Consider the following 72,089-nt stretch of genomic DNA (forward strand, 5'->3'; position numbering starts at 1 on the left):
AAATAGTTTAAAATATCTTATTCATTGGCATAGATATGATATTAGTAAATACACAAGGAAGCCAAGAAAGAATCTTACAAATACAACAAAGAAGGTTGAGACTTTTCATTGACAATATCCATCAAATTTAAGATGAAAAATAGCAAATCTTTACTATATAAAAAATAAGATCTAAGAAAGTTAGTATTTTATCTTTTATTCTTATTTGTAAATTTTATATATTTTTAATACTAAAAAGATGAAAAATTAACAACCAATAAATTCAACTTTAGAGCTGTTACTTGTTGACTTACAAGGTAAGACTTTGCAATTGTCAAAACCTTCAAGATGGTGTAATCAAGATAAAGATCTTGAAGAATAACATGTCTTTCTTTAACTAGATAAAAAATATAATGTATTTAATATTCTAACCTTAAAAAAGACTTTAAATGTTTGGTGATTTTATTAGAAGTAGAAATGACTCTTGACAATGTTCTAAATATTTTGTAGAACAAGCTAACTATGTGGCACATATATAAAAAAAACTTACTTTGCAAGTTAAGATATGTGTCTTGCAAAGTCAACATGTTTTGGAAGTCCTATAGGACATTGCTACATAGTTCCTAATTAAGATTATATATGGAAGGAAGAGTGAAGCCTTCTTCACTTTTATAAATACTTTTTTAGTCTTTAGTCTTGTCTCAAGACTTTCTAAGTCTTTTTTTTTAATAATAAGCCATTCTAATTTAATACTCTATCATCTTTGAGTAATATAAGAATATATTAAGGTTTTCTTTGTTTAAGATTGATGTTCTTGAACGTTTGATTAAGATTTATCTAGATTTTTCTAGGATGTATCTAGGATTTAGAATTTCATTAGGATTTCATTAGGATTTGATTTAAGATTTGGTTAAGATTTAATTAGGATTTCAATCAAGAATTGATCTAAGATTTGATTATGATTTAATTAGGACTTTAATTAGAACTTTAATTAGGATTATATTTGGATTTTAATTTTTAGAATTTCTTTAGGATTATTTTTTGTTTCTTTAAAGTTTTTATTTTTAATATTTCTTTAAGATTATTATTTTTTTAAGATTTATTTTTATATTTTTTTGAGATTTTTTGTTATTTTTTTTAAAAAAAGAAATGGTATCATCTTTGTATTTTTTTTGTGACTTCTTTTAAATTTATTTTCATAGGTTTAATTTTGATTGGATTTATTAGGGATTACTTGAAGTTTATTTAAGGCTCTATTAGAATTAGTAAAAATGCAACAACAATTCTACCTATCATCTATAGCTAGGTGTTAGGTGTATTGTCAAGCAAGATGTTGTATATAAATACAAAAGACATATGTTATAAAGTCATGGAGTGGTATTTACTAATTTCATTTGAATGTTTTTTTTTTTAAATAGTTAATGTTATATTTGTATTCTGTAATCTTTTGATATAATTGTAATAAATTTCATGTAGGAAATATAAATATTTTCTCAAAATAATTTACTGATATGTCAATTTAGAATAATTATCAAAAATATGAATTTGATATATATATATATATATATATATATATATATATATAATTTAAAGTATAAAATGAACCATTTTGAAGTCAGTTATAATTTTTATTTGTGAAATCAGATAATTAATAAATTAAATATATATATATATATATATATATATATATTAATAAGCTCATAAATTTAATATTCTATAAGATTTATATTCCTATTATAAAAATTAATTTTTTTTTTTAAATATCTTATTTTTTAAATATGGAACTATAATATTTTTTTTGGCTGTGCAAAAATTATTTCTTAAAGTTATGGTTTATAATTCAAATAATCCGAATTTTTTATGGTTGTTTATATAATAGTTCATTGAAATAAGATTTTTTTAATTTTATTAATATGAATATTAGATGAAATTGAAGATGGTTTCAAAAACAATTTGTTTAAGAAATTTTAAAATAATTTTATAATTATAGATATCAACTATAATGCTAGAATCTCATGATATTCTCAAATAAGATATGTTGTATGTAAATAAATTGAGTTATTTTTGTATTATTTTATAAAAATAATAAAATTATAAATGAAGATAAAACTCACAATTTATTTAATTATATGAATAATAATGATATTAAAGTCTTTAATCTTCATTAATAAAACATAATATCAAATATCTTCTTTTACATATAATATGTGAAACGAATTTATATTGGATATCATTTTTGAAACTTATTTAATTATTCAAAATCTACTAAAAGTATGGTACTTTAATAAAATAGTTTAATAATAATTATTAAATCCTTAATAATATTATAAAAAAATTAAGATTACTTACAACATGTTATCTTGTCGGATGGAAAGAAAAATATATATATATATATATATATATCAACACAAAAACATTATAAGGAATTTAATTTCAATAATTCAAAATTTAAAGTATATTAAAAATAGAGTGAACTTGTGAAATTCATACTAAAGATGGAAGAAGAGGGGAGGCTGTAGAGATAGGGGCCAAAATTGGGATTAGGAACAAGGAACGGATATAGAATGGATTATGACATGGCAAGAGAATGTAGATTTAACAATATTGGGATGTGGCTTTAACATCTCTCTCTCTCTCTCGCTATATATATATATATATATATAAAATAAAATAAAATTTAAGTCATTATTTTGATATAATTATTTCAATAAATGTGAAAAAAAAATGTTATAAAACATGTTGCTGCCTATTTTTTTAACACTTCTATCAATATGAAAATTCATTGATTAAAAGAAGACCATATGCCAAGAAATATTTATTAAAAAAATATGATTATTATTATTATTATTATTATTATTCAAAGAAGAAGACTTGTTGCCAAACAAAGTCCAGACTTCACAATCCACCAATATAGACACTCATAGGCCCATCCTAGTATAAGTGATATGTGGACGTGTAGATTGTTGCCACATCAAAATAATAGATGATGATTGAAATTTGCAGCAATGATGCAAATAGTGAGGAAGAAAGAGCCAAGAGAAAACCATTCGTGTTGATGGAGCATGGCCCGATCGATAAGGATGTGTATTAAAAAATGACTCCCTATCATGGGTCTAGAGGTGCACAATCTCAGGCGGCTTGCCATCATTTCATTCAATCAACACATCCAAATAAGCCTATGCAACCTCATCCTCACAAATTAGTGACATTTGTAAAAAATACCTTTTTATTAAAAAATAAAAATATAAAAGAAAAATTCATAAAATCCATTCTTATTATTATACAAATACCATCAACAAAATTGAACCTTCACATTCAAAACTAATATTCCTATTGCAACTTAAAATACAAAAATATCTTTCCAAATTGGTAATGTTATAGTAGCAAAGTTGATGTATCACTTTGTACAAGGATTGAGAACTACAGTCCAACAAGAAGTAGTATTATTAGATCGACAAATATTTAAAGAAGCAATTAGGATTATAAAGAGGGTCGATGCTATAGATTTTAAAAATTATGGAGCACAATGTGTAGTGCAAAGTCTTATGCTGCTATCCAATACTATAGCACAACAACCAATACTGATGGAGATTGATGGCTTGCAAGGATCATTGACACCACAGAGATGAAAAATATTAATATAAAAGAAATTATATTTCTATTGTCAAAAGCCAAGCCATCAGATCAGAGGTTTTTCAAAATGCCAAATTTTAGGCATCAATAAATCAAGGCAGATTCATAATCTAAAGACTCACCAAGTCAATAATATAGAGCAGAGAAACAAAGCTTCTCAATAAAGGCACCAAAGATAAAAGCTAAGAATAGTTTTTGATTCTTAGAGACAAACAATATGGCCTTGAATAACTATCAAGAAGGTTGATTGGTATATCTAATGAGTGGATTAAAAGTACAGCCATGTCAAGCATTTATGGATTGTGGCTCCTCAAAAAATTATATCTCAAGAAGGATTGTCAACCAATTTGAGATTAAAACCAAGGTGATCAAAGGAAGAAGTATATACCTAATGGATAATTGAGAGAATATATTGAATGAAACATGTGTAGAAGAAACATTGAGGTTGAATGACACCTATGCCTTACAAAAAAAATTTGAAGTAAGAAAGCTCAGATATGACGTTATCTTTAGTATGCCATAATTAAAAGTAAAAAATAAGCAAGTTAATTGACTAGAAAGGATGATTTCGTTTAAAGATGGTAGATGCAAAGTGACTCTTTGTATCTCCATATCAAATAAAATAGAAAAATGATCTATATCTAAAAATTTATTTATAGGAATGATCTTTATGAAGAAACAAATATAATATAACCAACCAATTATATATGTACTAGTTAAAGGCAATTCAAGGGAATGGCCAAGACTATTACTATTTACTTTATGGATTGATAGAACCACCCATAATATGGTAATAAGGTACATGCCAATTGAATTAATGTTAAGTTAAAACCCTATTAAGCCAGTAAAAAAATCTATGCTTATATGGTTATTTTTATCTTATGAAGATGGCATATCTCATAAAAGACTTTTAGAACTATAGATCCAACAAATTAAAAGACTATCAGAAGCCTATCGCTTGGCACTAGAGAGATTGAAAGCAACTAGGTTGGAAAACAAAGAAAGGTTCAACTGTACTCACTCATTCCATTTGAAACTAATCTTGGAGGGTAATTGGATAGTAGTTTATGACAATTCTTTGGACCACCAACATGGTGCACAAAGAAAGTTTGATCGGAGATGGTTTGGACCATTGTTAGAATAGAGAGACTTAAACCTCAAGAAAGCACTGGGCTCCTCGCTACTACTAATTGCTCAATCAAGTCTTAAGATAAGAAAAACCAAGTTTGGATATATATATATATATATATATATATATATATACATATAACACTTTTAGGAGCAATTACACCAAATATATAAGTCTGAAGTTCCCAAAAATATCCAAAATATGATTAAAAAAACTCTAAATCCTTATATATCCTTATGAGATATTATTCTCAAACTTCAAAAATTCATATCTTCCAATCGAAATTTTAAAACAAACTCAAATTTTATATGAACTACTGATGTACTTCTAACAACTACCACAACAAATTTCAATTGCAAATTCATTGCAGATCTTAAGATATCACCAAAATCCTAATAGTAGCTTCAAACCCTAGTTTTTATACACTTGCGTGCAATTTTCTTTATATCGTACAAACTAAGCACTCAAATGCCACAAAATTTATATGTTTAGATTTTTAACACAATAATCTATCTTTTCCAAAAGTTTTGAATCAAAAATTTGTCCAAAAACTCAAAATATGGCTCCAACCATTACTATGAATAAAATCACTTACTTACTGCCTTTGATTTGGATGTGCTGACTTCAACTCTCTATGACATCTTCATCCAAACTCCAAATTTATCAAAAAATATATGAAAAATATAGTTAAAAAATTGATCTTTCTAATCCTAGTTGAAAATTCTTTGTTTCTCTTTGTAAACACAACCTATGCCCGAAAGAATGATAGTAGGTATGAAATTGACACCTTAACTTTGAATGCCAATAATTCCTTCATTAAAACTCCAAATCACACAAAATTTGCACCAAATCCGTATCAAAAAATCTAAAATTGCTGAACTTAGCTTCAAAAGCTCGAATGCCTTCAAAAGCAAAGTCCTAATTCCTAATAAGGCCTCGAGCAGCCTCCTTGAAGCCCATTCGGCATGGCCTTCGACCAATAGGAATGAAGATCTCTATTCCTTGCCTTCATCCAATCATGACTTGCTTTCATCCCTGCCATTAAGCCTCCTACTAGTTTAGATTTTCATCTTTAGGCTCTAATCTCCTCGTAAGGCTTCATACTAGACATTAAGATTCTATAATTTTTTAAATGCCATAATCAAAATAGATGAAATTCAAAATAAAGTTTCTTATATCCACTTTCTTTAAATTAATCTATTAACCATTCTAACATACACAAAAACTTATGAACATATTATATGTTCTAACTAATTTTTACGTATTATAAGTAATTACTGTATGACATCATATATTGTTGTAATTATATATGACAATAGAATATACTCACTTTGAGAATTAGAAAGGACATCTATTTGGATTCCAATAGTGAAAAAATGAATAAAAGCATTCTAAAGAAGAAATGTAAGTTGTCTACCGAAAGATTTTGAAACATACGTGTCTAATGAACAATGGAGCCAAGAAAATAAAGAGATTGAAGAAAAAGATGAACATGATAAAATATGAATGGTGGTACATGGTAGAAGATGTATAGGTTTGAAGGAAGTGGATGTCGTGATGTAAATACATTTATATATAAAAACCTTGCTTGACTTACTTTTCTTTGAACTTTTATTAAGTTCTTTTTTTATTCTTACCAATTTAATTTTTTTATAGTTTTAGAGAAATTTTATCACTTTCTTCTTTTTTTTTCTAAAATTTTGTCTAAATTTTATTTTATCTCTAATCTTAACTTTATCTTTGGTTTGGCCTTGAAAACTTCTTTTATTCCTTTTACTTTCTTTCTTATCTTTGGTTTGGCCTTGAAAACTTCTTTTATTCCTTTTACTTTCTTTCTTATCTTTGGTTTTAGTAGATTTAGAGTTATATTTATAGATATAAGAAGAACTTTGACTTTAAGATTATATTTAGGTTTTTATTAAGGATAAATTTGAATTTAGATAGTATTAATCGGTTGCCATTAATAGTTCTAACTTGGAGGATTAGATTTGATATTTATTGAACTTTAAACTATTAATTTTTGACTTGGACTTTAAAGACCTTAGCTGCAACTTCTTTGGCGAGCTTGGAAGTAAAGAAGAAATCTTTTTGGCAAGTTAAAAAGAGGTATTCAAATAGAAGAGCTTCTTGGCATGAATTTAGATAGAAAAAATACATGAATTGGAGCTTGGATGAGAGAGTTATGCTTGTTTAAACTTAGGCTATTAATTTAATACCTACTATCACTTTTCCATGCATAATAGGAGTTTTAAGATACTAGCAAGAGATCGTGGAATTGGATTAGAAACTAGACATTAAATTAAATATTTTATATTTGAGTCTAGAATGAGTGAGATATGGCTGGTTAAAACTAGCAAACTAAAACTAGGATTTTAAAGAATTTAGAGAAATAGAAGGTTTTGGTTTTAAGCTTGAACTTGAGCTTTAAGACGAATTTAAAGCTTATTTTTTGTGTACATGTCACTTATGATATAAAAAGCCTATTTCTAAAATCTCATATCAATTAAAATTCTAATTTGGAAAAAATAATAAAATTTATTCTTAGGTGTTTAGGATTTTGACTTTCAAAGGTACTTGCTACGGTTTTGGTGATATTAGATGATTGGTAATAAATTTGTAGCACTAAATTTGTGTAATGATGTTCAAAGATGTAAGTTTTGTACTTCCAAATTTTGAGCTTATTTGAATAGCTGGATCTTGGAATATGAATTTTCAAGTTTCCCATTTGGTTTTGACTTTCAAAAGTACCTTCTAAGATTTTGGTGATATGAGACAATTGGTAAAAAAATTGCAATTAAGAATTTGTGTGATAATGATCAAAGATATAAATTTTGTGTTCCAAAATTTTAAGCTTATTTGAATGGTTAGATCTTGAATTATGAATTTTTAAGCTTCAAGTTTGTTGATTTATTATAAACATAGTTTTATAAATACTCAAAGAGAAATTTAAGAAGGTTTTGTACATATTGGACCCAACTTGAATGCAAAGAACATCATTATTTTCAACATCCGATTATACTAGCAATTGATATAATTACTAGAATTTCTAGTATAATCGGATGTTGACAATAATGATTATACTAGCAATTCTTTATTATTCCATTGAAATTAAGAATCCAATAATAAAAGAGTTTATACAACAACTTACAATGGCCTTGCCGGAGGTATGGCACCACTTCTTTACTACACAAAATCAATAAAAGTAGTATGTGGATAACTATTGGCATCATAAGACCTTTCAAAAAGGTGATGAAGTATTACTTTGTAACACCAACTTTTTACTTGCTATAGCAATCCAAATTCATAAGTTGGTACTTCAATAGCTTAGACCTTTTCACATTTTTGTAGTAGTTTCTGACGTTGCATATTGCCTCAAGCTTCTACCATATATTTGGATCCATCCAATCTTCCATGTTTTACAATTCGAATTTTATACTAACCTAAAGCACTTTCTAAACTGACACCAACTACCACCACTACCACCACTATTATCACTAATTGTGATTGAAGACCAACAAGGGTATAAAGTGGACAATATTTTAAAACATTGATACCTTCATTGTGGCAATCGTCATCCATAATTTTTGTACAAAGTCATCTAAAAAGGTTATCCAATCTATAATGTAATGTAAGAACCTGTACAAAACCTCATCCATTATCAAGAAATAATTTTGAAATAGCATAAAAAGTAAAACAATGATGTTTTGCATTAGTAGAAGAAGATTAATTTTGATGATAAATGGTAAGATATTTGTATTATTAGTGCATAGAGATAGGTACTTTGAGCCATATTTAAAAAAATTCTAGAAGTTTGTAGAATTAGGATTAGGTTGGTGGTCTATATAGGATCTACCATAGAACATTCTAGAAAGAGCTTAGAGCGGTTATTTAAGTAAGATCCACCATTTGGAACATTCTAGAAACTTTGAAGATGATTAGACAAAATATAAATAGCACTGACTAGAGCCATTTGGATATTTGGTCAAGTATAGCTTTGGTCCCTTTTTCTTAATAAAATTTGGTGTTGCATTATTTTGTTCATTTTTTTTCAACATCCTTTTGTTTTGTTCGCTCTTCCATATTCTATTCTATTTAATCTATTCAATTTTGTTTTGGTCTATACTATTTTATATTATGGAGAGATATATATTTCTTTGGATTGGAAGGATCTTAGATCTTAGAAATAATCTAGTCCTATTTGATTGAGACTATCATAGAATAAAAGATTCAAAAATAATTAGAAATATATAATATTTTTTTAAAATTTATTAATTATTATGAAATATTTATTAAGAAATTATTTCAAATTATAGCTTCATTTATATATTTAATTTGTAAAGACAAACTTAAGTGGAATAAAGAAGTTAAAGCATTATTTAAAGCTTTGAAGATAATATTTATTATTGTAATAATCTTGTATTATATTAATTTTTTTAGATAATTTTTATTAAATCATATACATTGAACTTTATCTTAGATGTTATATTATTACAAATAGGAATAGATGAAAAATTCTATTTAGTAGTTTTTTATTCTAAGAAATTTTTAGCAATGAAAATCAAGTATAAAATCTATAGTAAATAATTTTTAGCAATCATGGATTTATATCAAAAATGGCATTATTATTTAGAAGCGACTTCTAATCTTATTATTATATATATAAATTATAAGAACCTCAAGTATTTTATGTCAAGATGTGATTCAAATTGTCACCAAGCTTGTTGGAACATGTTATTATCAAGATTTGACTTCAAGATTACTTACCAATTAGAAAAATAATAAGATTTGTTAAACACCTTTTTAAAATATTTATATCTTACACCAAAATAATGAGACTAAATTTTTGATCAACAAAGAATGGTCTCCTTGAAACAGGACTAAATTCTCTCTAAGATCCTTCCAATCTATAACAACCTAAATTCCATTACAACTTAAGATAGAAAAAATCAGAAAAAAATTAAACAAAACTAAACAAAATAGAATAATAAAAGGCAAAATAAAATAAAATAAAGAAGAATAGAATAGAATAAAAAAATTCAAGCCAAATTTAATTGAGAAAAAAAGAATTGAAGTCATATCTGACTAAATATCTAAATGGCCTCAGCCAATCCTATTTATATTTTTTTCAACCATCTTGGAATTTTTTAAAATATTTCTAATAATGGATTCTATTAAAATAATTACCTCTTTTAGAAGGTTTTAAAATTGAATCCTACTAAGATAATTGTCTTTTTAAAAATATTTTAAAAATAGATCTCATTTAAATAATTATTGTAAACCTTTTTAGAATATTCTATGGTGAGTCCCACATGGACCACCAATATAGCTCCAATTCTAGAAACTTCTAAAAAATTCCAAAAAACCACTCAAACTATTTATCTTTATGCGTCAATAATATAAATACTCTATTACAATTAATCTCCTTCTATTAATGTAAAACATCTTCATTTTACTCTTAATGGTATTTCCAAATTATTTCTTGACAATAGATGAGATTTTCTACTAGTTTCTATGTTGTATTATGGACAAGATAATCTTTCTAAAAGACTTTGTACTGAAGTTGCAAATGTCCATTGCTATGGTAAAGGTAGCATGTTTCAAAATACTATCTACTATATATTTTTATTGAACATCAATCACAACCAATGGTAGTAGTGGTTGATATCCATCCAAGAAGCTTCTTAGTTTATTATGCAATTTGTTAAATTACAAAACATAAAAGATTGGATGGACTCAAATATGTGGCAAAAATCTAAGGCAATATACAATATTACAAATCATTATAAAAATGTGAAAAGATTTAAGCTATCAAGATATTAGTTCATGGACTTAAATTGATGTAGCAAGTGGAAAGTTGATATTGGAAAATAATATATAATCACCCTTATAGAAGGTCGTTTGTTACTGGTGATTATTTACATACTACTTTTGTCAATTTTGTGTAGTAAAGAGGTAGTGTCATCCCTCTTGCAAGACTGTTATAAGCCATTGTAAAAACTTCTCTGTTATTAAATTATTAGTGTTAATGGAACAATAAAGAATTGTTGGCATAATCAAATGTTGATTGGTATTAAAGAAGAATGGTGAATGATTGATACTTGCTTGAATACTATCATTGTAAGCAAACTTCAAGGACCTTAAATATTCATCATAGCCATTAAAATGAACCACTATAAATGCTTGTATTATATCCTCCAAGATCTAATTTGCATGCTCTGTTTGTCCATTTATTTGACAATGGAAAGCCATGGATATAGTAAATCATGTTTCCAATAGCTTAAACAAAGCTTGCCAAAAATTTCCCGTGAAATACGGATTTCAATGTGAAACAATGATACGAGGTAATCTATGGTGACAAAAGATAGTATTCATGAAGATACATGTAAGTATTAGAATATCAATATTGGTGTATATCATAGCCAAGTAAAGTTGTTTTAAGAGTCAATTTACAAAGATAGCAACTCCAATATAATTGTGAGATATTTCAACAAATATGTAATGAGATCCATAGTTACTTGTTCCCATCATATCATTGATAGTAGAATTGATTGCAATAGTGTAAAAGATATTGCATTATGTGCTTTATTACGTTGACATGACTTGTAGGAATACACAAAAGTTTAAACATTATGATCCAAACCTACTCAAAACTATGTCCTTAAGATCCATTCTAAAGTCTTCTCATGCCTTAGATGTCCAAATATTAGAATGTTGTATCCTTCTTGAAATATGCATGTCTGAAATATAGCATCATTGAATACATAAATCTACTTCTTAAAACAAAGCAAGTTGCCATTGATATAATAATTTTGATATTAGACATCATCTATTTTTAATTGATTGATAACTATTTTGAAATAAGTATCTTAATGCGTAGCTTCTTTTCATTTTGCTCTTCTTGTCAAGTTTGAAATAATACTACTAATGGTGGTAACTTTTACATTGTCCTTCAATTTAGACTTCAAATTTGGTCTCCTCAATAAGGTCTCTAACATGGTGTGTTGACGCCCTTGTTTGCACTTAAGCTGAATATCAAAGAACTCCAAATGTACTTTCCAATGATAATATCATACTTTCATATTTTTTAGATATAAATTATGTAGTAGGGATCAATGGTGAGTCTAAATAAATATTAGTTTCTTCAATAATAGTATCACTATACCTTTGTGGTATATACAATTCTTAATTGCTATTAATTACATATAGAGTAATTGCACTTTGCCTTTTTGAACTTACATGATTCATTTGCCACAGATTGAAGGTCCCTACTAAAGTCTTGTTGAAGGACCATGCTAATAGCAAAATTGGAAGCATTAATGTTAAGTCTACAGAGAAGGTTGGGTTCATATTGTTGCAATATTGAAGCAATTATGAATACTTCCTTCAATTTATTAAAGATACTTTGTTATTCTAGTTTCTATTCAAATGGAGCACTCTTCTTCAATAAGCTTATAAATAAGACAGTAATGTTTGCAAATTGCTAAACAAAATGACTATAACAACTAGTAACACCTAAGATTGAACAGACTTCAAAAGCATCTTTAGAAGTTGGCCAATCTTCCATTGCTTTTACCTTATTTAATTCCATTTTTACGTCTTTTGAAGATATTATATGTTCTAAAAAGGTGATGTCTAATTTTTAAAGTTCATACTTTAATTACTTATAATAGAAGCAACTATCTTGTAGCTAATACAACACTTCTTGTAAATGTTGCTCATACTCTATAGAGATTTTATTACAGACTAAGATATCATCAATGAAAATAATTACGTACTTATCCAAAAGATCTCAAAATAATTTATTCATATATTTCATAAAGGAGGCTAGAGCATTGGTGAGGCCAAAAGATAAAACAAGCCATTCAAAATGTCCATAATGCATATAGAATGTCATCTTTTCTATATCCTCTTTTGTAATAGATATCTATTAATAGCCATTTTAAAGATCCAATTTCGTAAAGATGGTTGAATCTTGAAGTTGATTAAGAAAATCATCCAACCATTATCGTGTTGTAACACGACTATATGGTGAAAGATGATAATATGGGTCTTATTATAGAAGAGCCAAGTTAAAAGAAAAGATAGAAAAATATGGATAAAAGATAGGAAGGTAGTAAAACTTTTAGTATTAATGCTGCCCTTTTAGAAAAAATAGCTTCTACTTACTTTTTAGGGCCAAAAATAAGGCAAAAATATGTAGATTAGAAAAATAAAGGATATAGGCATATTTAGGGAGGAGTTAGGAGTGCAAATTAGTAAAAATTACCTCAAGAAGACGAAAGTTGATACCCGGAGAGGGCCGGTTATGAACCAGGGTCGAAATCAGACCCTGAAGCACAAAACTGAGTCTCGACGACAACTCCGGAACTCTTAGGCAGATCGGAGAGTAGGGTTTGATAGAATATTGAATAGGGTTTCTATAGGTGTTGATTTTGGGTGATTTGGATTTGTATTGGCTTTGTAATAGCTTTGCAAAGTCAAGGTTTGTTTCAGATGACTTGGATTTTATGAAATAAAATAGGGTTTATTTTTTGGGTGATTTCAAGAGTTTTGTAATAGATCTATGAGTGAAATTTTGTGGGTTTATGGTTTTAGTTGTTTTTAATATGTATTGTGAATTTGAGCTCGATCTAATGGTTAAATTGAGGAATATTGAGGTTTAAGTGGATCAAGGTCTCAGAAAGTAGAATTTTAGGTCTAGTAGGGGTTTTTAGATTTCGTGCAATCTACTAGTTGGATTAGAGTAAAACTTATGTGAGATGATATTAGACTTGTTTTTCTATGTGTATTAGAATTTTGAGATCAATTGAACGGTGTAAAGGAGAGATATTGACTCTGGAAGATTGGCATTAAGATTGGAGAAGGAGGCCGGCCAATACCCGAGCACATTTTTGCAATAATCGTCAATTTGGTAACTCCAATCCTTTTCAATTTTTTTGTGCTTATTTTGAATTTATTTTTTAAGAATTTTACAAAATTTTAGTTAAGATCAACGGTTTATTCATTAGTTATTGAGGTTTAAATCTGTTGTAGGAATTACTAGGGTTTGGTTTAGGGTTTGGTTAGGATTTGGTTTAGGATTTGGTTTAAGGTTTGATTAGGGTTTGGATTAGGATTTTATTTAGGGTTTAGGATTTAGGATTTAGATTAGGGTTTGGTTAGGGTTTAGTTTAGGATTTAGGATTTGGATTAGGGTTTGATTTAGGATTTAAGATTTGATTAGGATTTAGTTTAGGATTTAGGGTTTGGATTAGGGTTTGGTTAGGGTTTATTTAGGATTTAGGATTTGGTTAGGATTTGGTTAGGATTTGGTTTAGAGTTTAATTAGGGTTTTATTTAGAATTTAGGATTTTATTAGGATTTAAGATTCAATTAGTTTTGGCCTAAAGTTTTAATGAAATTCAATAGGATTTTAACTAGAATTAAATTAAGATTGAATTGAGATATATTTGAGTGATATTTGTGATCCTTCTAATATTTCTTTAAGAATTCTTATTGTTTGTTTGAAATTTCTTTGAGGTTTTTTTGAATTTGATTAAGCTTGTTTAGCATTATTATGGTCTAATTAGAGCATTGTTAGTATTCTATTAGAATTAGGATTTTATTATTGCAATTTCCATTCTTCCTTCCACAGCCAGGTGCCCGGAGCATTCTCAAGCAAGACTTCACGTATTACGACAGTGTAAAAGTGGATATGTATTCTTAACAATCTACTTATAAAAGTGTCAATAATCAATGTAATACTAAAGTCTATTATCTTTTTTGGATGCAAAAAATACAAGTGCTCTCCATGGCAACATGCTTTTTTAAATGAAGCCCTTCTCTAAAAATTTATCTATTGTCTTTTAGAATTCTTCAAGTTCTTTTGGTGTTAGGTCATAAATTAGTCAACTTGTTAGTTTGGCTCCTTACAATAATTCTATTTGAAACAAGACACCTCAATCAAGTAGCATACTATTAAATAAGTCAATTAGAAAGACATCTTAATATTCTCGTATGAATTATTCTATCCATTCTATTCTTTCAGTTGTCTTTTCAGCCACTAAAGGAAGATTTAAAACCATCACATATATTAGTTGCTTATGTTATATTTGTTTCTTCATAGAGGTCATCTTTATAAGTAAGGCTTTAGTCATAGATTATTTTGCTACTTCATTTGATGTAGAATCATGAAAAGTCATCTTGCGTCTATTGTCTTTGAAAAAGATTATCCTTGCTAGCTAATCGACTTGCTTATTTTTCACCTCTTATAATGACATACTAAAGATAACATCTTATTTGAGCTTTGTTATCTTGAATTTTTCCCTCAAGACATAAGTGTCACTTAACCTCAAGGTTTCTTCCTCACATGTTTCATTCAATACATTCTATTAGTCATCTATTAGGTATATATTTTATTCTTTGATCACTAGTTTTAATTCTAAGTTGATCGACAATTATAATCAAGATGTAATTTTTTGTAGAGCTATAATCTACAAATACTTGATATGAATATCTTCTTAATTAATTTATTTAATACACCAATTTGTCTTTCTGGTAGTTATCTAAGGCTATGCCATTTGTCTTTGAAAGACAATATATTTCCCTAATATTGGCCCTAGGTGCCTTTACTAAAGAGCCTTATTTTCTTGCTCTACTTCTTTATTGACTTAATGAACCTTACAATCGTAAATCTACCTTAATTTATTAGTATCTAAATTTTGACATTTTGAATAATCTCCAATCTAATGGCTTGGCTTTCAAGATACACAATCTCTTCTATGCCAATATTTGTCATCTCTAAAGTGTCCATGGTCCTTGCAAAGCATTAATCTCTATTAGCATTGATTGTTATATTATAATATTGAATAGTGGCATGGAACTTTGTAGCATATGTTATGCTCTATAATTTCTAAAACCTATAGTATTGATCCTCTTTGTAATCTTAACTACCTCCTCAAATGTTTGTAGATCTATTAATTCTATCTCTCACTAAATTACAAGTTTCAACTTCCATACAAATCAATCTATTATATTTGCCTTTGAAATATTATCAATTTAGAGACATAAAGACTTGAATTACAAGATATAAACTTTTATTGATCTTGATTGTGTAAAGTTGACCAACTAATCGAGTGCTAAATTTTTGACATTGATAGGCAAACATTGTCTCTTAAGATCAATCTCAAATTCCTTCTAATTACAAATTCTACCTTAAACTCCATAGTTTTGAGCTCAATATCACTACCAAATGGTTGCCACACTTCTCAAATAATTAGATATATACATAATTCCTTCAATGGTATTTGTCCTAAAAATTGGAAGTATTATTACATGCTAAAGAGCCATTGGCATACATCTTCTTGCCTTAAAGTTCTAGAATACGTATCAAATTTGCTTAGTTTTAATCTAGTAGTTCTCAACTTCTTTGTCCTAGACACTCCTATTTACTCTTATAAAATAGTTATCTAATCTATGAGGTCTTATATCTGAGCATTCATTTGGAATGGCTTTGCCATATCTCCAATTTTGCAATTTCTTTACAAGACTCTACTATCATAACACCTTCTTCTTTTCCAACTAACTTTTTAAAAGTAGCTTATAATAGCCTCAAAATAATATCTAGTGAGACCATAAGAATTGACCTCCAATTAAACATTGGCTATCAACACACTACCAAAGAATAGACTAATACTTATTTTAATACTAATGAAAGAAGACTAATTCTCTCTAAGATCTAAAATCCTTTCAATTTATAACATAAATTCCATCACAAGGTAGGATAGAATAGATCATAATAAAATTGAAAAAAAAAAAATTTAAAAATAGAACAATGAAAGATAAAATAAAGTAAATGAGAATAGAATATAATAGAAGAAAAAAATACAAACTAAACTTAATTGAGAGAAAGAAATTAAAGCCATAATTAACCAAATATCCAAATGGCCTTAGTCAGTCTTACTTATATTTTATCCAACCATCTTAGAACTTTCTAGAATATCTCTATTAGTGAGGACTACCAAGATAAGTGCTCCTTCTAGAAGGTTTTAGAAGTAGATTCTACTTAGATAACTTTCTTAAGTCTTTTTAGAATATTCTATGATGGATTCTATATAAACCACTAATTATCATAGATATACATAGGTATTTTAATAAATACCTATATGATTAAGTAGAAATAAGTAAAAATAAATAAAAATAAATTAATTTCATAATATCTTCTAAAGAAGCTTCTTAAAAGCTTTATAGATGCTACTTTGATTTTATATGTATTTATATTGATTGGTAGGTTAAAAACTTGATCAACAAGTTAATCATATATTCATAGCTTGTGGAACAAATTAACTATGTGGTGCGCATATCAAAAACTTATCTTACAAGTTAAGATATGTATCTTATAAAGTCAACATGTTTTGAAGGTCCTATAGGATATCACCATATAGCTCTTAGTTAAGAGTATATATAGAGGCAATAGTGAAGCCTTCTTTATTCTTACTAATAACTTTTTAATCTTTAGTCTTATTTCAAGACTTTCTAGTCTTTTTATTTTTAATAATAGTCATTTTAGTTTAATAATATATAATCTTTGAGTGACTTTCTAGTTCCTTTCAATGATATAAGAATGTATTGAGGATTTTCTTTCTTCGAGATTCATGTTCTTCATACCAACTAGGCCTCAATTCTAGAAACTTCTCAAAAAAAAATCCAACTACCTATTCCTATGCATAAACAATACAAATGCCCCATTATACTCCTTAAAGCAAGAGAACTTTTATCTTTGAGTAATGAAATCAATATTGATTATTGATTTATCTTTGTTCAAGCAAGTTCAATTGAATATGTCTTTTGATCTTATTTTTTATGATATTAAAAAGATTTTTTTCAAATCTCATGATATTTCTAAGTTTAATTTTATGAATAATCTATTCTATTTTTAAAATAATTTATATATTTCAAAAAAAGTATGATTATATATTCTTTAAGCTCATCAGGACATCCTAGTAATATGACATTTTTAATACAATAAGACTTTGGAGCTAATATCTAAAGATTTTTAGTGGCTTTAATTATGAAAGGCAATCAAAGTCTTTATACAATCATGTGACATTTGTTCAAAATCAAAAACTCCTTGTCATCAACTTTATAGACTTCTTTAGCTATTACTTATTTTAAAACAACCATAGTCTTTTGTTTCTATCGATTTTATGATAAATCTTTCAATATTAGGTACTTATGATTCTATATTTGTCATAGTAGATTATTTTATTAAGATGACATATTTTATATTATATATAAAATTTATTACAACTAAAAAAATAACTAATCTTTTTTTTGACAATAACTATTACTATTATAGATTGTTCAAAGATATTATATCAAATAAAAAAATTCAATTTGTACTAAGATTTTGGAGAATTCTTTTTGAGATTCTAAAAGTAGACATAAAACTATCTTTGTCTTTCCATCCTCAAACTAATGGATAAATATAGTAGGTGTATTAAATTTTGGAATAGTATTTGAAGTGTACCATTAACTACTAATAAGATGATTAGACAATTCTTTTGCCATTGGCAAAATTTGCTTATAAAAATACTATACATTTGCTTACTCAACAAATACCTTTCTTTGCTATTTATAATTATCATCTATAATTTAATATTTTTGACTTTTTAAAATTTCAAATATTATATCAAAGGTTTAAAAAATTATTTATTAAAATTTTATTTAATAATATAGATACAATTAATAAAAGCACAAGAATGAAAAAAATTCAATGTGGATGCGTATTGTAGGGAACAACCTCAATTCCATGTTGGCAACAAGGTATGGTTAGTTTGTCACAATATCAAGATTATTTGTCTCAACGACAAGTTGGATTATTATAGACTTAGATTATTTCTTATTGCTAAAAAGATTAATCAAGTTGTACATCAATTATATCTATCTAAGTCTATGAAGATCCATCTTATGTTTTATGTGTCTCTCTTTGAATCATATAAAACAATAAATATCCCAAAAAAAAGATAAATATCATTTACTCCTATAGAAGGAAATAATGATCAAGAGTTTGAGGTTGAAGAAGTCTTAAACTCAAGGTGGTACCAATTTAAGTTAAAATATCTTATTCACTAGGCAGATATGATATTGGTGAATGTACATATGAGCTTCTTAAGAATCTTACAAATTCAACAAAGAAGATTAATAATTTTCATTGACAACATCCATAAAAATCAAGATTAAGAATAAAAAATCTTTACTATAAAAGAAATAAGATTCAAGAAAGATTACATTCTATCTTCTATCTTTGTTTGTAGTTTTTGTATATTTGTGGCACTAAAAAGATGAAAAATCAATAACTAAAAAATTCAACTCAAGAGCTATTATTTGTTGACTTATTAGATAACACATTGCAATTGTCCAGACTTTAAGACAATATAATAGAAATGAAGATCATCAAGATTTTTTTTTTAAAAAAAAAAAAAAAAAATAGATAGATAGTGAGATGCAATTCATTTGATATCATGATTTTAGAAGAGACTTCTAATGTTTGGTGATTTTACTCAAAGTAGAAATAATTCTTGATGGTATTCCAAATATTTTGTTTCAAAAAAGTTATAAAGACTTCAACAATGATCAAATAACATGGTGGTCTTCTCATCATAGAATGAAACATTATCATTGGCTAAGAGGACCTATCAACTACCTTCAAAAGAAACAAAGATAAAAGTATGTACCAAATATAGTTAATCACATCTTAGACTTCATTAATATGTGATGATTGCTTCTTGTAAAACTTATTTTTAGTAAGAGGAGTAATGTTATAGACTTACATATTTACTTCAATAATTATCTATATAATAAAATTAGGTAGAAGTAGGTAAAAATAGATTATTTTGATAATATCTTATAAAAAAGCTTCATATGTTCTATTTTACCTTTATTTGTGTCTGTAGGTGATTAATAAATTGAACACTTAGCCAATAAGTTTTAGCTACATATTTCACATGTTGATAGCTTATATTACAAGCTTTTTATATGACACACATATAGAAAACTTGTCTTACAAGTTAAGTCACATATTTTACAAATTGAACACATGTTAGAGATTCTTTATAATGTCACTATGTAGTTCTTAGTTAGATAGTATATATGGAGGCAAGAGTGAAGCCTTTTTCAGTCTTACCAATGCCTTTCTAATTCTAAGTCTTGTTTTAAGATTTTTTAATCTTCTAATTTTTTGCAATAGCTATTCTAATTTCAATACTATATTTGTTTTGAATAAATATCTAGTCTTTTTGAATGATACAAGACTGTATTAATTTTTTAATAGTTTGGATTTTATGTCCTTAATATTATGATTTAAAAACTAAAAAATAATTTTTTAAATAAGTATTTTATATTTTTAAAATAAATAATATAATATAAATTATATAACTTAAAAATAAACTAGATTTTTGTATTAGATATAATTTATCAAGATAATTTGATTGAATACTATAAAATTGCAAAAAAATAAATCTAAACATTAAAAATTTTAAATCTAAATCATTGATGTGTAATAATTTTATTAATCAAATCTAAAAAAATATTATATTCATATATTTTATAAAATTATTAATAATATAAAAATACATAAAAATAAACATATATATATAATAAATAGAAATATAATGAATTAAAAATTTTAAAAAAATAAATAATATTACTTCATAAAACAACAAAGTCTAAAACTTAGATAAATAAGTATTAAGATTTTTTTAATTGTTAACTTGGTTTATAAACTTGTATTCAAAATTAAAATTTTACTTTTAAAAGATACTAATTTTAAAATTGAGTTTTTTTAAAAAATATCTATTTTAAATTTTTATGTTCATATGAAGACTAAATTTAATATAACTATACTAATAATTTTATTCAAGAAATTGCTATATGACATGATTCTTTATATAGTATTTTTTAAATTTACAAAAATATATATATATATATATATATATATATATATATATATATATATATATATATATATATATATATATATATATTATAAAATTATCTATGTGTATTTATGAAAAATATCCACATCTTATTTAAACAAAGAGATATTTGTGCAAACAAAAAAAAATTAATATGAAATAATAAATTTACTTTAGTTTTTTAATAAATTAAAATAAAAAAGATAATACAAATTTTTAATATATATATATATATACATACATACAAAGATTTCTTTTATAATTATAATATTTTATATTAATAACTTATTAAGTATATAATTTAAAATTTAAACATTATTATTCTTTAAAATATTCTATATCATAAGTTAAAATGATCAATTCATTACTAATTTATAAGTTTATGGAAGCATAATCAATCAAGAAAAGTAGAATTTTTTATCTTAATATTTCTTTTAGTGTTTTTAATTAAAAATATTTGCTACTAAATAAGTTAAAATAATAATTGTATTTATTTTGGCTTGAATTTTAATAATAGATTTATGCATTATATATATTATTGATACTGCAAATAATACTACTAATAAAAATTAAAATTCCATGATCCTATTGTGTGTTTTTTGGAGCTACATTTCTACAAAAGTTGTTGCACATATTAATTCTTACAAAAATTTAATATAAAAAATATATAAATTCTACTAATAAAAATAAACTTAAATATACATAAAAATATGTTAGAACAATTAATCCAACCTAAAATGTGTAAAAAAATATCTAAAAAATAATATAGAAAACACACTATTCATGCAACAAATTGGTGTAGACATTCAACAAGAAAGGCATACTAAGGCTTCAAGGCCCACAAACTGCATTAGGGTTGTGCTTTTCATGAGACGATTGCCGAATTTACCACATCACAAATTTCTTTGCCGGCAGCCACTGCTGCTAACAGTGAGGTCGAGTTGTCTCCAGGTTTCCGCCATGTCGAATCGCTCCCCTGCGGCAATTCCCCTCGACGGTAATTAAGGTTACAATTCACAACCTCTGTGACTTCATTCCAGAGAGTCAAGGTCTGTAATCACACAGGGATTACGGTGTGTCGAGTGAGTCCATTCGGTTCTCCCTGTAGAAGAACCTATTGACAGCTATTTATGATGTGGTGAAAACAGATCTTGCTGAGACGTCCACGAAGCGTGTATTCTAAGGTACAACTACGTGATGTCGATTCTTTTGAGAGTAAGTTTCATGTGATGCGCATTAAAAGTTGGAAATGTCGATCAAAGCTTGCTGTTCTGCACGGCCACCGTATTGAAGGAGGCTTGGTGCAGATTGTGGAACTGTTCATGACGTTGATGACCTGGTTTCCATACCCTGCGTTGTATGCTGTGAGTGTGTTCGATTGATCTATTAGAACATGAGTTGCTTTGACGGTGTCAGTTAGTCGAAAAAGGCCGACTGCATTTATCCGAAGCTTTCAGAATTTGAGAGCGTACGTGTATGCGTACGTACAGCTACGCTCCGAAAGTTGGAGTGAAATACTGTAATATTACAACTCAGACCCTAGGGAAAACAATTGGCTTACAAGATAGGAAACAGCTCGAATTTGAAGAACATAGAAAACAAGTGGTCACAAGAGTGCGTGCACATTACTGGCTGAATTTGACCTCATTTTCATGGACTCCATGAAGTATGTATTCTAGATGCTTCAGAGATTCTTCGGAATGTCTCAGATGACTCTCATTTCTCGATCTACATGGATAAGAAGGACAAGTGCTTGGCTCCACCAGCATTTCAAAAGATTCAACTAGTTGGTTTGAACAAAACGCAAGCATTGAGCTAGTTTTTAGCTCGGTGCTAAGAAACTTCCACAATGATTGTGAAGTTTTCGAGGAGAAGAACGCCACCGCCCTCCTACTTGAACATGAAAGAAGAAACTTTGGTCTAGGTAATCGACAGCGATCAACAACTTTCTTTTAGTGTGATTGGATCCGCGATCTAGGCTTGCACAAAATTGGTGCTCTCCACCTCTATGGTGCTCATATCAACGGCCGGCTTGTGCACTTTGTTGGTGAAAAATCCCATACAATGCTGACCGGCGAAGAAGCACCTCGGACATGTGAAATAGATTCCTTAAATGTTGTCGTGAGATGCACAATCACGTTGAAGAGTCTTCTATGATTGCCCCAATTGCAGAACCGCTGCACCGTCGCTCAAGCACTCAAATCCCAAACGGTTTGCTTCGAACCATACACCGAGGGTTTCGATCACCGCACTGTTGGAATCTTTTGGGAATGTAATTGATGCGCATGAAGCTCCGGCCCGAACTACCGGAAGAGATAATAGGACAAAGCTGTCTGTACCTTGAAATTGGAATCGGATGTGCTCTGAGGTGGAGTTTCTAAGGTCCTAACATCAGTATTTCCAACAGAGTAGCTATCAGAATATCAGCAAATCATTTAAAACATGAACTTACATGTTGTGTCCACTTAAACGGAATCTAACCGAAGCTATTGATTATTCCACGTACATTCTTCCTTCACTTCGAGTGACCTCGTCTAATGATGGCTCTGGAAATGCATTTGATTTGAACTGGTAGCAGCAACTCAGAGATTCATGAGGTTTTGATATTTGCTCGCTTTGGCAATGTCTATGTCGATCATCCTTGGTCTTCAGCAGTTTCGAATATTGTGACTTACAAGTATAATGGTATCCATATACCCTTAATGCTGACTCATTCAATCGTTGCTGAAAAATTTCGATGGATTAACTGCATAACACTCGGAATGTGCACGAATCAAATTCCACGACTGCAGAGACTGGAAACAGGAACATTGAGGCAGTGAACGCAGATCGAAAGAATCACCTGCACATGTTTTTCACGAAATCTGCATCAGAAACTGAACTCCGCTCATGCCTCCAATCCGAAAATTTCAATCCATGAGTCAGCTTCATAATTGCAGTGTGGGCTTATAATTTTATCAAAATTTTATCAGCTGCACGGAACCATTTGGCCAAAGTTCACGCGCGGATGGGTGAAGAGGTCTCCCAAAGCTAAGATTTCCCGATCGTCTCTCACTAGCTTCATAGACTTTTGCAACGCATCCAGAACTCGGTCAAGGATCTAGATGGGAGCTTACAAGTGTAGGTCGCCAGGCCAAGGTGAACTTCGATATTTTCTCGAATTCTCACTGCTCAATTCACAGAAGCCGGCAAGTTGGAGAGGCGATGAATCGATATTCGAGTTATGGGTGTGAACCAGACAAAGTTTTACTGTGGAATGTGCGCTCACTGGATCAGTCTAGTCAGCAATATTGTTTTTTTATTGACATTAGGGTTGAGCTGTCCCGCTCACAAACCACCACTATGACTGCCATGCCATGCATGCAATGAAGAATTCAAGACAAAACTGGAAAAACGGGAATTAATGGAATATCCGTCGCGTGGACACCCAACACCACAGCACCATCTCCCGAGTACTAATAGCCGCCTGCCACTCGCTTGCATCGTGACTTTTGCTGCAGATTCTAAGCGCAGAGTCCTCATTGGTCACTTTGAATCGATCATCTCATGCTGTGATCGACTTCGATGCTCGCTTGCTGACGGGCATCACAATTCCTGCCAATCTCACTGTAAGTTGCTTTGGACACAGACAACTTTTTAGTATTCTGCTAGAGAGCTGCTAAATCTAAATGTGAAAAATTCAAATAGATGAGAGAATGTATTAATTTCCTAAAACGCAATACTGTCTGCGTCTGCATTGACGACGCAGAGTTTAGGTGATTAATGCAATTTTCTGAATACATTCGGCGGGTTAAACCGAATGAATGTCAACTGGAACCTGAGAAAAGATGAGCATGCGATTGATCTGCGATTGATTCTTAGTGTGTTAGTCTTTGAATATTATTAGATCACCTCACCCCTGAAGACGATCGAGTATTATTAGATAGAGGCTGGTTGTTTGGTGCAAGTGTTGGCTGAGTCGATCACAGGATATTTCGCACAAGTTGTAAATTGTGTGCCTATCTTTTTAGTGCCGCATGCGATTGCTGTTGATTCATAACGAGAGCAGTCTATATCGAGATAATTCGAGCTTATGAAAATGTAGTGATGGTCATTGTGATCTGCAGAGTTGAAGGGTTCCAGTATAAGTGCTCAAAAATCAAGTTCAGTTTTCTACAATTGAAACGAGAGATAACGCACTCTCGAGAATCTTTACCTCCCGATTGTGATTATCCTGTGACGCGAAAGTACCACGCTTGACATGTTACTGTTGTGTAGCAGAAGATAGTTGCACTCCCTCTGTAGTCTGAGTCGATTCCTGCCCTTAACGAAGAGAAGGATTTTGTATTTAGCATGCTTCGCGAACTGATATGGCCAGCGTCTAAGAACACCTACGTTTGCAAATAAATTTCGCAGGTTTGTGTCGAAGGAAACGCAATGGCGGCAAACGGAGTGGCACCAAAGAAGCCCGTCTTACAACGCTTGAACAGTATTCAGGAACGAGTGCAAAGTGCGGTGCAAGAGCACCGGAACGTCATCATAGACCTTCTCTCCCGGTACTTGTCAATCTCGCTCATCCCCTGTTCAATTACTCACTATATAAGCCATTTATTTCATGACTTAGAAATTGCAAGCTTACGGTTGTCAGGATTCTTGTCCCAGATACGTCAAACAGGGGCGTACTCATCTGCAACCGCATCACATTGTTGATGAGCTCAACAGCCTCACCGAAGCGGACAGGGTCACCGAGATCAAGGACAGCGCATTCGGATTGCTTCTACTCAATTGTCAGGTATCCCAACTAGATCATGATGTTGTAGTCGACTTGCATTGACGGACGGTTTCTTGATCGGCCTAACGTGGATGATTGCACGCAATATAGGAAGCGATAGTGCTGCCACCTTGGCTTGGATTAGCGGTGCGTCCAAGGCCTGGAATCTGGGAGTACCTACGCATCAATGTGGAGGAGCTGATTCTGGAGGAGCTCTCTGTTTCGGAGTATCTGGGATTTAAAGAACAGCTCGCCAATAGCACCGAGTATGTTTCCTATGTCCCCCATTCTAATTTTTTCGTTCTTACGATTTCCATCTTTTTGGAATTAGAACTCGATAATTGAAAAAGAACGCTGACAAAGTGCTGTGAAGTGTGCGAGATCCATTCTTGCTGGAGCTGGACATGGCACCTTTCAACTCCAATTTTCCTCGCATGACAAGGCCGTCCTCAATTGGTCACGGTGTCGAATTCTTGAACCGACACCTATCTTTGAAGCTGTTTCAAACCGCTGATGGCATCGAACCGTTGTTTCAATTTCTCCGAATGCACACTTACCGTGGACAAGTACATCCATTTTACTTTCACTATTAGGCTCAAATATGCTGTAACGATACGGCGTCGTCTTCTGAAAAGGCTACGAAGATTTGTAGATGTGTACTTAAACTTCAGCATTTTCAATAGGTTCTGCGTTCTAGTTTTAACCATGAGAATATGGTGATCCATGCAGACGTTGATGCTCAATGACCGAATCACGAGCTTGCGAAGACTTCGTCCGCAATTGGTCAAAGCGGATGATATACTGAGCAAACTTCCAGAGGATACTCCTTTTACCGACTTCGCACACAAGTGCGTATTTCTGCCAATCATTTGTTGCAGGTCCTTTAAGTGAGCTCTCCCGAATATCTCATCACTGAAGACAACTTGTGGTACGCTACTTAGAGCTCGCTGTTGTCATTTGCTCGTGCAGGTTGCAGGAGCTAGGGTTGGAAAAAGGATGGGGAAACACGGCAGGCCGTGTTGTGGAGACAATCAAACTGCTGGAAGATCTACTTCAAGCACCCGACCCGGATACTTTGGAGAAGTTTCTTGCCCGCATTCCTATGGTCTTCAGTGTCGTCATTGTTACACCGCACGGGTACTTTGGTCAAGATGGCGTCCTCGGCTTGCCGGATACCGGTGGCCAAGTGGTTTACATCTTAGACCAAGTGAGAGCATTGGAGAACGAGATGCTTGAGAATTTGCAGCTGCAAGGGCTCGACATTGTACCGAAGATCGTCATTGTAAGACCTGCTCTTTTGACATTAAACCCTGCAACCCTGATTGCATCTATTTTTAGGAACGTGTTGCCTGTGCCTCTGATTATCTCTTACATTTCAACTCACAATCGTGTTGTTCGTCTATATTACTAACTGAGGAGCTGTTTTTCGCTTGGCATTTTGGCAGCTGACACGCCTCATCCCAAATGCTTTTGGAACGACCTGCAACCAGCGAATTGAGAAGGTTCATGGCAGTCGGTTTTCGCATATTCTACGTATTCCCTTCCGTAACGATGGACAAATATTGAAGAATTGGATTTCTCGGTTCGATGTTTACCCCTATTTGGAGACCTACGCGCAGGTCGGCATAAATTTCCTTCGCACTTACACGTTATGTGTAAATTTTAGTATCATCTCACTCTCTTTATGACAATGAATCTCTAACCTATTGTTAGTCTGATGCGAATAAAGATCCGTTTCTGTACAGGAGGCAGCAAGTGAGATATGTGCCGATCTCTCAGGGCCACCTGACCTAATTATTGGAAACTACACCGACGGCAATCTCGTGGCCACTTTACTATGTCAGCACCTTGGAGTGACACAGGTTTGTCAGCTGTTCATGAAAAGAATTAATATTTCTTTGATTTAGATTTCCAGTTGCAGGATTCTCCATGATGCGACTTTACACTGGTTTACTTGCAGTGCACTATTGCACACGCTTTGGAGAAGACAAAGTATCCAGACTCCGACATTTATTGGAAGAATTTTGAGGAGAAATACCACTTTTCATGCCAGTTTACTGCTGACTTAATTGCAATGAATCACGCCGACTTCATCATCACCAGCACGTACCAAGAGATTGCTGGTAGCGCAAAGACTGTTGGACAATATGAGAGCCATCAGGCGTTCACGATGCCTAGCCTCTACCGAGTTGTGAACGGCATCGACGTCTTCGACCCTAAGTTCAACATTGTGTCTCCTGGAGCTGACATGACTGTTTACTACCCCTTCACAGACAAGCAGCATCGCTTGACAAAATTGCACCCCGCAATTGAGAAACTTCTGTTCAGTTCTGACCAGACAGATGAGCATGTGTAAGTTACGCAACCCTAAACCATGAGGAAGAATTGAGTTCTCATAATTTATATCTTCTGCTTGAAATTAGATAAGATGTAGAGTAACATGTTGTATATGGTGAACGGCATGCAGGGGCATCATCGACAAGGACAAGCCTATTCTTTTCACAATGGCACGCCTCGACAGGGTGAAAAATTTGACAGGCCTGGTGGAGCTGTATGGGAAAAACGAGAAACTCCGGGAAATGACTAACCTAGTGATAGTTGGAGGTGAAATCGACCCTGCGAAGTCGAAAGACCGAGAAGAAGTGAAAGAGATCGAAAAAATGCACAGCTTCATCAAACAGTACAACTTGCACAACCACTTCAGATGGATCCGATCACAGACCAACCGTGTGCAGAATGGAGAGCTTTATCGCTATATCGCAGATGCGGGCGGTGTTTTTGTGCAACCTGCGCTCTACGAGGGTTTTGGTCTCACAGTGGTAGAGGCTATGACGTGTGGCCTTCCCACGTTTGCGACAATGCACGGCGGTCCTGCCGAGATCATTGTGAATGGCATCTCAGGATTCCACATTGATCCTTACCATCCCGAAGGAGTAGCTGAAGTGCTCGTCTCTTTCTTCGAGAAAGTAAAAACGGACCCTGGAGTGTGGACCCGAATCTCTGAGGCTGCTCTGCAACGCATATATTCTAAGTCAGTGCGCTGGCCACTTGCTTAACCCTTTACGTCAATGCCTTTCAAGTGGTATTGATATAGTTTCTGATGACTTCTTTCGTTTCGTCGGTGTGGACCTGTGCAGCTTCACTTGGAAACTCTACGCTGAGCGCTTGATGACACTCACTCATGTGTACGGTTTCTGGAAATATGTCTCCAATTTGCAGAGACGCGAATCCAAGCGATACTTGGAGATGTTTTACACTCTGAAATACCGTGAACTGGTACGCAAGTCTCCCTGCCCAACTTACAGCTTCTTCATTGTTTCAAATTTTTTGATGAAAAATCTAATGGCTTCGTACAAGTTCCAATGATTTGTTGTCATTTGGATGAGCAGGTCAAGACCGTGCCTCTTTCAAGCGACAACGAAAGTCCCGAAGAGAAGACGGATAAGAAGGCCCATATGGGGCCTCCCACTGACGCAGCCCTTGTTGGTGTTCCATTAGCAGCAGGAGAAATCACCAAAGCAATCCTGGAATCTACTGCTATACACTGATTATCCCTTTGGAGATCTATGGGTATGTAGAGATGGTACAAAGTGCAGAGTTTCTGCAAGAATAGAACGTGCGTACTAAGAGTAACTAATTTTTTCTTGTCTATGTTTTTTCTCTTCTTCTTTATTTTATTTTTTTATTTTTTTTACACAATAGGATTTTTAAATCCAGTGTTGTTCAAGGTTGCAATCAGGGGCTTGAGTTTGATTTGCTCTCGGTCACTTTAGTTTTATTACAGTTTCCCTCTACAGCATGAGGGTTTTATGTTTCAAAATGTACCTAGTTTTCTCATACAATTGAATAATCCAACACAGCATTAATGGCTTGTTGAGATTTTGCAACTCTGGACTGTCTCTCTACAGAGTTTGGGAGCTTCAGCTCTTTGCGAAGCACAGATACTCTTCTGCAGATTGGTGTACAAGAATTGTGTCTTTAATGTTAAGTCTGCACAATGCTGTATGATGGACACCTGGCATGGAAATGTATGCACAACTCCCTTCTCGTTGCGTGCTATTTAATTGAGCATATGTGTTCATACTCCAAAGTGGATCGTATGCCACGATTTTGACTAAATTCCAATACACTAATCAGTATCATTCATGTTCTTTCATGCTGATTCCTCTAGGTCAGAGTTCTTCATGAGATCCCCCTAAGTACTGAGCACCCCAATGAAGGCAGCAGTGCCTCATCAAATGTGGTTAGTTTTCGACATATTTGGTCATTCACTTCACCAAGAAAAGATAAAATTGAACCCAACAGGCTCATGTACCGTATCACAATCTGTGATGCACTCATGTAGCAGCACTAGAATGAAGGGTGCGAAATCGCCAACTCAGTGCTCGAACTCAATGTTGAGAACCATGAAGAACGCTACATTTGAACGCTCGTTCCCCGCTCTTGCAAGTCTACGGAAAAGCTCCACATTAGTCTACAGGAACAAGCCTCTTCTGGTTCTGCGCTCGAATACACATCGTTCGGCTTAATTTGCTGTTGTTATCATTGGCATTGCAATTTTCATGCGTGTTACTTTATTTAGGGCTTTATGTCGCTGAGATTATTGATCATCATGCGTCCTTTCGATTGTGTGATTCTTTTGCCTCTTTTTCGATCAACCCGCTTAGCTGGCCCTAGGTCCTGTAGTTGTTTACCGAGGTCCGAAGTTTCCAAGTCCGTGCAGACACGTAAAAGCACGGGAGGTCGAAGCAGGAACGTCTGAAAAAGGTAGCCATGAAAGAGGAGAAGCATTAAGTGGATTTTCTGCGCAAGAACTTATCAAAACATTCTGCATGTATGCTTCTGATAGGTTTGCCAGGTATTCTTCGATGCAGTGGTAATAATGTACTGTGCAACTTGGAATATTGTGTGTATTGTTTGGCTGTGATCGTTTGCCAGTAATCTCCTCATCACGTGAGTTTCATAGAGATTGCGTAGCAGGAGATTGAAACGTGCAAAGTTGAATACTAAACGTAGTTCCTGATATCAACAATGTCAGAAGACGAGGATGTTTACCTGAATACTTTGAAATATAATATGCTATGCACTAGATTCTGGTTCCCTTTACACCGTCTTAGACAGGTGGTTGCTTCCGAAAAGTCGTAACAAAGTAATGAAAGTTTTATTGTTGTGATAATTATCTGCAAGTTTCCAGATATGCATGCTCGACTTTCGACTGGATTCCCTTGGAACAATTGGTACTTTCACCTGTTCCTTGTTTGAGATAATATACAAATGCCTTGCATGTCATTAATACTTCGAAGCTTTAATATCATTTGGTCTGAGTTCAAGGGCACTGGCAATCGGTTAAAATACGTGAGGCTACACCCTTAAAGAATTTTCAAAAGCCATTCCAAGTTCCACCATCATTTGGTGATCAGTAAGGCAGTTCTTTACTAAATGATATCATGTAAGAATCCAAATAGTTGGGACACGACACTGTTGTTGGTTTGGCACTTGTCGTGCTGAAGTTGGCGTGATGAATTGACTAGTAAACAAGCTAATATCTCAATAAAATCTGCACATATTCACATTTTATAGGATATTTGTCACGTATGTACATGGTCTCTTCTCACAACTTTGTTCTCTACCGCCATAGCCAAGCTTCTTCAGTATTCCTCTTTCCAATTCTCAATTCCCGAAGTCCAAGTAGATCTTCCAAATCCTTTCCTGATCAAGGTTTAAGAGAGTTTCCTCATCTACCTACAGAGTTTGTGGTTTTTGTGAATAAAAGAGTGAATAGGGTGGTGCTGTTCCAGATTCCAGCTTGTAGCCTTTGCAGGGGTAGCCATGATGGCTTCAACCAGTTTGTCTGCTTAGACTGGAACACGCCTTGGAACTATCCTTTTTGGGGGATCTTTTGGGCATTACAATGTTTATGAATATTGCTCCTGCGTCCGTTTTTTATTTTGACTTCCCTGGAATTACTTTTTGTAGGACAAGACAGCTGGGCATAGGTGATGAGCGTGACAAGCATAGGAACAGTATGAGCAATTTCACACGAGCTTGCTGTTATAGATGTATGGATCTGAGAATACTATTCATGTTTCTTGGGACATCGAACCATTAAGTACTAACACTACTTCTCATGTTTTCTTTTATTGTATTTGAATTGAGTAGGTTTTCCCTCTATATCGGAGATGCAAAGAGTCACATAGCATTTAATGTGCATTGTTGTCATTTGATGCTGTTTTTCTCATGGTGTACTTTCTTGATTTTCCTTTACGAAAAGCACACAACTGCACTATAATTTCGTAGGAGATGTTCATTGCTCTTTTCACTGTGGAAGGCGTTTCAATCCTTTTTGTTGATGTTCAATACTCCTTATAATGAAAGACATGATTGACTTGGAGCAACGGAGATGGACATGAAAACAACAAGAAACTTCCAATGAAGCAAATTAATCCAATGGTATGAGTATATTAGCAAGGTGTCAGCTGGGGACTGAATCAGAGAATCCCATTGTAAGCCGCAAGTAATCAATGTGCTACAGGATGTCCAAACCGAAAACCTGCCATGTCTGAATGCAATCATATACTACAGAACCAACTAACAGGTGCGTCTGTCTGAAGCAGCCAAGTCAGGGAACTATTAAGTTCTAGTGCAACTCTTCACAAGTCGTAGCCTTGGCAGGAATAATCTTGAGATGGACTTACCCCACTATATGTAACTGGCCTACAGGACAGCTGTTCATGGAACAGCTACAAGCCTACCAAATGCAGGCTCGGTGAGATTTTTGATAAAGAACTTGAAGGTGTTCATTGTCACAGCAGATTCATACAGCTGTATGTACACTGCCGGCATTCTGAAGTGTCTAGTAAAGTCCAGAGACGAAGCAACTATTTTTCAGTTCTACCTATCTAACAATCTTATATGTATATACAAATACACGAGGATTGGACTTTGTTTTGAGTTGAGCTTGTTGGTTGTGTAATAAAACAAGCTCTTGTGAAGGTGGAAACAAACAACTGAATAAAAGTAAGACATGGGGCTCTGTCTCAAGTTTTCGAGAATGGACTCCAACTTGCTCACAATCAATAATAACTCAATTTCTGCCCATTAAAACAGTTATATGAAATGTGTAAATTGGATGAATGTCAATGAGATACAGAGAGAAAAGAAAAATCAATCCCCTGAAGATGAAGACCCTTTCATCAAACATAGGTTTTCAGATGAAGATGAATGCTTTGTGTTTCCTAATCTTTTTGCACTGCCCTCCTGGTGAAGCATCACATTCAATGAACAGACCAAGCACCTAACCCAGTTGCCCCACCATCACATCATGTTCTGTCTTTGTGATGTGATGCTTCTAAGAGCAAGTTTTACTCAATGCCTTTCAGTACAAACCAAAGGTTCTCAACCAAAGGTATGGGCCCTTTGGGACATTGAACTCATTGTGGGAGAAGATAAACAATGCACTTTATTTACTTATTTATTTGCATATACATATAATAAATAAATAAAAGAAGGAAAAAACAGAAAAAGATGCATTTTACTACTATGTGAGTTTTGATTTGTGAAAATAAATCTGTGAAGAAATGGTCATGCACATGCCACTTTCATTTCATATCATGCATTTTTGAATTTCTTGTCCTGGGGATTTTGAGCAGTGATATAATGTCATGTGCAACAACTTTGAACTTCTTGCTATTCATGTTGGTGAGCTAAGAGTTACGTATGTACAAATGACTTATTTTCAACATAAAACTATTGATGATTGTACATAATTTCTAGAATAACTTCAATCAGACAATAGTTGCTATCATCTCCGTTATTTCACCAAAATTAATTCATGAGATTCTTTTTTGTTTTTTTTATCTTGTCGCAAAACCCGAAACCTGCATCACCTACGCTTTTCAAGACCTCAACTTAAAATACTCTTTAAATTCGAATCTCTCAACAGCATGTTTCAAAACTAACTACGCAAAAGCCGCGTAACTGTCGTGAACACATCGGTACCCTGGCAACACAACTGCGGTGAACACGGCGCCTTTGTCAAACATTCAAGGAACAAACCACACGTATTGCTGGAATAACAGCCACCGTTTCAATAAACAATGGCAAGGTTCGCCGTTAAAGGCTGTAGCCCACAATGGTCGCCCAGATTCGGCGCACCGGAAAAAACAAAAGGCTGGAAAAAAGCAAAGTGGAGCTCCATTTCAAAAATAAAACCAAGCTCCAGAAACGTCCCCCCGAACAAGAGAGTAAACCCTAACGGAAGTCGAGGCGTTACGCGCACTATCTCTCCCCATATCGAGCGAATCCTTGGCACTGAAGCTGCAGTAGCAGCCTGCACAAGTGGGCCGACGTTTGATCTTCTTGGCCCTCCTTCTTCGGTACCGCCTCCTTCTTCCATCTCCTTCATATCCGCCTCGCCGGCCCGCTTTACCCCGCCGGCCCGGCCCCGCCCCGCCCCCGCCGGACGGGGTGGCAGCATCCACCCTCTGACCCTCCAAAGTGCCGACACGCCAACCCTTCGCTGGATTGCATTCATCCAGTGTACTCGGTCCGTCCGACACTGTCCGTCCGTCCGAGCCTAGCAACGGTCGTCGGCCTGTTGGACGGAACTGTCCGTTCGGATGGCGCCACTCCAGCTTGCGACGTTTCGCCTTCTTGGCGCCCATTCCTGGCCTGTGGCCTCGAGTCCTGGTCCTTGGAAAAGGGGGTAAAGACCGGGCCAGTGGCTTTGATGAGTGTCGGATTACGAAGTAAATAAAGTCTTATTTCTTTAATCTCTGATCACTGATTCAGTTGTCATTGGGCCGTTTTGGCTTTTGACCTTTCAGTAATTGGTGGGTAACAGTGAGTGAAGGTGGGGACTGTTATTTTGGTGGTTTTTAGCTTCCATGGGTCTTTGGACATTCGTGTGGTTTCTAGACACTTTATTCAACTCCATCATGTGACTAGTGTCTAGGATGTAGTGGCATTTTACATAATTGGGTCACTTTTTTAAACAAAAACAAACAAACGCCTCAACAACTTGATATTCCTAGTTTTACTTCAATTTTATTAGACTGAATTAGAAATCCTAATAAAGATACATCGCATGAATGTAATTTAACAAACATAAACTTAAAGATCAATAACATTCTTTAAACTTGCAAATGTATATACTAATATTTATTAATTTTTTTCTTATACAAATTATATAATGTATATTTACTAACAAATATTAATACTAGTAAAACTATAAATATTCTTTAAAATTATATATTCTTATTAAATCCATTAATTAAGCTATTTTAAGATTCTTTTAACTCTTTTCATATTATTTGTTTAGAGCTATTATTATGCAACATATTATTGGTATAATATAATTAGAAGGTATAGGAATTTAAAACATGAAAACAAAGAAATTAAATAATTGTTTTTTAAAAAATTTAAATACTAAATTGTATAATAAGTTCTTAATATAAATTAATAACTTTTTTCCAATTTGGTAGTTATTGGTATTTAGATTCTTAGTGAATGATTATTAAATATTGAAAATATATAATTGATATTTTGTGGAATTTTTTTTGTACTATCAAATAAATATTTTTATATTATTTATTTAATATTTATAATATCTTTTAATTTTCTATTTTATGTGATTTTTACTTAATTTTATTTGATTTAATTTCATAAAAATAATAATATACACTAAAGTCAAAAGTATGAACCAAAGGCTACCATTCAAATATTTCTACACTTTAAATTTAATTATTTAAGTAAAATTTTAAAAATAATTAATATTTTTACAGTATAAATATATGCTCAATTTTTAAAAATACATAGTATTAATTATTTAATTAAAAAAGAAGATAATAGTTATTTTTTTACTTCAATTTATTTATTTGTTTATAATATGCATCCATATTTTAATTTTAGTTATTCAGAAAACACATAATAACAAATATTCACATAATCTTAACATATATTATTGGTAATACAAATATTCTATTTATATCTTTCAAAAATTACTCGAATAATATAAAATATATAAATTTTAGAATATTATTATTTCTTTTATAACTAATTTGTCTTGAAATTTACTATGATTTAACTTTATTATTAATAATTGGCATACTTCTGTAATTAATATTATTTTGATTTTAGCATATTATAAAGAATACATATACACATTTATTTATTTATTTAAGAGACTATTAAATAGACCCAAGTTTTTAATAAACTGACCCACCCATGATGAAAAATATAGTAATCATGATGAATAAGGTTGGATTTCATTACTCCCAATACAGCATTAACATGGCAATACTGGCCACATGGCCTTGCCATACTCAATCACATATAGCCATGTGGCTTTGCAAGCAATTTGGTCACTATTAATTACCTCTATTAGTTGGTATAAGCCAATAAAATTTAATTAGTTGTTTGAAATAATATGTTACTAACCATACACCATATAATAAGATTAATTCCAAAAAGTTTAGTTAATTATTGGAAATAATTAGTTTTTAGTATATTAATTAATGAAAGAAATACTACACACACACACACACACACACACATATATATATATATATATATATATACTTGTATGTAAAAAAATTCAAAGACATAATTAAAAACTAATACCAAAATTTAAAATAGACATTAATTCAATCAGATATTGCAAATATTCAATTTGGACTCAGTAATTACTTTTGTGTTTAAATCATTAAGTTTTATTATAGAATAGTTTAAAATATAGATTTATAATTGCAATTTTAAGATATTAATTCTTAATTTTATATATATATATATATATATATATATTTATATATACTTATTCAGATGCATAAATTGCTAATTTTATGTATGGTGTTTAATTTAAATGATAATGTTTAAGTCAACCAATTCTTTGGTAAAGGTAATTTTATAATTGTAATTACTTCTGCCTCCAACTTCACTTTTATAGAGTACAATTCAAATTGTTAATTATACTATTTTATTGTTATGACTTTGATTATTTTTCTCTCCATGTACATGATCAGAATAATATACCAACAAATATTTTATTGAAATTAATTATTAAGTCAATATTCTCTGTTTATAAAATAAAGATTAGAATAAGTAAATAATTATTTTTTATTCATTAATTTTATTTATTTTTATACATTAAAAATAAATTTTTTCATGATACTTTCTTTTATATATATATATATATATGTATGTTTATATACATATAAGAACTTTAGAGTTAAAAGTTTAGTAAGCTCATGCTGATGTATGAATGCATATATGATATTTATAAAATAATCAAAAGCTCAAAAAATATTTTAAATATTTGTTTTTTTATTATTATAAGCAGTACAATTTCTATAATGAATTTAAGTTAATTAGACATTGAAATATTAAAATTGAACGCTCAACAAGTGGTTAATACAAATTAGCTAGTTTGATATAAAATTAAAGTTACCAAACATTTTGATATTTAACATGTTATTTATAACATATTATCAATATACTGTAATTTTTCTTAGGGTTGGTTATGTACCAAGTTAAAAGTGAATATTGGTTTTTGTCTCAAGTATACTCTTTTAAAAAACTTCAATACCCTTATTCTAATATTTGTATCCAAAAATTACAATTTTTGTGATTAGAATGTTATTATTTATATATTACAAATTTAAAAGTTAAATTATGTCATTAAGATGTGGTGTATACGTGTGTGTATAATATGAAAAAATTGTATGTGTGTGTGTATATATATATATATATATATATTTATATATATATGTATTGTACTCTTAAGATTTTATCTTTTGAGTGTATCAGATTTAAACAGATTTCAGATATTTTAAAATCTCTAAATGCAGATTACCTGTTTACTTTTGCATCATCAATAATTGTGTAAGGATAGTATTGATCACTTAAATTATTCAAGGAATTTCGAAGTTATAATTCAAGAGCTGTTGTGCATAGGTACATGTGTGTTTTATGTTATACAAAAGCGAAATTAAATTTTAAACAGACTTTGAATATAAAAAGAAATTATGAAGAGGAGCTGAAGTGAGTTGTGAAGGGAGAGAAAGGAGGGGCGGCGTGGCGATGGGGTCACGGGTATGGGAGTCGGAGCCCATGACTGTGGGGGTTCACGCCATTAAGAAAGAAGCATAATCAACTGTTGCTGTGGTCTATTCTAATCCAGGAATGATGCTTCGGTGTCCCAGCCTGATCGTCGTTGTCGTCATCATCAACTCCCCCCCCCCCCCAACCTCTACCCCCCCTCTTCATTTGCCCTTCGGCATTGAATCTCGCCCCCCCCCCCCCCGGTTCTCCTCATTCTCCCACTCATTTCCGGGCCATCGCTGCCTTCATTGCACGCCTTCTCCTTCGTCTCCTTCGTCATTGAGCGCACTAGTTTGGTCCTGACTCTCGCAGCCGATTTGTGTACGTGTGCGCGACAACTGACGAAGTTGCTTGAAAAATCACGTGCGAGTGTTCGCGTGGTGAGGAATTGACTGTAGGACCGGAAGCGCAGCGGGGAAGCAACTGGGCTCGAATGGCTCACGGGAAGACTTCGAGGAATTTGTGGATGTTTTAAAATGTGGATTCATGCCCGGGATTGAGTGAGCGGTGATTTGTAGTGCTTTCACGTGGCAAGCCTGCATGGGAGGCCCTGATTACCCTTGTGTCGGGTGAGAGGGTGCGGATTACTGGAGTGGAGGATGCGTTGTCGTGGTAGGGGACTCTTTAACTACAGAGAGCAGATTAGGGGAGAGTCAGGAATAATCTATGGACAGGGCGTGAGGTTGAGTCTGTGTGATCACTTGTTGCATGATCGGTATTACGTACAGGAGTAGGTGGCGACTTTTGGAACAAAATGTATTAGTCGGAAAGATGGATGTACGATGATGAAATGCGCGTGGAGCGCTAATCTGTTTAGACCGATAGTGACGATTCGGGGTTTTATCTACGCTCTATTGAATGTAACTCGGTCTCCATTGAGCAAAAGGCATTTTGATGATAGCTTTGTGCCGTAGCTGGCTGCTTTTTCCTTCCTTGGTCTGTCTGGTGAGTAATCCACTTATAAAGCCAACGCGAATGAACTGCCTATCGGCGCTCAGTCTCCAAAGTACTCTTAATTCGAAGGTTCTTTTTGAGAGCACCATTTTGGACCTCACTGTAACGTGCTAGAGTTTCTGGAGACAGTACTGATTAGGTGAGAAGCCGTATCTAACAAGCTATCCAACCTGAAGATCATTGACTAAGAGATGGCCGAAGGTCATTTAACGGTAAGAGCAGAGCTACTCGCTTGAATCGATCGGAGAGAGATTACTAGTTCCGTTAGAAACGTGTATCGACTGATTTTCATTTTGCTGGATCAATATTCTATTTGGAGCAGGGTGACTAGTTGAGTTTCCTCCTCCGAGAACTTGTTATAGTGGTGTGTTCGTTTGGAAGATAGGGCATGGCTTTGAGCTGATCTTCACTAGAATTGACGCTGATATGAGTCGCAATTGGAAGCAAACTCCTGATTGCAATAATGGAGTATAGGAGTTGAACTTTGAATTTTTTATCCGGTTTCACGTTTACATTGCTAGTCTGATCGACTAGCACTTCGTGTGAGACCTTGCTTAATGACACATCACACTGTAACGATCAGTAGATTGGTCTCTGATCAATTTGTTTAGGTTTTCCAAGTATACCGGAGCACTCTAGACGTTGATTACAAGCTGTCGTATTCTATTCGTCTACGTTAGTGCGGACGTTTGACACTTTTTTTGAGGACACTCCGTGAAGCCGTCCTGACGAAGTCTGCTGTACGAGTACTCTTGAATGAACGACAGTCATTACGTAACGCTTCATGGTGCGTAGCACGAAGAGCTAGGTCTACAATCTGCTCTGGGGTTCCTATGCCTCGTTGAGGTCGAGCTCAGTTGTACTAGCAGGATCTTAGGTTCTCATGTCTGGTTTCCTTTTCTCGTCTACATATAGTTTGCATCTGATACCTCGTAGCCAAGCGAAGATGCAATTCTTGCCAAGTTTGTTAATAAAACGAAGGCATGGGCGCACATAGTTCGTCCTGTAGAATAACGTTGCTCCAGAAACAGGCGATTATTTTCATTTTCTTTTAAGTTCCAAAGAAACAGCACCAACTTCTGCGGTTGGTCCACAATCTCGCAAGGAGAGTCAGAAGCACCAAATAGTGTTATCGAATATCAAAGCAGAGTAGTCCCTGGCTGATTAGAATGCTTCAATAATCTCGGCATTTACATCATGTAACTCTAAATAATATTACTGATGCAGGTGCAAAAGTACCTGGTTGGCGCCATGACCCGTGCTGGCTTGTCCGGGCGTATCCACATCGTAGACGCCTTCATCAAGCGTTCTAGACCTCCTGCAATCGATGCAATTTTCGTGGGAGCATTAGCAGGGCTTCAGAAGGACATCATTGATTATGTGATCGGTGTTGCGGACAGGGATGGACTTGACAAGTGCCTTCTTATGAGCGCAGCCCGAATTTGGAGTTGCAGGACACTTGAGGAAGTTAGGTTCTTGGCTGACGCCATACAGAGCTTGGCAGACGCCGGAGCTGAAAGCTTCCAGCAAGCTTTGCAAGTGAGTTGTGGAGATGCTGTCATTGAACATTGGAATGGCGACATCTTCGTGGAAAAATCCAAGATACTCCAAAGATTACTGGTTTTGGGAACTAACTACATGACCCCAGATTTCTTCGGGCGGATCCTATTAATGATTTGTGTGACCTTTCTGTATAAGTTATTCAAATACAAGGAGAAGGTCAGGCAAGGTTCACTGGGATTGACGAAACTGCACTGCAAATCTGGAAAGAATCTATGCTGCGCAACAATTGTACAGGACATGTTCAAAGTTTTATCAGTTGTATGTAAACATGGTGCAGCTGACGTTATCAGTAGCCGTCTTCTCGACATTGCTGATAGAAGCCTTGAAGATATTGGGCGTTTGCTGCATATTTCGAATGTTTCTATAGAAGCAAGTAGCGCGGAGTGGCCACTGAAGGCTATTAAGTTTCTACTTATCGACTGTGGGATCAAAGATTTGAGTGTCACAGTTACTGCGCTTGCTGCATTTCAAGCAGCTCGGCTGAATGTTCTGCTCTCAGTGGTGCAATGTTTTCTGAAACTGCAGTGCTTCGAGGCTGTATACGTGTATCTGAATTTGTCCATAACCTTCTGTCGAATGGACGCCATTCAATACCTTCTCAGCGTCATCCACCAGTCATCTGACACAAGAAGTTTGATTCACGTTGTCCGGCAGGCAGCTTCCGACACGGGGGGTCCCCCACTTGGGCCACAAGGAGTTCTTTGTGCCCTTCATTCAAACTTTTTAATGAATAAGGATTTTACCATGAATGAAGCTGTCACACTTGCTAAATTGCCCGAAACAGATCCATCTGTGAAAACAGCTCTGAGAACGGAGTGGTCACAGGAAGCTTTCGAAGCAGGTAAACAAGCTGGAGAAAGGCACTTTTTCAGCGTTATGCTTGTAAGGAAGCATGCAAAATCACCTTTGCGTGTGGGCGAGCTGCCATTAGATTTGCAAGTTGCAATCGGATATCTTCCACTATACAAAGACTGTTCGAATACTCCTGGCAGTCTTTTATCGCTAAGGCAACGGGGAGAGCTACTTGCAGCATTGCGACAACTATACCAAGGGAGCAGAAACCCAACGTATTCTGAATCAGCGTTTCTGAATGCCGACAAGCAGACGTTGTTAAGTCGTCTAGCAGCCCGTCTTCCTGCTTGGGTCTCAGGGGGAGACCTCCGACGGTGCAATTCCTATTGAGGTCGAGTTCGGCTAATATCACAGGTACTGGTAATCGCTATATTGAGTACTATGATTTCAAATTAGCGCCGAGGTTGTAAAGACTCTCTCTTGTCGAACAAGTCAGCCGATATTCAGCAACTATAGGAGCGTATCTTCGAACTGTTTCTGAGCCCAGTCTACACTAGGTACGCTTGGAGTTATCGTTAAAGGTGTTTTCTCATATGAAGTTCGTTGGATTGTATTGCAAGTTCCTTTCATCCCATGCTTAACAGATTAAGTTTTTTCTGAGTGAAGCTTTTATGGAAAGCATTGATTCAGTGAGAGGTGTGACTGCTGCCTGCAGGAGTTTGAAGAATTTGTACTTAAAAGACCTGGTCATTCATATTATCGCGATCTTTGATGATGGTGGTTTTTTGCTCCTGTTAAATCGAAGGGTGTTGAAATTTCATCAATATTGAAATGACTTGATAACTCTGCCGCCGCCTTTCACTATAGACTTCTGGAATCGAACGGCCACTCATTGAATGAGATTACTGGTTCCTCTTACAAAAGTTGTAATGTATCATGAGACTGATGTAATCCCCGTTTTAGTGTAGGGTAACGAATTTGCTTCTTTGTTAAATGATAATCCCTGAAGCTAGAAACTCGTCGCATGCCTTTGACGATATCTTTTATCCACCATCTTCGACTTGTGGATCCTCAAGTTTTCTGAATGGGACTGGTACGACGAAATAATTGAGTCCAACTACATTTTTCCCGACATTTGCGTTATCGTGACGTTGAACATGTTAATCAATTAATTAATTTGTGCGTGTAGACATTGGTGTCATTGATTCACTTAGTATGCTACTCCATCGAACGTGAGTACCCTGGTTCAACATACTATGGAAACTCTTCCGTTCCAATCCGGGATGAAAGAAAGAAGTCTAGTATTATCTTACATGAACATCGTATTACGTAACCTGGTTGAGAGTTGACGGTTGTAAACCTTAATGTCGGGGTGTCTTCCGCATGTTTAATATTGTGCGACAGCACCTACTACCTATTTTTACAGGAAAAATGGCACATATACTGGCATTCTCTAGCCTTTCAATTTGTAACGTGGCGATGAGGGATGGTACTCTGATGAATCACCGTAAGAGCACAACTCATTTCGTCACATCTCTGTCGGTCCTAACTGTGTGAACATCTGTAGGGTTCGCTACTGGGGTGCAATTCTTATCAAACTGTACTTTTAGAGTTACCTTACCGCATTGATAGTATGCACAAGAGTTGGTGTTCTCAGTCCTTACCCATGTGAAGCCAGAGTTCCACTCTGACTCTGGGTCCACGCTTCGTTAAGTACAACGTTACTAACTAGGATGACATTCAATTGCGATGTGGTCTTTTCTCCCGTCAATGATAACTTGCTGACAGTTGATGTCCTTGTCTATCCAGATCTGGGAGAGGTTCAAGTCTTTGCGTTCTAGAAGTCACCTCACTGAGCATAAACTTTGTGGAAATTTTATGTGCAGATTTTTGTTTCCGAGTGCGGAATCTACAATCTAGAATCCAGATAAGGCCACTCCTTTTTGCGGTTTCGGTGCAGATTTTAGTATAGCTACGTGTCATTCACTTGGAAGTTGAGATTGCATCACCCTTTCTTGTCATTTGGCAGCCCTAATTCCCTGTCTCAGTGCGTGGTGTTTAACTGGCAATTTGGAGCAGCGTCCGCTGCGCAGCTGATCCTTGTTGAATCATGATACTGGCTTATGTCATACGGATCATGTACTCCGTGACTCAGAAATGTCAATGTCCTTGACTGTTGCATAATGACAATGGCGGCTTTTCTGCCTCCGACAAATATACTCCAGATGATTCAAGCGGCCTTTCTGCACTGCAGTGTGGTATCATGATTTGTTAATTATTACACCTCTTTTGAATATTGTCTTTTCCTTGGAAAGGATGGATTATGCAACAATGTAACAGCAGAACAACCGAACAGTTTGGTTTATGTGAACTTTCCAGTGCTATGAAGTGGGTTTGGAGGAGCACAGTGTTTGCCACTGTCTCTACAGCTAGTAAAACAATGATTAAAGTTGGTGCATAATTAGCAGAGCCTTTGCTAACTTCAACTGCATTGGCAGTTAGCGATGCTTAATGTTTACAGGGTAAGCATTGTTTACCCTTCGAGACCGACATTGGTGTGGAGATTGACAGCTTGTGCGAGATGCTTGCTTTACACTTAAGTTGCAACACATTTGAGTAGGCTGATCCACAAATTCAGATATAGTATGCAGTTGCAACAAACTGAGAGTTTTTACACTTTGACAGAAATGATCATAACAAATCAGTTGAGATTGCGAGTTGAAAACTGAAATATAAATTGTTGCATGCATAATTTACAAGCATACAACAAGTGAGCTAGAGTTTTTGTTTAGTAATGTGGCAAAGAATAATGTGCAGAGTTTCAGTGATTATCGGAAGGTTACAGAATGTGTGTAAAGCATGGAGTATCATTAGTGATAAACAGTGTATATAAGCTTAAGTTTTTGTTCTTATTTTTACCTTTTAGAGAATGGGACAAATACATGATATGATATGAATGTTATTACGAAATAATCATCTGCAAATCTGAATTTAATAAATTTCATTGAATTAAAGTGTGCCGGAATTGTTAAGTTAAATTCAATTTTTTAAAAGTTATTTTGATCTTTCAAATGAATGTATTTAGTAGATTTTACCCCCCTAGCTGCATACAAAAGATTGAAGCGAATGAATCTGGAAAATTCACCTTAAAAGCTAATTGAAAATATTAGTGGAGATATGCACACGAAGCTTATTTTACCTTAAACTTAATTTGCTACACTTCGTAAGCACACAATTTAAATTCTAACATTTACATTGCTAAAAAAAATCTCTTAAACAAGTCTAAAAAGTAATCATTTGTAGTACACATGGGTTTTTATGGCACAAAACAATTTTTTAAACTCTAGAATGAGAATATTAAAAAAGAAAGGATTAAAAATTATTCATGAACTAACCATACGATTACTTCAAGACTACGAACTCAAACAACAGTACATCACATAGTTACTTTAAAAAAAGTTCGACTTTTCTCTTAAATTTTGATTTAACACGTGTTTCAAATGGAATTGCCCAACGGTTCCAAATTATAAAGTTTGACCAAGGGCCAAGAATTGGAAATTGAAGATGCAATTGTATGAGGAGTTTACTTCCACTTTCTGAAGTGAATCGCAGACAGTCACTCATAAATTTCCAAGTGAATTTTCCAAGATTCTATTAGCGAATCTTCTGCATCTTCTGACAGTTTGTCTGGTGGGTGTACGTGACAAGAACATTCTACAACACGATGGAGTTGTATGGAAATGGTAGAGAGGAAGGGGGGTGGTGTCGGGAACAGAACCCCTCCTCCTTCGCATCCAGAAACACAGATTCCATGGTCCCGGGGTCCCACTACCCACAAAGAAGCGAGGTGGGGGCCAGCAAAAGACAAAGGGCCGCATCGTCGCTGCACCAGAGGAAAGATTCTGAGTTGCGGGACTGACTGTGGTCCATGCGGCACCCATGTCACATCCACAAAGCTCCACCAGGCTGCGGTGGTGGCCATGCCCACTTCCCTTGGTTTCTCCCTCGCAGTCATGTGAGCCACGCTTCAGCACACCGATGTCTCTCACCGACACACCCCACCGCACAGTCCGACCTCACCACCACATGTTCCGTTTCTCGAAATGACCACCAGGTGACATGTTTTTTTATTTTTAAAATTTTTTACACTAGTGCAGTCATCACGCAATGCTGATGACATACGATTGTAGTTTTTTTGTTTCGACATGGAGTAGGAGTTAGAGGAGGTGGGGAGCTGCCGAACCCTATTCTTGGAGGTTTGATGTGACATTGATTCGGATGTGCATTTTTCAGCTGCTGTTTGAGTTTGGGCTCTGATGGCGGTGGTAGGGAATTGAGTAAAGGCGAAGAGAGGGAGCTATTTATTTATGTTTTGGTTGTGTGGAGATTGGTGAGCAGCAGCGTAGGTAGTTGATTTGAGTTTTGATTCAGTGTAATGTAAACGAAATGTGGGGTTCGTGATTGGAGAGGTAATCAAGGTGGATTTTTTTTTTCCCCCTAAATCTGGTGCAATTGAAGCTTGCGGTTTTTGGAGAGTGGTCTCAAATGGCGAGGTCGGTGATCGATGTGAGAGGTTGGGAAATTAGGACGCTGCCAGGATTTAGCATTCTAGACGACTGCTCGTTGCAGAACGGGAAAAGTGATGTGTATCGCATGTTCCATGGGTTCAATGTTTCGCGCCGTGATCATGGGGATCGTTATGTTGGGCTGTGGCGGCGGAATAGCTCGCAGTATGCGCCACTTGGTACAGGATTTGCAGGTTTGGACAAGAATTGCGCAGGAGGTTGTATTCGAATTGAATTCATTAAATCACTGCAGCCGCATGCAGCTTTGCAGAATGCACTTACTGCGGAAAGACAATCTTTTAATGTTTGGAGCAATAGGGGGTGTTTTGACGGATCTCATTTCTCGTATGAGGCTAGGGGGTCGACTAAGTGTTATTGCTGGTCAAGTCAGAAAGGACAGGGGTATGGGCAGGAAAAGAATACCGGAAATCTGGCGGCGGGTAATGTGCCCTTTGTGAATTGGTTTCGGGCAGCCGCACCATACATTCAAGGGCATCGGGGGAGCACTTTTGTGATCGTCATACCTGGCGAAGTTGTTGAGAATAAGTCTGCACTTGAGAGCATTCTTCAGGTGCGTCATGGGCAGCATCTTGGACACATTTGTCACAGGAATTTTAATCGCAGCTACGTATTGCATTGGTGAATTTAGATAGTGCGTCTCTACCCTGGGAATCACATGCGTATGCGTCTTGTTGCAGGACATAGCTCTTTTAAATGGTCTTGGAATTAAGCTGGTCATTGTGCCCGGCACACACATTCAAATTGATCAGCTCTTGCATGAGAGAGGTAAAAAAGAAAGAAGACAAAAACCCTCTTTGCTGCGTTCACCGTTCGATCTTGGAATCAATGTGTCTGAGTCATTCTCTTATTAATTAAATAGTCACATGAATTTTCACTTCATGCTTGTTACGCACCATGTTCGTAACAAGCATCCTTTTCGAGCCGGTAAGAATAGCTGAATGATGTTGGCATTGAAAATGGATTATCTTCACTTCTAGTACCTATGTAGTGATCAGGACAGTCTAGTTTGGTAGACCCTTATCTTTTTAAACAAATCATAACCATAGTGGGCAGGGATTGAGCCGCAGTACGTGGGGGCATATCGAATAACGAACGATCAAGCTCTGCAGGCTTCAATGGAAGCTGCTGGCAAGATCCGCGTAGACATCGAAGCTAAACTCTCGAGGGGACCTTCTATTCCTATACTCCGGCGTCATGGTTCCAGTGACCGACGGCATGAAGTGGGCGTAAGCATCTGTAGCGGAAACTTTGTAACAGCCAAGGTATGTAAGATCAAGTCCTGTTGGAACCCTGGGAGCGAATATTTGTAATGTAACAAGGATGCTGATTGGCCTCGTTGAGTTTAATTTGGCATTCACTATTATCTACTGAAGTGTGTTAAATTGCCGAGTGATATGTACAAACCTGACAAAGAGAGTTCTGTATGATTACCGAGATATTCCCTATGATCGAATTTTGGTGCTTCGAAAACTTTGTTGTGCAGCTAGATTTCATCAAGCTAGGTTGGAGTGAATATTTTCGATTAGTTAAGCTTTAGTCCTTGTAATTGAAGCAACAACGGACATATCAGCTGGAGGGAACTGGATGTTTTGATAAAATAACTGTTCTACAGACATTGAGAATTAGATTATTATGGAAGGTTGTTTGTAGAAAGCCTCTTGAAGGCCTTCAATTTTTGTTGGATACTAGTGATGTGATCATGTTGGTGCAGCCAAGAGGTGTGGTAAACGGCATCGATTTCTTGTCCACGGGAGAAGTGAAGAAGATCAATGTTGCTCGTATCCAAGAGCGATTAGATAGCAACTGCATTGTTATTCTCAGCAACTTGGGATACTCCGCCTCTGGCGAGGTTCTCAACTGTAAGTAAGTGATACACCTACATCCTTTCTATTTCTCTGCAATAAGGTGTCATGAAACTGCCAGCGTTAGATAACTGATTTTGTTCTCAGCCATCGTGTTGTAACACTTCAAACACACCTGAACCAAATTTTAATGCATCATCATAAAACATGTATCTTCACTGATTCCCGTGTCTACGTTCCCTCTTGCAGCACTTACGAGGTGGCAACAGCTTGTGCAACAGCTCTTCAAGCCGACAAGCTTCTTTGTTTATTAGATGGTCAAGTATGTGATGAAAATGGGCGTTTAATAAGATTTATGACTTTACGAGAGGCTGACCAACTCATCCGAAAGCGTGCAGGACAAAGTTACACTGCCGCTGACTATGTGAAAGCTGTCGCTGGACCAGGGTATGTTAAAAGCCTAGGTCTTGAGACAAAGGTCGGTTGTGCTTCACGTGACGATTCTATTTCCAACAACTTTGAGGCGACCAGGGAGGTGAATGGTATTATGACGGGGCATGAACACCTTGACTCTTACATCAGTGAAGCTTTACCTTCGGGCGATACGGACGGTAATGATGCAATCCGAAAAGGTTTTGCCATTGGTGGGCAGGAGCGGTTGATTCGAACGTACGCATATCTGTCCGAGCTCACGGCGGCTGTCTACGTTTGTCGAGTAAGCTCTAATTTGCTTGACTCATGTTCATCAAGGGTTTCCAATTTGTTAATAACAACTTGATTTGTGTGCTGCTTGCAGATGAGGATTTTAGTGTTTTTGGTTCTTATAGTTTCTGTTTGATTCCTCCGAGAATGAATAGACGGTACGAACTGGCTGCCTCCTAATGGTGTGTAACCTGATATGTTTTCGAAGGGTGGTGTGGGTCGTGTACACTTATTAAATGGTAACATTCAAGGAGCTTTGCTGCTGGAGCTCTACACCCGTGATGGGGTTGGAACAATGGTCTCAAGGTACATTGCTAGGTTTTTAGCCGTGGTCGTGTGATGTTTCTAATGCAGCATCTTTGGTAAGTTGCAGCTGCTACAGATTTATTACATTTTCTCATTTTCACCATTTCTGAAGGCGAAGAGCATTTTTGCACCGCACACACCCCAACCCCCCCCCCCCCCCCCCCCCCCCCCCCTCCAATGCTAATTCTGCTGTTAATTGTCATGATCACATTAGCGATACGTACGAAGGCACGCGATCTGCAAATACAAACGATGTTGTTAGCATAGAGCAGCTGCTCCGGCCTCTAGAAGAAAATGGAGTATTGGTCCACCGTTCCCGTCAGCAGGTGAGCACTTCAATTGTGTCATTGATTTTTGTTATAATAGTAAACTCTGTGACCAAGTGTGGCTTTATGTTCTGTGTTGTATCTGTCTATTGGTTGTATATCAAATTGTCGAGTTCCAGTATACCATATATTAGGGGCGGATTGGCCAAGAATACACACGGTTCATCTCATGACAGTTCCTCATTGACTGCTACAATTGTCGCAGCTGCTTAAAGAGCTGGATGCTTTCACCGTTGTTGAGAGGGATGGCTCTGTCATAGCATGCGCTGCCCTTTTTCCTTATCTAAATGAAAAGAGTGGAGAAATTGCCGCATTTGCTGTCTCACCAGAATGCCGCGGTCATGGTCGTGGAGACACCTTGCTTGGTAATTTCGTCTGCCTTAACCTGTTATTAGTCTGATTGATTCAATCCGACCAAATAGTTAAACATTCTACAATTGAGCTGTATGCATGTCGAGGTGTATCCTCTGTCTCAGACATGGAAACTTATCAGTGCAATAAACATTCAAATGCCATGTATGATGTAATCGAGCCCGATTAACTGCGACATTGATATTTTTGCTATGTGTGAAGATTATCTTGAGAAAAAAGCAGTAAACTTGGGCTTGGAGAAGCTTTTTCTACTTACAACACGTACTGCAGACTGGTTAGTCCTTCAACATACTCGTCCCTGCATTGTCATTTGAGTTGTTTATTCTGTATGTTCCGGGCTTCGACTTGACTAACTTGGGATTCTTTTTTGCAACAGGTTTGTACAACGGGGATTTGGTAAGTGTGAGATTGATGCACTTCCTGAGGAAAGACAGGCTCGAATCAACTTATCGCGGGGCTCCAAGTACTACATGAAACATCTGCAGCTAGACCTTTCTGATTCAGGTCCACGTGAAATATTAGTAAGCTCAGAAAGAAGTTGAGTGAGTGCTTCCACTTCATTGTTATTCAATTTCGTAAGAAATTTTGACAACCTTTCTGGACTTAAGTTTCTTGAATAGTAATAGATTGGTGACGAAATGGTATATTGAATATAAAATTTACATATATAAATAAAAACAAAAATAAAAAAAAACAAGTTTTTTTTAATATTATAGAAATAAAAAGATGCTTCTAAAAAAACCAAGTACAAAAATAATAACTAGGAAAAAAAAACAATACATTGTCATAATAAAACACAATGCATTTAAATTCTACAACATTATAAAAAATCTTGTACTATCTCTAATTCTTAAAATTATATTGTTTTTCTTATTTTGTACCTTTGTATTTACACCATTCTAAGTGATATGGGCAATAAATTTATAACTTAACTTATTGGTTTGTTAAGCTTTTATTTGTTTCATAAATTAAAAAGTTCTTTCAATTTTGAATTACAAACATGGTTTAAAAATTGTATTTTTTATATGCATAAGTCATAGATTGATATTTTCTAACTTTTGACATCATATTATCAGATGTATTTTATGAATCATTATATGTTAAAATTATCTATAAAATTGATAATCATACACATATTATATATTTTAAAAAAGATACAATAGATACATTAAAAATGTGATTAACCTCTAATTGTGAATACTAATACAAAAAAAAAACCTTAATTATAAAATTTTAGATTTGATTTTAAATAGTTATTAAGTATTTTTTTAGAATTTAATATTGGCATACTATCAAATTTACACCATTAATGATATGTAGAAAACCATATATTAGACAAAATATGGCTTATAATATCTAATTTTTATTTTATTTAAAATCCAATTATGAGAGATATTATTAATATTTTTAATCTTTATAAATTTCGATTTTATGCATTAGTGATAAATGGTAATATTTATAATCATTAAAACATCTCATCTATACCTTATGCAAAACTTCAAAAATTAAAATTAAGTAAAAATATAAATTTAAGATAATTAAAATAAAACACATAGAAAGTGTTATTAAAAGTATAAATAATAGAATAGATAGCAATAAAGAATGGAAGTTATCATGAAACAAAAAGCTAAAGCTATAGTCAATAATAAGATTAAATTGAAATCAAGCCTAAAATTGACACATTGCTTAAAATTACTTATAAGACAAAATCTCTTCTCAAATAATATCTTAAAAAATCATATCATAATTTCTTTTATCTTATATATATATATATACATACATACATACATACATACATACATACATACATATACATATATATATATATATATATATAAAATTTAAAATTTATTAATTTTATGCATATATCATTTTTTAAAAAAAAAACATAAATTCTTAAAAATCTAGTCTTATGTGGTTTTAATATTGTATCTTTTATCAATATTATAAAATTGCTTTATCTACTTTTTAAAATTTTAAATATCTAAAAATTAATAATTAATCTAAATGTTGTTTTCAACTATTATAGATATTTATATTACTTTTATATTCACTTTGATAATTAAAAATAAATATAATTAATTATAAGTAATTAAAAGTATATTTAAATAATAATATCTTATTTAAAAATGTCTTAGAAGCTTTGTAGATGTAGATTTGACTTTATAAGTGTTTGTAATTGATTGATAGTTTAAAAACTTGGCCAATAAGTTGGTCATATTATAGAATAAAAACATTGCCCTTACTAATGAGGTAGATAATTTTCCTTATATTGATAATTATCTTAGATTCATCAATCTCTTTATGTATTTATAATTATATCTCAAGTTATTGGTTTATTCTAATTATTTGACTATTAAATGATCTTATTAGCCTGTAAGTGTAAATTGTTAAGTTAATTCATAATTTGTATTTGTTGATATATTTCTATATTTTTATTTAATTTTCTTGATATTTTCTAATTTTATTTTATTATTTTTAGATAATTATATTAATACTTATTTAATTATTTTATTTAATTATTTAAAACTTATTTATATTTTATTCTATTTTTTTTTTATTTTTTATTTTTTTGCTTCTTTTTCATTTATGTATATACCACTCTAAAGAAATTTGATGGACATAGTATTATTCACATAAAATATAAAATTCAATCAATTCACAATTATCAACTTGTCAAATTCAACTCATAACATTTTTACAAAGAAAATATATTAGTTTAGCAAGTCAATCCTAGTTCTATTGGCTCAAAGCACAAAGCACAAAGCAATAATGGATGGAATCTAAGAACAACACAACCACCTCAATTCAAAAAAGAAGAGACAATGACAAACTAAATTAAAAAATAATACAACTATCTCATCTTGAAGAAGAAGAAGCAACAACAATGGAATCTAAGGATAATAAAAACACCTTGGCTCAAAAGATAAGAGTTAATGTGTAGAATAAGATCAATAGATTAATCAAAAATAAAAATCAATATAAAAATAGATCAAATTAGGATCTAATATATTAATTAATAAAATATTATCTATAATTTAATTAGCTAAAAAGACAAGAATTAGAATTGGTTTAAAAAGATATATTTAATTAAATCTAACAAAAAAAAAGTTATGTTTAGGTTTTAAGATCTTGAAAAATAGGTTAAATATGTGTCTTAGAAAAGAAGCTAGGACTATAAGAACTACTCAAGGTGTCCTAGAAAACTCTCTTATTTTTTGGAACTTTTAATGCTAAGATATTTTCTCTCTTAATTGCTAAAGATTGCTTAAGTTGTAGTTGAGTATTAAAAGTGATTTTTTTAGCATGTAGCTACCATATTTTTCTTATTTCATGAAACCAATTCAAGTTGAAATTTTTATTAGTTAGTATTAAAATTTTATAATTGATTTATTTTTTAAAATTTATTTTTTAGTATATTTAATTGAGTCTAAAAAAATACCATGACACTAAATCTTTTAGATTATCTTCAAATGCAAGTATGAATCATTTAAATGGCTCACTTATAATTTTAGAACAAAAAAAATACACTTCTAGTGCCCAAAAATATATTTTTAGGAAAGTGAATAAAAAATCTTAGATGAGTGGAAAAATTGGTATTAGTTTTAAGCATGCAATTTTTTGTAAGTATTATTGTTTAAATTTCTAAGATAATTATATTTTCTTTATTTGGTTCTATCTATCAATAAAATTACTATAGATTATTTTATATTTTATTTTCAATAGTAAGAAAATCAAGATACAATCAATTGAGAGAACTTTAATCCACTACTACTACAAAACTACCAACATTTTTTTTTTTGCGAACTAATCTACATGTATGATATATTATTTTTAGTATCTTAATAATAGACTATGGACATAAAATTTAGTCTACTTTACATGAATCAACATCAATAGATCTATTATTTGCAAAGAATTGGAATTGAAGAGCTATTGAAATATTGCTACTTTTATTCTTTTTTAATTTTAGTTTTATTTATATTTATTTTTCTTTTTTTAGATATTGATTTTAGAGCTCTTTATTTTCTTTGTTGCTTTGCAGCTACAATTGCTAATTCTTTTTTGGATATGATTCTTTTTTAAATTACTATTATTATTTTTTTATTTTTTTATTTTATTTTAATTGTAGCTCTCTAGTCAAAGCATCAAGCTCATTATTAAGTTGCTAATTATTAATGGTTGTTGAGGAATTCCCTTTAGGTTTTTTTTTATGCTTCTTTCTTAAAACTTGTTGTTATTTCCATGGTTAGTACTACTTGTTATTACTATAGATCTATCCATCATTTTCATCTTGGTGCTCTTGTCACTTTGTTTATATTGACATTCTAGTATTGTTGTAGATCTTGTATTAGTCAGCATGAGCTTAAAAGTTGAAGGCATAGCATTTGGATATTACTCTTTAATAGCCATAAATAGAAAACTTTCTCTTACTTGTCATAAACATAGCATTACATCCATAGTAAGTACCATCTATAATTTTAATATATAATGAGATTGTTCATGTACTTCTACAATGTGTAATATAATAATATGTTATTTTTTTGTTATTTTCTTATGATATTAAATCAGACTAGATTCAAGACCTCATTGAATATTCTTCTTGTTTATTATTCTTTTTCTTTTGTTTTAGGTAATACAATAGTCAACATCTTCTATTATGATATTTCAATGTGACCCCAAATTTTCTACTATAGAATCATTTCTATTACTTCCTTTAAAGTAGATTATATTGATAAACTTAAAAGAAGTAATAGCTAGTATTACTATAGGAACATTATACAATATAATTTTTAGAGATGTTATGCTATCATGACCTTCAAACTTTAAGTTATAGCATTGTCGTGTTGTAATTTAGTCATAGTGTAAAAATAATGGTTATTATATTGATGTTATTTAATAATGACCTTAAAAAATAATGAGTTATTTTCTATAGAATTTCATGGTTTATAGAAATCTTAAATAACTTGTATAAGTTTTATAAATAAAACTAGAAGTATTAGGATTATTTAATATGAAAGATGTAGAAAGATATGGGTATTGATATTATAGTATTGTGGCCTTAGGCCATCTGTGTGGTAGATAAGGCAAGGATAAGAGGATCTTCACTCTCATTGGCTATAGGTCATGACCAATGAGCTTCAAGGGGCTGTCCGAGAGAAAACCGAAGGGGAGGCCACTTCTTCCGGTACATTTGAGGATTTAGAGGAGAGATTCAGAAAGCTTGTGTTTTGGGCTATAATTTTGGTGTACAAAGTTTGTTATTTGAGTTTTGTATGAAGAAGTTAAGGTTGTTTGAAGTTAGGGTGTGAATTGTTTACCGACTATCACTCTTTTAAGCATACAGAAAGTTGTAGAAGGTTTTCTAGAAAATGAAAGATGTCGTTGGAAAGCTGGTTTGAAAGAATGCAATTTTCGTGCAAGAGTTGTTAACTTTGAGTAGAAGGTTTTCTAGAAAATGAAAGATGTCGTTGGAAAGCTGGTTTGAAGGAATACAATTTTCTTGCAAGGGTTGTTAACTTTGAGTCTGCAATGAGAGAATTATGGTTGTTTAAAGTCTAGATGTGAAATTTGTACCTACTGTCACTCTTTCAAGCATACAAAGAGTTGTAGAAAGGCATTTAACAATCGGAAGGTGGAGTTGGAAAGCTGACTTGAAGGAATTCAGCTATTGTGCAAGATTTGATAAAATCAGATCTAAAGTGAGGAAGAAATGGCTAGTCGAAGTCAAAGCTTGCAAATTAAGATAGTAAGTAAACCGAATTATTGATGGTTATGTTTTGAGCCATTTTTTTTGAGCATTTTTGAATGAATTTTGGCTCAAACTTGCCAAAAGTGTAGTTATAATATTGAGAAGCTACACAAAAAAAATTTCATATCATTTGAGTGTTGGGTTTGTAAGAAATTGCAAAATCAGTACATAGGAGTTTGTAAGTCAACATGTAAAGGCCGTGCTACTGAAATTGTGTTATCTAGAGTTTTGTAAAGAATCAACCGTTGAAAATTGGAAATAAAAGATTTAAGAGTACTGCCTTACTTCTTAAATAATTTGAGCTCAATCTAACGGTTGGATTGAGAATTATCAAATTTTAAAGTTTAGTGCATCAAAGGGATTTGGTATTGAAGGAATTTTGGTATTATAAGGATTTTATTACTACAAAAAGGGTTTTGGAAATTACAAAAGATTTAGAAATTATTGGCTGATTTTACTATTATTGGAGGTCTAGTAATTATTATTTATTTCTATAATTTTTACTATTATTGGAAGTCTGGTAATTATTATTTATTACTATAATTTTTACTATTATTAGAGGTTTGGTAATTATTATTTATTATTACAACTTTTACTATTACTAGAAGCTTGGCTTTTGATGTTTATTGCTACTATGTTTAATATTATGGAAAGGAATAAAAACAAAATTATAAATAAACTTGGAGTATTTTTCATCATATGATTAATTGAGAATTTAGTGTCAGTCAAAAGCCCAGTGCTTTCTCAAGGCAAGCTCTCTTTCTCTCGACAATGCTTTGCATTGCAAAGTATTCTTAAGAGAGAAGACCTTTGGAATATCATTGGTGAAGATCCACCTCCAACTTCAGATACCTCTAGAATTGAATTTAATGATATAAGTGCTTCTTTTAAATTCATGCAAGCCATATCTAATAATATAATAGTATAATCTTTTGTCAGCAATACATTGAGATAGAAACAAATAAGAACTAAATCCTATATTAAATTCTTTATTCAATTCAAGCTGTGGATCTATATTAAAGATATTTCAAATCCAATAATTGTTTGAAATCGCATGGTATTGATGTATAAAACAAAGACAATTGCTAATACAATATTGATGCTCAATAAATGAGACACACTTTATATGACAAAGCAAATGGATATTTCTACCTTCATTACCAAAGTATATGAGATCCAATAAGAAATGATTGCTATCAACCAACCACAATCAAATGCCATCATTATTCATCACATACTAAGTAAATTATGATCTAGCTTAGTAAATTTAAAATAAGAAAATTATTCTATTTTTGAAAGAATTAAATATTAGGCTTCATATAAAAGTGTAGTTTATATCCTTGCAAAAAGATGAGCCAAGTGATGCTCTTATGATAAAGATTCAAAACATAGTACAATATTGCTATGAACCAAAGCATAATATCTATGGTATTAGACCCTTGAGACATTCTTTAGATGGCCATCAACATTGATAATAGACTAACTTAGATAATTTTATCTATAATAGATGCAAGAAATAATGGCATACCTTCTAGTATTTTCCAACACCAATATGTAATTAAAGAATATATGGTTGGTTTGAAAAAACATTAAATTTCTTGCTATAGAGATCTTTGTTGTATATGTATGTCTTTGTTACTTTTTATCCTTTTCTTTAGACCTATCTCACTTTGGACTTGTATAACTCAATGTAAAATTAATAGAATAATTCAATTTTTTTATAATAGATTATATATTTTATTTCTTTATTATATTTTAAATTTCAAAGTGATTGATAAATTATATCATTTATGATAAAAAAATCACCTAAGCTAGTTTTTTGGTCATTACTTTCTTTTACAATCATATTTTTAATATAATTTTAAATGCCTTAAAATCATAAGTTAAAATATCTTAAAATTTAGTAAAAGAATCTTTGACTTAATAAAACAGCTAAAATTTGAGTTTTATCACTATAGCTTTTATAAAAAATAAGTTATGACTCTCAAAGTTAGTACTTTTAACTTGCATTTTTATTGGACTTTCTTTGCTTTGGCTATTTGTTTTTTCTTGATCTGATTTTTTTTTGCTTTCAAAATTTACAAAAAAGTAAATAAACTTGTCTTAAGAAATTTTCTAAGAACTTGTTCCAATAAAAAATTCCAATTAATTACAATAGACCTATTTTTAAGATAAAAAATATGCCATTTTTATTATCCAAACCAAAGATATAATAACCATCAAAATATAAGATTGTGCTTTCTCTGTCTTTTCTTAAGTCACCTTGATCTTTCAAAATATCTTCAAGTGGTTCCAAGATGAGAATCTACTATATGTAGTCTCTCCTATCCTTATCCTTATTCAAAAAGTTTTTAAGAAAAATCTAAGATGAAAATCCACCACATGCAATCTATCTTATCTTTATCTTTATCTTTTAATCTTTTTAGTTATTAATCCTATGGCCGATTGTCTATTAACAAACAAAAAAATATATAAACTAAAAAAAATATAGAAACTAAAATGAGTATATGAATTAAAATAAAAAACTACTATCAATAACTTAATTATATATTTAAGATAGGCATAATGTACATAAATACTTACTATTTAATTATTAAATAGCCTACATCATAAAAACATACCTAATTTTTGCCATTACCATAAAGATTAGAATTACCAAGAGACTACTATGGACAATTTTTCAACCCCAGAGCATTACTCCAATCAAGACAATACTAAGGATTCAATCATAACTATGGTGCAAACATACTAGAAGACACAAATTGTCAGCATTATTCATTATATTTTTTTTCTAAAGAAATGCTTGAGGCTATACTTGATGCACTTAATTTAGAATCTAATCTCAAATAAAAAAATCAGATCTTCAACTTTGATGATGCAATACATTTTTCAAAAAACATAAGTTCTTTTTAATTCTTAAATCTACTCCAAGCCAATTCAATGACCTTAGCAAGAAATTAAACACATGTAATCAAAGGGCAAGATCCTACTTAAGTAACTCTCTCATTTAATGAAATAAAAATCTTAAAAAAAAAATTAGTATGTACCAAGCCTCTACCAAAATATTATCTCAATAGGAAAGCTTAATAATTCTAGATACATAATCTTCTTTGATTCTTTTACATGTATAATTTTTACTAGAATCAAATCACACAAAGTAGTTATTTTTTAAAAAAATAAAAAAATAAAATGACTTATATAAATTCACAACTATTACCAAATCTTTAGTTTATAAATCCAAAATTAATTTTTTTGATTAAGATATTATTTTTAGTCAAAAATTTATTAAAAATTAGAAAAAAAACCATCAATATCTTAAAATTATAAAACTATAGACTTTGACACTTAATTTTTTTGAATCTTATTCTATTCAATATACATAATTTAGCCATTGAAATATTGCACTTTCTTGTAGTACCTCAAAACTGCATTGCTTGTCAATAAGACAAACAAATTTACAAACATTTTTCAAAATAGTTATTCTTTCAAGCCTCTCTACCACTAATATTCATCTATATTAACTTATGAAAAAGATACATGTTCTTTCATTAGATGAATTAAAATACTTTATATTATTCACCAATAACTTTAAAAAGTACTTTTGGATTTTTTTCATGCAAAAAAAAAGAAAGAAAATAAAAGATATTAAACCAATTCAAATAATTTCATATTATGATTGAAAAAAAATACAACAAGAAATACTCTCTTAGAATTTATGAATGAGGCAAATTTCTCTTGAGAGACTTTGATCAATACCTTTATATTTATGAAATCAATCAAAACTTAATTATTGCTTGTACTTTATAACAAAACAACGTCTTAGAATGGAAAAATAGATCTATTCTTAATATGATTTGTACTATACTATTTGGAGTTTGTGGATCCAAAACTTTTTGAATATAGGCCACGTAGACCACAATATATATCTTTAGTTGTATCTCCACTTAATGTAATATGAAAATCACCCCTGTCAAAGTATTTTGTATTAGGAATTAGAAAATAACCATCAATACTTTACAATCAAATACTTGGATGTTTACTAAATTTGATTTAAATTCCAAATCTAACAAGTATTCAAGCATTTGGCTACATAAGCTTTATCCATCCAAACAACATTAAGAAAGACAAACTTAGAATATGATCCATACTTAGCATCTACATAAGCTTCAATACCAAATCAAAAGAATATTAGATTTATATACAATTAAAAGAAAAAAACTTAATTATCTAAAGTATTGTCTTGAATAAAAATTGATTCCTTGACATACTACCAATTGATTCAATATTTATTCTTTATATACTATTTTTGCATAATCTAACTTCTACATATAATATTATTGACAAAAATATAGCAATACAACCTAGTATAGCTTCTAACATACTAAATTGGAGTTTATCAAATGTTTTGTCAAATTCTTCTAATACAATATCCTTCTATGATTATACTAAAACTAGCAAACTACATCACCAACCACTCTGGGTAGTATTACAATAATCTTGCAAATCACTGCCAATTATATTGCCAACATCCAACTTTAATTCTTATCATTCCACTTTTGACAATTTCACACACTGACCAATCAATGACAACTTAAAGAATCTTATTTTATTATTTAACTTACTAAGTGAACTTAACAAAGAATATATTGGTTTTACTTCTATCACAACAATAGATTTTAATTCTAATATTTGTAAGAATAAATAAATAAAAATATAATCTACATAATTTAAAGATTATTTTTTTGGTCTCTATAAACTTCCAATAGAATCAACCATTTTTTATGAGATTGTCAAAAATCTAGCATGGTGTAATATTACAAGAAAAGAAATTATATTAGAAAATAAAAAAATAAAGATCTTTATTTCTTAATTGCTAAGTAAATATCAATATCAACCAAGTAGATTTATAAAGTAAAGTTTTAGGGAGATAGTAGCTTATAAAAGAAGAAGATTTAATTAATAATATAAGTATCAAGGACAGGAATCTTGAAGAAAGAAATCCTCAATATATTCTTGTAATATTAAAAACAACTAAAAAGTCACTCAAAGATGATATATTATTGAACTAGAATGACTATTGCCAAAAACAAAGAGACTAAAAAGTCTTAAAACAAGACTAATGACTAGAAAGGTGTTGACAAGAGTGAAGAAGGCTTCACTCTTGCCTCTATATATACTCTTAACTAGGAGCTATGTGGTAATGTCCTATAAGACCTCCAAAACATGTTGAATTTGTAAGACATGTATCTTAACTTACAAGGCAAGTTTTTTATATGTGTGCCACATAGTTAGCTTGTTCCACAAGCTATTAACATGTGGTTAACTTGTTGACCGAGTTTCTAACCTATCAATCAATTATAAATACATATAAAATCAAAGTAATGTCTATGAAGCTTTTAGGAAGCTTCTTTAGAAGGTATTATGAAATTAACTTATTTTTATTTATTTTTATTTACTTCTATCTAATTATATAGGTATTTATTAGAATACCTATATATATCCATGATATTACCTCTCTTTCTTGAGACGAGTTCTATAAGGAGCTATCTTCACATGTTGATGAAATTTAAGATGAGATGAATTATATTTGCCACATATTCTAATATTTTTTTTCTTTGAAGATGGTTGATAGGTCTTCTCAACCATTGATAATGTTTCATACTAGGGCAAGAAGATCACCCTATTATTTGATTGTTGTTGAGACCTTTATAACTTTCTTTGAATAAAATATTTGAAACACCATCAAGAATTGGTCTTACCTCTAATAAAATTATCAAACATTGAGATTTTTTTCTAAGATTGTGATACCAAATATGTTGTATCTTGCCATCTATTCAATGAAAGACATGTCATTCTTGAAGATCTTCATCTTGATTATGTTATCTTGAAGGTTGTGACAATTGCAATGTCTCTTTTGGTAAGTTGCAATGTGGTGGTTATTGATTTTCCATCTCCTTGAGTTGAATGTGGTGGTTATTGATTTTCCATCTCCTTAGTATCACAAATACACATAAGGTAAAAAAGAAGGATGGAAGATAGAATATTATCTTCTTTTGATCTTGTTTCTTTTATACTAAAGATTTGCTATTCTTCATTTTGATTTTGCTAGATGTTGTCAATGAAAAGCTTCAACTCTCTTTATTACATTTGCAATATTTTTTACTGGCTTCCATGTGTATTCACTATTATCATATCCATGCCAATAAACAAGATAATCTAACTTATTTTGATATTGCCTTGAATCTAAAACTTCTTCCACCTTGAACTCTTGATTATAATCCACTTCTACATGAAGAAGTGTCATTTGTCTTCCTCTCAAGATATTCATTGTCTTATATGGTTCAAAAAGAGATACGTGAAATATATAGTAGATCTTCATAGACTTTGGTAGATATAATCAATAAGCAACATGATTGACTTATTCATTAATAGAAAAAGATCTAAGCCTATCATAATCCAACTTGTCACAAAAACAAGTATTCTTGATATTGCAATGAAGTAACTATACCTTGTCACTTATATTGAATTGTGATTATTCCTTGTAATAGGCATCTACATTATTTTTTTTTATTCTTGAGCTCCTTTTAATTGTGCCTTCATTATTGCATGTAATTTTAACAAATGATTTGCTAAATCTTTTGCTACATGATTATCAACTTTTAAAAAATCAATAGTATTAAGTCATAGATGATAGTCATAATTAGCAAAAAAAGATATTTATTGAATGGATGAATGTATCAAATTATTATACACAAACTCTACCAATAGTAAAAAGGTTGTTCAATCATCTTGATGATAGTTGATGGTGCATCTCAAGTAGTGCTTCAAAACTTGATTCATCTATTTTATTTGTCCATCAGTTTGAAGATAAAAATGAGAAGAGAGCTTTATATCTACCTTTAAAATCTTGAAAATGATTCTCCAAAATCTTAATATAAATTGAGTCTTTTTATCCTATATAATATCTTTAGGCAATTTGTGATAGCAATAGATGTTAAGAAAAAACTTAGCTATTTCTTCACTTGTGATAGATTTTGTACATAATACAAAATATGCCATTTTGGTAAAATGATCTACTATCATAAATATAGAATCATTCAAACTTAAGACTAAAAGATCCATGATAAAATCCATAGAAGCAAAAGACTATGCTTATTCTAGAATAAGTAATGGCTAAAGAAGTGTATAAGGTCAATGGCCAAGAGTTTTGGATCTTGAACAAATATCACATGATTATACAAAGTCTTTGATTACCTTCTACATTTGAGGCTACTTGAAATCTCTTGATATTAGCTTCAAAGTCTTATTGTATCCAAAATGTCTAGCTATTGGAAAGTCATAACAAGTTTGAAGAACACATAATCATTCTTTACTTTCTAGAATGTATAATCATTCCTCAAAATAGAGTAGGTTGTTCTTGAATTCAAACTTAGAAGTATTATGAAACTTAGAAGAATTATTTTTGATATCATAGACAAAAAGATCATAGGACACACTTGATTGAATCTGCTCGACAAAGGTTGAATTAACAATCAATGTTGATTTTATTCTTTGAAAGTAAAAAAATTTTGATTTTAAAAAAATTATTCTTTATTGATTAAAAGATACATTTCCTTCTTTTGATATAAGATAAGAACGTCTAAAAAGGGCATCCAACAAACCTTATTATTTTTTGAATCAATAGGTGATCTTTAAAATAAATCTTGATAAAAACATGCTTCAACAAGCTTCACAATAATTTAAAATACATATTGACATAAAATACTTGAAATTATTTTGATCTGTATATACTATGACTAGACTTGAAGGGCTTTTTAAATAATAATACTATTCTTAAAATGAATCCACAATTATAAGGAATTTTTGTTATGTATTTCATAATTAATCTTTACTGCTAAATTTTTTTTGGAATGAAAAGCTATTAAATGGAATTTAACATCAACTCTCATTTGTAATAATATTACACTTAAGGAAAAATTTGATGCATTTATTTCCGTAAAAAATATCTTGGAGAAGTCAACATGATATAAGATTAGTACAAAAGTACATTCTTTTTTTAAAGCATCAAAAGATGCTTCCATTTCTTTATTCTATTCAAGTTTGTCTTTATAAGTCAAACATACAAATAGAGCTGCAACTTGAGAAAAATTCTTGATGAAGTTTTCATAGTAATTGGCAAAGTTCAAAAAGCATTACAAGTTCTTTACTATTCTTGAAATCTTCCAATCGATGATGGTCTAGACCTTCTTTCGATCCATCATTAGTTCTTTGTTGGAAATGATGTATCCTAAGATATCAACTATGGTAGTGTGGAATACACACTTTTTTTAACTTGGCATATAATTCTTCATCTTTAAGTTTTTGTAACATATGACAAATATAAATTTTATGTTATTTTATGTTCTTAGAATAGATTAAGATGTTATCAAAATAATAGACAATAAAATCATCAAGAAGATCACCAAAGATATCATTTATTAGATGTTGAAAAGTAACTAGTGCATTCATGAGCCCAAAAGGCATAATATTATATTCAAAATGTCCATACTTCATTTGAAATATAGTTTTCTATTCATCTCTTTTTTTAATGCGTATCACATTTATATGCTCCTTATAGATTTATTTTTGTTTAGATCTTTATTTGATTCAATTGATCAAAAAGTCTTAAAATCAAAGATAAAGAATACATATTCTTGATGGTGATCTTGTGGAATCCTTGAAAGTTGTCACACATCCACATAGATCTATCTTTTTTCTTTACAAATGACATAGGAGTTTTGGCTAGAGATTTCAAATGACTAATAAATTTTTTAGCTAAGTTTTCATCATTGTATTCTTTAAGTGCAACCAACTTATTTTGTAATAGATTATAAATTGATCCAAATGGTGGTTGAGTGTTAGGGACATAGTCCTTAGAAATTTCTAGAGACAAGTTTCTAGAACCTTCTAGAAGCAAGTCTCTAGAATCTTCTAGAAGCTTCCTAGTTGATGGAAATTACTTGAGAAGCTTCCTAGTTGATAGAAGATGTTAGGGACGTAGTCCTTAGAACCTTCTAGAGACAAGTTTCTAGAACCTTCTAGAAACAAGTCTTTGGAACCTTCTAGAAGCTTCCTAGTTAGTAGAAGTTGCTTAAGAAGCTTCCTAGTTAATAGAAGTTGCTTAAGAAGCTTCCTAAATAGGAGTATATATTGGAATCGAGGCTGAAGAGTTCTTCAGTCTCGACAACACATCTCTTAGAGCTCTAGCTCACCTCTTTGGTGTTGTTCTTATATTCATTTCATTAATCTAGTTCTTGCCGTTTCTTCTTGAACTTCTTGTTAGATCTTGAGCCTGTATTTTTGTGTCCATGATAGTTTGTCAAGACTTCACTCACTTCAGATATCAGAGCTAATTTCTTCCTCGTTAGACTATGGATTACCCTCTGCTTGGAAGTGTACTAGCATTTTAGAGGTTGCGGATTACCTTCCACTAAACTGATACTTCTTTTGTTACAATATTGAAGTCTTATTCTTCTTGGAGAGAGTGGATTACCCCTTTTCTTGAAGCTCTTAAGACATTTTAGAGGTTGCGGAGTACCCTCCTCTAAACCAATATTATCTTCTTGTAGAGTCATTTTTGTCCTTCTCTTAGAATAGCCGGAGGTTAAGACATTAGTATGACGAAAAGTTTGGAGTCCAAGTTGGATGCTATCATGAATGCCCTCGCTACGTTATCGCATAGAACTGCAGAGATTGAAGGAGTCGTGGCAAGGCTTCATAATGATGGAGCATCTGGGATGGCACAATCTAGGTTGCACCAACGTCAAACTTCTACACTTGGAGAAGCAACTTTGCCTCAGGTTCGACAAGCACCATTGGTTCTACAACATAAGGAGCCCCGAGTTAGCCTTCCGGACAAGTTCGATGGTATGTGTTCCAAGTTTCGAGGATTCATCAACCAAATTAGGTTGATAACAGTTTTACAGCTCGAATGCTATCCAACTGAGGAGTCACGTGTTGGGCTTGTTGGAACCTTACTTACAGGGCAAGCTTTATCATGGTTTGTTTCTTTGTTTGAGAAACGATTGTCCATATTAAACAACTTTGAAACCTTTTTGGAGGCATTTGCGGAAGAATATGGTGAACACGATAAGGTTCGATGGGCTACAACAAAGATCTGGTCACTACGACAAGAGATGCGCTCTACATCAGTCTATACATCAGATTTCAAGCAATTAGCATGTGACATTAATTGGGATGAAGAAGCGTTGATAAGTCAATTCTATTGGGATTTAAGGGATGATGTGAAGGATTTGCTGTTAACTCTTTCTGATCCGCAAACGCTCAACAAAGCTATTAGCGAAGCTGTGAAGTGTAATAACCGCCTATTTCAATGCCACCAAGATCAATGTTAAAAATAATATACGGTTCGCCATGCCCCAACTATGTCGGCAAGCAACGTGAATTCACATTCAAAGGTAGAAGATATACAAATTGATACGATACGTGTCAAATCTCTTACTATAGAAGAAAAAAAGTGGCGTATGGAGGAAGGTCTATGCTTGTATTGCAGTGAAGAAGGCCACAAAGTTGGAAACTACCTCAAGAAGCAAAATCGATGCACTGTCAGGACCAGAGGCACGTTTATTCAGGAAAATGAGGATGTCCAGCCACAATAGGAACCATACGGCTGGACAGTGAAATATCGCAATAACAACCAGGTTCCTTTCTTTCCGCTCAACCTGCCCTTTGTTTTACAATCCCTTTGCTTATTGGCCCTTAGAAACTGAGAACTTTAGCATTATTAGATTCAGGAGCAACTACTTGTTTCTTAGATGAAGAATTTGTAAAGCGTCATAAGATCCCTTTAGTACAAAAATCCAAACCTGTTCACATTGAGGTCATAGATGGGCGACCTTTATTGTTTGGTAGTGTCACCCATGAATCAGAACCTATAGAAGTGACGTTTAAGGGCCATAGTAGTCATATTATTTTCAATATTATTAGAACCCCATCAAGTCCTGTTATTCAAGGTCTTTCCTGGTTAGAAAAGTATAACCCATCCATAGATTGGAGGTTGCAAAAGATGACATTTCCTACAAAACCACCCAAGAGCAAGCTTAGTAGAAAATCTCGAATAGAGAAATCCTTATTCATTGAAGCAATAGCATTTATAAGATCGTCCAAAGAAGGCACACCATTTGTCATTTATGCAGCTCCAGCTACCGGGGAGAAGATCTCGACAACAAGTATAGTTGAACAATATAAGGATTTTAAAGACCTGTTCCAAAAGAAAAATACTGACATGCTACTAGAACACCGACTATATGATTGCGCCATAGACTTGCAAGAAGGAACACAACCACCTTTTGGCCCAATCTACAATCTATCGTAGATGGAGTTGGCGGAGTTGCAGAAGTACATCGACAAGAATCTAGCCAAGAATTTCATCCGTCATTCAAAATCGTCAAGTGGAGCACCCATCTTATTTGTGAAGAAGAAAGATGGCTCGTTGCGGATGTACGTGGACTATCAAGGCCTCAATAAGGTAACAAAGAAGAATTGTTACCCGTTATCCTTGATTTCTGGTCTCTTAGAACAACTTGGATATGCAAGGATCTTTACAAAAATTGATCTAAGGGGAGCTTACAACCTCGTACAAATCAAAGAAGGAGATGAGTGGAAGACAACGTTATGTATAAGGTATGGCCATTTTGAGTATAATGTCATGCCCTTTGGTCTTACCAATGCTCCAGCGGTCTTTCAATATATAATGAATGACATTTTTAGGGAGCACCTTGACGATTTTGTTATCATCTACTTGGATGATAGTTTGATATTCTCCAAAAATGAGGAAGAGCATAAAAAGCACGTTCGTTTGATCTTAGAGAAACTATGCGAACAAGGACTATATGCCAAGTTGGAGAAGTATTTATTTCACCAAATAGAGATGGAGTTTTTGGGGTTCATTGCGACTACAAAAGGCTTGAAGATGGACCCCAAGAAGGTGGAAGCAATCGTGTCTTGGAAGGTTCCAAAGACGGTTAGAGACGTACAATGCTTTCTTAATTTTACTTATTTCTATCGGATCTTCATCAAGAGTTACTCTCAAGTTGCTGCTCCTCTCACTCGGTTGACATGCAAGGATAAGCTGAAATGGAGACCTCTAGCGGAGAAGGCATTTCAAGACCTGAAGACGGTATTTACTATGGCTCCAAACTTAGTACATCCAAACTTTATAAAGGCCTTCTATTTAGAAACTGATACTTCGGATTTTACTTTGGGAGTTGTACTTTTACAAATGGGAGAAGACAAGAAGCTCCATCTGGTTGCATTCTATTCTCGAAAGTTCTCTACTACTGAAATCAATTATGAGATCCACGATAAGGAACTTCTTGCTCTAGTGGATTCTTTCCAAGAATGGCATCACTTTCTTGAAGGAACTAAACACCCAGTGATCATATATACAAATCACAAGAATTTGGAGTATTTCATGTTGGCTCAAGTTCTAAATTGACGTCAAGCTTGGTGGAGTATGTCGCCATCTAGGTTCGATTTTATTATCACTTATCGACCTGAAAAGCAACAAGGACTATTTGATGCCTTATCGAGGAGATCGTATCTTGTACCAAAGGCTGGAGAAGCAGTGTTTGATCAACAATGAACGTCTTTGGAGTAATGAATGTCTTCAACGACGTTCAGCAGTAGAGCAATTTCAGCTTTGTGCTACTATTGTGCTAATTGATGCAGACTTCCTGAATCAGGTACGTGCCGTGACCATTGAAGATTCAGTAGCCATTGATATCAAGCAGCTTGCCAATGATGACAAATTTAAGGTGGAGAGAGATCTTTTATACTTTGAAGAGCAATTGTATATTCCAAAAGGACCAGCACGACTCCGAGTTCTTTAATCTCGCCACGATTTTCTAGCTACGAGATATTTTGGACTCAACAAGACCTTGGAGCTTATTTCTCGAGATTTTTGGTGGCCCCAAATGTGGAAGGATGTGAAAGATTTTGTCCTCTCTTGCGACATCTGTTTAAGATCCAAGAATCCTCGGCATCGCCCTTATGGACTTCTACAGCCATTACCGATTCCACGTCGACCATGGTCTTCAATTTCCATGGACTTCATCACGGACCTGCCATCATTGAACTCATTTGACAACATCTTTGTCGTGGTAGATCGGCTTACAAAGATGGCACACTTTGTCCCTTGCAAGAAGACATCGTCTAGTGAAGTCTCAGCAAGGCTCTTTCTCAATAATGTGTATCGATATCATGGACTACCAGATGATATCGTATCAGATCGAGGAACTTAGTTCGTATCAAAGTTTTGGAGATCTTTCTTTGAGATACTGAAGGTGGATATCAAGCTTTCTTTGGCTTTTCATCCTCAAACTGACAGCCAAACGGAACGAGTGAACTAAGTCTTGGAACAATACTTACAATACATCATCAACTATTAGTAAGACGATTGGACCGCATATCTGTCGCTAACCGAGTTTGCATATAACAACACCCTCCATGTGTCGACTCAATACACACCATTCTTTTCCAACTATGGGTATCATCCAAAGCTTGATTTATTGAGTCCGTCAACAAATAACAATCCAGCAGCTGAAGGATTTGCGAAACAACTATCAGAGCTTCAAAATACATTGAAGCTTCAATTACAATCCGCTCAAGAATCCTACAAGGCGTTTGTAGATAGATTTCGGAATCAAGCACCTACTTTCAAAATTGGAAATAAAGCATGGCTTCTTCGACGGAATATCAAGACCAAGCTACCATGTGATAAGTTGGACTATTGAAGATTGGAACCATTTATCATCCAGAAGCAAATTAATCCAGTGGCGTACCATCTGGAATTACCAGCTTCTATGAAGGTACATCCAATCTTTCATGTTTCTCTGTTGGAGCCTTATTGAGAGTCGTCTTTTGCTAGAAGAGTGCAATGTCCGCCACCTAGTATTGAAATTGAGAAACACGAGGAATACGAGGTTGAAAAGGTGTTGGATTCATGGCGAAGGTGGGACAAGTTGGAGTATCTTGTTCATTGGTGCGGCTACGACATTAATGAGCAAATGTGGGAGCCAGCTGAAAATCTCGCCAATGCACCACAAAAGGTACAAAAGTTTCATCAACAACATCCTCATAAATCTAAGTCGGTTCGATGATAGCTTCTTTCTGAAGCTTGCTCACCCAAGAATATAAGAAAGAGAGAGAGTTCTACCAAAATTCGCAATTGATGTAATTATTTTCTCCAAGATAAAGTAGAATTTTTTCAGTAGCCATAATTTGGTCTTCTGATATGGATAGTCAAGAGATAGATACTATGCCAGTCAGATTATCTCAACCAATTGGTTCACAAAGGTGACCCCGAGATGAAGAACCGCCTATATCATGATGATGATGGAGGATATCGAGTAACCGATTATTGGTGATTGTATTTGAGTTTGAATCTGCTTACAATGGTCAGCTAGAAGGCATGTTTGCAGGACAATTTCACAATGAGGACACGGAAGTTCATGCTTGGTCAGAAGTCGAAGACGTGGGCCACTACCATTGACTTCAAGGGTCGATGAACCACTTGCCTCGTGAATAACAGTTGGAATTCATAGCAGACGTTATGCGACAGATCTTTATTTTCTTACGTTGGTACTGATTAACAACAACATTGCTTCTCAGAGACCTCGAAGCTAAAAGAGGGGGTGATGTTAGGGACATAGTCCTTAGAACCTTCTAGAAACAAGTTTCTAGAACCTTTTAGAAGCAAGTCTTTGGGACCTTCTAGAAGCTTCCTAGTTGATGGAAATTGCTTGACAAGCTTTCTAGTTGGTAGAAGATGTTAGGGACGTAGTCTTTAGAACCTTCTAGAGACAAGTTTTTAGAACCTTCTAGAAGCAAGTCTCTAGAACCTTCTAGAAGCTTCCTAGTTGATAGAAGTTGCTTAAGAAGCTTCCTAAATAGGAGTATATATTGGAATCGAGGCTGAAGAGTTCTTTAGTCTCGACAACACATCTCTTGGAGCTCTAGCTCACCTCTCTGGTGTTGTTCTTGTATTCATTTGATTAATCTAATTCTTGCCAGTTCTTCTTGAACTTCTTATTAGATCTATAGCATGTATTTCTGTGTCGTGATATTGAGTTCCTTCATGAAAATTGATGGAATAATCATAAGGCCAATGCTTTGAAAGAATATCTGTATTTTTCTTTTCAAAAACATCATAGAAATCTTAATACTAGTTAGGAATACCACTTGATGTCTTCACACTATAAAAAATGGGCATGGCATATAAAACAAAAGATATCCCTTCTTTTGTAGCATACATAAAAGCTCTTGCATCTACTAGTAAGGATTTGGATATACAAGATTTATGTATTTTTACTTAATTAATGAGATTTTTAATTAAATTATTAAAAAAATAAAGTTATAAGAAATCTAATCTATCTAAGGATTATACTTTTCTAATTAAGATATTCTTAAAATAACCAAATTGGATAGAAATCTTATTATATTAAATATTACTATGCTATTATGATCTTTAATTGTTACATCTAAATGAACAATCTCATGCATAATATCTCTAGAAGATAACAAACATCTATCTATGACTTCTACATGTATAAGTTTAGTTTTTTTTTACTAACAATATTTCTTATTTTTTGACAAAATCTTTGTCTATAAAACAAATTGAGACTCTTGAATCTAAAAAAGCTAAGACTTTGTGATTTTTTGGTCATAAATAAACTTCTATTATAAAACAAGATGATAGATTTGAGAAGAGAATAAGACCTTTATAAGAAGTTATGTAAGATTTCAATCGCATGTTCTTTACTGTAGTTACAAAAACTTGTTTTGCAACACATTGTCTTCTTTTGCAACCATGCTTCTCATTTTGTAGTTGCATTGTTTCTTTGAATAATGTTAAGCAATATATTTAGCTTCTTCACAATATAAGCATAAGCCCTCTTGATGTTGTTAAGTCTTTTTCTGTACTGTGAGGGATTTAAAATGTATCATATCAATTTACATTGGTTCTAGCCTTGATGAATAATTTTTTGAAAACTTAAGAGTAGCCATCATTATTTGATTTTTTCTTCTTTAGCCAAAATTTTGTTCTTAATGTCTTTTAAATAATTAATTATTGCATGCAATGGCTTGAATAATAAATTATTCCAAAGATTATGCCTTTGATATTGTTAGTAACAAATCTTTGATATTATCCTTCAATTCATATCAAAATTGATTGATTAGGGCTTAGTCATTCCAATCCATGTTGCAAGCTAGGTTTTGGAATTCAGCAGCATATATAGTCGCTGACTATGATCCTTGTGACAAAGATAAGAACTTGGTCTCTACTACTCTTTCTTAATCACTTTCTTCAAATGTGGCTATAAACACTTCTAGGAATGAATTGATATTATAAAGGAGTTACAAATCCTTTTTCATTAAAGATCAAAATCAAGAGAGAACACTTCTTCATAAAAGTGTACCTGTGAATCTAACTTGAGCAAATCCATTGGAATATTGGAAGGAGGTATAACCTTAAATGGAGCTTAACCTGTTGAAAAACCCTCAAAATTTTGATTTTGTTCCATCAAACTTCTCATGCATACTAATCCTTGTCTCCATCATACTTATAGAAGCAAAACTCCTTGAATTTGGTCATGAGGTTGATCTACTTGTTTTCTTCAATTGTACAATTTCTTGCCATAAACTCTGAACTTCTTCTATAGATGTAGGTATAGTACTTTCATGATTTATGTTGGAAATATGTATGATTTCTATTCTTAAAGGATTGACAAGTTTATGAAGATCTACAATAGTTACAAATCTATTTTCACTTCTACTAACAATAGCATCCATAATCTTTCATTTTATAGATAATTCAAAATGTTCAAAAAATTAAATTAGAGGAAAGTAACTTACAATCTTTACTATCAAATAATTTTTTTTATAAAAAAAGATAAATTACTTTCTTTAAAAAAAAAATTAGTATTAGAAAATAAGATTTTTTATTTAAAAGTGGATAATTTGTAACCTTCAAAATACAACAATAGAAGTAGAGTAATCTACTCATTTCTAAAACAAGATAAAAGCAATAAATTAGTACTCTTGTGAAACTATCAAGGATATGAATCTCAAAGAAAGAAATCCTCAATACACTCTTGTAACACTGAAAAGAACTAAAAAGTTACTCAAAGATAATATATTATTGAATTAGAATAGTTATTGCCAAAAATAAAGAGATTAAAAAGTCTTGAAATAAGACTAAGGACCAAAAAGGTGTTGACAAGAGTGAAGAAGGCTTCATTCTTGCCTCTATATATACTCTTAACTAAGAGCCACATGGCAATGTTCTATAGGACCTCCAAAATGTGTTGACTTTGTAAGACACATATCTTAACT

General features: G+C 32.8%; 3 protein-coding genes across 5 annotated transcripts; all 3 read left to right on the top strand.

Annotated features, from left to right (window-relative positions):
- Window positions 1-24,184: 24,184 nt before the first annotated feature.
- Window positions 24,185-29,331, top strand: LOC112287296 (sucrose synthase 2). The gene is made up of 13 exons (XM_024530183.3): window positions 24,185-24,302; window positions 25,090-25,229; window positions 25,336-25,465; window positions 25,556-25,710; window positions 25,818-26,010; window positions 26,174-26,292; window positions 26,414-26,726; window positions 26,890-27,063; window positions 27,190-27,306; window positions 27,405-27,796; window positions 27,912-28,475; window positions 28,582-28,720; window positions 28,834-29,331. Exons 2-13 carry the CDS (start codon window positions 25,111-25,113, stop codon window positions 28,990-28,992), a joined length of 2,574 nt encoding a protein of 857 aa, XP_024385951.1. The 5' UTR covers window positions 24,185-24,302; window positions 25,090-25,110; the 3' UTR covers window positions 28,993-29,331.
- An 8,411-nt stretch (window positions 29,332-37,742) lies between these two features.
- LOC112287314 (uncharacterized) lies at window positions 37,743-43,800 on the top strand. Of its 3 annotated transcripts, none has more exons than XR_016505099.1 (3): window positions 37,743-38,706; window positions 39,722-41,406; window positions 41,565-43,800. XR_016505099.1 is itself a non-coding variant. In XM_024530210.3 (2 exons), exons 1-2 carry the CDS (start codon window positions 38,686-38,688, stop codon window positions 41,237-41,239), a joined length of 1,539 nt encoding a protein of 512 aa, XP_024385978.1. In that variant the 5' UTR covers window positions 37,743-38,685; the 3' UTR covers window positions 41,240-41,407. The 3 variants fall into 3 exon arrangements, 1 of the variants encoding a protein (XP_024385978.1); XR_016505100.1 differs by having other exon boundaries at window positions 37,743-38,152; window positions 41,565-41,981; XM_024530210.3 differs by lacking the exon at window positions 41,565-43,800 and having other exon boundaries at window positions 39,722-41,407.
- A 1,026-nt stretch (window positions 43,801-44,826) lies between these two features.
- On the top strand, window positions 44,827-49,545 carry LOC112287370 (putative amino-acid acetyltransferase NAGS1, chloroplastic). Its single transcript, XM_073536535.2, has 11 exons — window positions 44,827-44,963; window positions 45,143-45,985; window positions 46,113-46,200; window positions 46,489-46,697; window positions 47,147-47,298; window positions 47,487-47,952; window positions 48,148-48,245; window positions 48,460-48,571; window positions 48,777-48,936; window positions 49,145-49,217; window positions 49,320-49,545. The coding sequence occupies exons 2-11, from the start codon at window positions 45,395-45,397 to the stop codon at window positions 49,483-49,485; spliced, it is 2,115 nt and encodes a 704-aa protein (XP_073392636.1). The 5' UTR covers window positions 44,827-44,963; window positions 45,143-45,394; the 3' UTR covers window positions 49,486-49,545.
- The last annotated feature ends 22,544 nt before the right edge of the window (window positions 49,546-72,089 follow it).

The sequence above is a fragment of the Physcomitrium patens genome, chromosome 10 (genome assembly GCF_059467195.1).
Source record: "Physcomitrium patens ecotype Gransden chromosome 10, ASM5946719v1, whole genome shotgun sequence".
Taxonomy (NCBI): domain Eukaryota; kingdom Viridiplantae; phylum Streptophyta; class Bryopsida; order Funariales; family Funariaceae; genus Physcomitrium; species Physcomitrium patens.

Excerpts from the sequence above, each read along its gene's own strand:
- LOC112287296 (XM_024530183.3), top strand. The coding sequence starts at position 25,111 with ATGGCGGCAAACGGAGTGGCACCAAAGAAGCCCGTCTTACAACGCTTG. Across the intron at positions 27,064-27,189 it reads ATTTGGAGACCTACGCGCAG|GAGGCAGCAAGTGAGATATG; the intron begins GTCGGCATAAAT and ends GTTTCTGTACAG. Across the intron at positions 27,307-27,404 it reads AGCACCTTGGAGTGACACAG|TGCACTATTGCACACGCTTT; the intron begins GTTTGTCAGCTG and ends GTTTACTTGCAG.
- LOC112287370 (XM_073536535.2), top strand. The coding sequence starts at position 45,395 with ATGGCGAGGTCGGTGATCGATGTGAGAGGTTGGGAAATTAGGACGCTG. Across the intron at positions 46,201-46,488 it reads TCAGCTCTTGCATGAGAGAG|GGATTGAGCCGCAGTACGTG; the intron begins GTAAAAAAGAAA and ends CATAGTGGGCAG. Across the intron at positions 48,246-48,459 it reads GTTGGAACAATGGTCTCAAG|CGATACGTACGAAGGCACGC; the intron begins GTACATTGCTAG and ends TGATCACATTAG.
- LOC112287314 (XM_024530210.3), top strand. The coding sequence starts at position 38,686 with ATGGCCGAAGGTCATTTAACG. Across the intron at positions 38,707-39,721 it reads TGGCCGAAGGTCATTTAACG|GTGCAAAAGTACCTGGTTGG; the intron begins GTAAGAGCAGAG and ends TTACTGATGCAG.